The sequence below is a fragment of the Macadamia integrifolia genome, chromosome 1, assembly GCF_013358625.1.
Source record: "Macadamia integrifolia cultivar HAES 741 chromosome 1, SCU_Mint_v3, whole genome shotgun sequence".
In the NCBI taxonomy this organism is placed as follows: domain Eukaryota; kingdom Viridiplantae; phylum Streptophyta; class Magnoliopsida; order Proteales; family Proteaceae; genus Macadamia; species Macadamia integrifolia.
Window position 1 is genome coordinate 6,380,951 of NC_056557.1, and position 72,089 is coordinate 6,453,039.

General features: G+C 39.9%; 2 protein-coding genes and 1 pseudogene across 2 annotated transcripts in view; 1 reads left to right on the forward strand and 2 right to left on the reverse strand.

Moving 5' to 3' along the window:
- Nucleotides 1-17,808: 17,808 nt before the first annotated feature.
- On the reverse strand, nt 17,809-44,584 carry LOC122078447 (DEAD-box ATP-dependent RNA helicase 16-like). The gene is made up of 16 exons (XM_042644433.1): nt 44,351-44,584; nt 42,078-42,258; nt 41,726-41,881; nt 41,549-41,638; nt 41,116-41,244; nt 40,356-40,456; nt 39,784-39,898; nt 37,268-37,399; nt 36,853-36,918; nt 34,869-35,048; nt 22,209-22,304; nt 21,682-21,822; nt 19,114-19,196; nt 18,602-18,639; nt 18,294-18,508; nt 17,809-18,180 (listed from the first exon to the last, which is right to left on the reverse strand). Exons 2-16 carry the CDS (start codon nt 42,246-42,248, stop codon nt 18,094-18,096), a joined length of 1,800 nt encoding a protein of 599 aa, XP_042500367.1. The 5' UTR covers nt 42,249-42,258; nt 44,351-44,584; the 3' UTR covers nt 17,809-18,093.
- A 10,415-nt stretch (nt 44,585-54,999) lies between these two features.
- On the reverse strand, nt 55,000-57,793 carry LOC122093944 (annotated as a pseudogene).
- A 13,139-nt stretch (nt 57,794-70,932) lies between these two features.
- Nucleotides 70,933-72,089, forward strand: part of LOC122078476 (uncharacterized GPI-anchored protein At4g28100-like) — a 2,050-nt gene continuing 893 nt past the window's right edge. The window contains exon 1 of the mRNA XM_042644466.1: nt 70,933-71,757. Within this exon, the coding sequence (XP_042500400.1) occupies nt 71,089-71,757 (669 nt within the window). The 5' untranslated portion in view covers nt 70,933-71,088. The remainder of the gene's footprint in view (nt 71,758-72,089) is intronic.

The following is a 72,089-nucleotide window of genomic DNA, read 5'->3' on the forward strand; positions in this document are numbered from 1 at the left end:
ATCAGAAGGGCTGAGGTACGTTATAAGAATGATATCCTTACAATTTCTCCAGTGAGTTGTCTCTAAGGTATATATTCTCTTCCTCATTAGGATTTAATTGTACTTTGAGATAAATCCCTCATACTTGCATTTTTGGCCAAGTTCAGGACATTTCATATGTGATCCAGTTCTAGTGGTATGATATATCGATACTAGTCAATTGGATGTATGGTCATATTAATTTCTTGTTTCCATCAAATTTTACCGCCAAAGTTTAATCGCTCTCCTTTTTTTTGCATTGCACCTCCACTATTCCTGAGCAGGATATCAGCAGTACATACTCTAGGGTTGACAAAATTTTGTTGTTCTTTTCTTTGCCCTTTAGCTATTGCACAGTCTCAGCCAAAGAGGGGCATTCTGTAGACACCAAATTTTGTCCCCCCTCGACAATGATGAATTAGGGTAATGAGGAGACATACATTCTCTCCACTAGAAAGAAGTTGAATTTTTGGCACAAGTCCAACTTATCCCAGAACTTGTGATCAGTAAACCCGATATTTTTAAATGATGCAGGGAGGGTGACCAAAAGTGATCATTAATAACTTTTGCTGAAATACGATAATTGAGCCTAGCATGTGCTCGATTCCAGTATCATTGGAAAGTACTCGAAAATACGGTCCCATTGATATCTTGTATGAAAAAAAATGGATGACCATATGTGCCATAATGATTACTTAAACTTTAAACCAAGTTAGACCAACTCAAACCAAACCAAACCCTGAACCAACCCAAACCAAACCAGACCAAACCCTGAACCTGACCAACTCGTGAACACCTGAACCAAACCAAACCTTGAACCAGACCAACCCCTAAACCAGACGAAACTCTGAACCAAACCAACCCCTGAACCAAACCCTGAAGTAGACCCAACCTCAGACCAAACCAAACCTTGAACCAAACCAACCCCTAAACCAAACCCTAAACCAGACCAAACCCTGAATCAAACCAAAACCCTAATCTAAAACCCAAAACCCTTAACCAAACCCTAATCTAAAACCAAACCCTAAACCCAAGCCAAAACCCTAACCTAAACCCTAGTCAAAACCCTGACCAAAACCCCAGCCAAAACCCTAACCTAAACCCTAGCCAAAACCCTGACCAAAATCCCAGCCAAAACCCTAATCTAAAACCAAACCCTAACCCTAAACCCAAATCAAAACCCTAATCTAAACCAAACCCTAAAACCCAAACCTAAACCAAACCCTAAACCCAAACCAAAACCCTAATCTAACCTTAAGCCGAAACCAAACCAAAACCCTAACCAAACACTAATCTAAAATCCAAAACCCAAAACCAAACCCTAATCTAAAACCAAACCCTAAACCAAAACTCTAAACCCTGACCTAAACCCTAGCCAAAACCCTAATCCAAACCAAACCCCAAACCTTCATCTAAACCAAACCCTAAACCCAAACCCAAACCCAAAACTAAACCAAACCTTAAACTTGAACTAAACACTAAACTTAAACCAAACCTTAAATTTAAACCAAACCCCAAACTTAAACTTGACCAGATCAACCCCTGTCCAAAACTTACCGACATACCCACGGCTATTATGGCTGTAAGACTTCCACCAGGGGCTACTGTCGGCCAGTCTAGGGGGGTAGCCACCCAGTCTACAAGTGGCTGGAGACGTAGTAGGGTGCCACAGATTATTTCCAAGAAGGACAGAGTGATACGTATCCCTTTTAGTACAACAAGGTGACACAAGGGGGATCCATGTAAGGCCTTACACGGATTGTGTAAAGACTTACAAATCCGTGTAAGCCCTTATATAGATTTGTGGGGCCCTTACACTGATTTGGCCCCCTTACATGCCCTTAGTCATTTTTACACCCATACCCCTCCTCCTCTCCTATAAATAGTGACCCCTGGGTCACTGTAAAACCCTAGCAGAAAAAAAGAGAAGAATCCTTGAAGAAAGATTGTCCCAGAGGTCCAAAAAAGAGAGAGAGAGAGAGAAAGAAAGAGAGAAGAAAGAAAAGTTTGTAAGAACCCTGAGCCTAGCTTACTAAGTTGACTGAAGTTGACGGAGTCCTGCCTCATTTTCAGAAGCCAGGGTCATCCATAACAGGTTAGTACTAAACCTCTGTTCAAGGTCTTTTTATTTAAATTCAACACTTTTATTACGGCGCTGAAGCTCTGCCCAAATTTCTGGAGTTGATTCTAACCCTAGAAATATGGCGTGGAAGCTCTGCCCAAATTTTCAGAGCTGATTCCAACCCTAAGAATACGACGCGAAAGCCCTACCCAAATTTTTGTAGCTGATTCCAACCCTAGAAATACTACGTGGAAGCTCTGCCTAAATTCTCAGAAGCTGATTCTGACCCTAAGAATATGGTGCGGAAGCCCTGTCCAAATTTTTAGAGCTGATTCTAACCCTAGGAATATGGCGTGGAAGTCCTGCCCAAATTTCCTGAGCTGATTCCGACCCGAGGAATTCAGCATGGAAACCTTGCATAAATTTCCAAAGATGATTCCAACCCTAGGAATATAGTGTGGAAGCCCTACCCAAATTCTCAGAAACCAAAACCCATGTTCTTACCCTAGCATAGAAACCCTGTCAACTTTTCTTGCCCCAGTGCCGAAAGTTTTTAATTTCTCCAAGAAAGATAGAAGAAAATTAAATCGTTGCCCTTGAATCGAGGAGAATTATCTGAAATTTCACCTTTTTCATCTGTCATTATCATGTAGATATTAATTCGTAATTCTATTTGCATGTATAATACATACCTCATCTCCGAATGTATTATTTTATGTGTCTACTGCATAAAATGATAGTTTATTGTTAACATTTCATGTATTAATTTAGCATCTGTACATTAAACATAATCTATCTTATAATTTTATGTGTTATCGCATGTGTCCCTCACATGAAATAACAATCATAATTGTCATGTCATGGGGTGTTATACGTGTATGCAGATAAGATAATTGCATTTTCCATTATTTTATGTAAATTTTATTATTTCATGGGGAATTCTTTCAAGCAAGTTTATGTATATATAGTTGCGTTATTTCATGTACTAGGACTTCCGTGCTAGCTTAGATTGTTAAAATTCTCGGGGGAGAATATTCTAAATCCAAGCTTCTGATAGAAAGATCGAAAATTCTGGGCGTAACCTGACACGGATCCCTATCTCTGGAACAAACCAAAGTATGAAGTCAAATTCAGGGGTTCCTTCCTTTCACAAGAATCCAACCCCCTATTCAAGCTCGATCCCTCAATCGAAATTGGGCTCCACTGTGGGGTTCTAAGCCCGGAATCCTAGATGACGACTCCAAACATCATGGTTTCCCCATCCTCCCATAGTCGCTAGACAATATTTGGAGACTCAGATCAACACAGTTGGTGAGACCTGGCGAGGAGAAGGAGGAGATAAGCGGAAAGGTCAGAAAAAGGGTATTTTCACTTCAGTTACACAGGGGAACCCAGCTGGACGATCGAACAACGAAGGTCTGCCTCTGCTAATTCCTGACGTTGGCTAATTCACTAAAATTAGGGAGACGATTTCTAGCAAGCTAACGGCTAGGTTACGTCGACAGGATTCCACCTCTCCCAGTCATCGTGCTAAACCCTGATATGCCAAATACCCGTGCATAGGTAAATGACTTACAAATGCAACTATTAGAGACCAGTGATATGGATCGCCTGAGTCAAGAAGGCTAGCAAGGGTGTCACACCAATTTAATCAAGGAGAACGGGGCTGGTTCACCCCTTAACACATGACATAAAGTTGGTGATGTTTTGGATGAATCCCTCCTACATGGGGGGGGGGATCCAGAAGAAGATCTAAAGCAAGTACACTATTCGACGAAGAACTAGACCGTACATTCAGCTTGGCACACTATTGAGTTAGGAGCAAGCCCAGGAAATACTTAGCTTTCTTAGAAGCAATGCAGATGTCTTCGCTTGGTCAACATAAGACATGCACGGCATCCATAGGACCGTTGCTAAGCACGCCGTTAATGCTAAACTAGGGATGAAGCCAGTCAAGCAGAGAAGAAGAAACTTTACTCCCAAATGTTAGAGAATTATCAATGAAGAGGTAAAGAAGTTGAAGTTCTCAAACCTGATTAAGGAAGTACAGTTCCCCACTTGGCTTGCCAACATTGTAACAGTCCCAAACTCGAATGGGAAATGATGGATTTGCATCAACTACACAGATTTGAACAAAGCCTGCCCAAAGGACTGCTACCCTCTCCTGAGGATTGGCTAGTTGATTGATGCCACAACAGGCCATGAGATGCTGACCTTCATAGATGTCTTTTCTGGGTACAACCAGATAAGGATGAAGGAAGATGACAAGGAAAAGACAATATTCCTTATTGAATGAGGCAACTACTGCTAGAAGGCGGTGTTGTTCAGCCTAAAGAATGTCAAGGCTACCTATCAGAGAATGGTGAATGGCATGTTCGAATAATAGATCAGGAAAAACATTGAGGTTTATGTAGATGACATGCTTTTCAAAAGCCCTAAAACCAATTTGCATGTGACCGACCTTGAAGAGGAGTTTGGGGTGTTAAGAAAAAATTAGATGAAGTTGAATCCCTCAAAATGCTCGTTCGTAGTCGCCTCATGGAAATTCCTAGGATTCATGGTCTCAAAGAGGGGATAGAAGCAAACCCAAGAAAGATCTAGGCAATACAAGATATGACTCCACAAGGATCGTTCAAGAAGTTCAGTAGCTTACCAGATGGGTTACGGCCCTCAATTGATTCATCTCTTAGGCTGGCGATAAGTGCCTACCCTTCTTCAAAACATTGAAGAATTTGTGGCCCCCGAAGGACTTCCTCTGGATAGCAGAGCGTCAGAAATGCATTTGAGGCCTTGAAAGATTATCTTGTCCCCTGTGTAGCCTTGGTGAAAGAAAAAGAGAAGCAGTAGCAACCGATCTACTATATCAGTCAAATCCTCCTGGATGCAAAAATAAGATACCCAGGTGTAGAAAAGTTAGCTTTCACTCTAGTCTTTGTTGCACGAAAGCTAAGGACATATTTCCAAGCTCATCGGATCATTGTACTCATCGACTGGTGTCTAAAGAAAATACTACACAAGACGAGTGTGTCATGATGACTAATCAATTGGTCGATTGAACTAGGTGAACATGACATTGATTAGCGCCCATGGGTGGCTATCAAAGGCCAGGTGTTGGTGGACTTCATAGTGGAGTGTACCTTGAGGAACGGGGAAAAAGCGAGAATGGCGAGAATACGCATGTTGCGCGACTTTGGACCTTGTATGTAGATGGCTTGAGCAGCAAACTAGGAAGTGGAGCAGAATTATCCTAACCAGCCTAGAGGGATTTAAAATCCAATATGCATTATGGTTTACTTTCGCTGCCACCAGCAACAAAGAGGAGTACGAGGCTCTTATAGCTGACCTCAGAGTAACACGAGCGGTACAGGCAGAAGACCTCCTGGTCCATAGAGACTCCTAACTCATACTGAACGAGGTGAACGGTGAATATGAGGCAAAGGAGGGAAGGATGGTCAATTATCTGAAGAATGTGAAGGACTTAGTTGCCAAGTTTGAGATCAGTACATGTCCCCCGAGCAGAGAATGCTTCGGCGGATACTTGTCCTGATTGGAAATGATGAAATATGAGAGTAGAGGCCAAACAATATATGTCAAAATGCTGAAAAAAAATTGCCCCGTGAAGCAAAAAAGATGTGCTGTGCGAACTAGAAACTAAACTGGATGGACCTAATCATTAGATACGTTAGGGACCACTTCCTACCGGAAGACAGGGCTGAAGCTGAAAGGTCAAAAATCAATCGATGAAATACATCCTTGGGGAAGAAGGAGCATTATAGAAAGGGACCATCTTTGGCCCACTCCTCAAGTGTCTTGGATGCTCCAAATCCGAGTATGTGCTAGCTGAGGTACATGAGGGGATTTGTGAAAGCCATCTAGAGGGATGGGCCCAAACATACAAAGTCCTTAAATAGGGATTTTACTGGCCTCACATGCAAGAAACAAAATGACCTATTTCCAAAAGTTCTGGTCCTACCAAATATATGCCCTGGTGGAATGCCGATCGATTGTTGAGCTATCCTTGCTAATCAACCCGACCCCTTTGCAATGTGGGGGATGGACATACCGGGATAGTTTGTGCCTGGTCAAGGAAAGGTAAAGTTCCTTATAGTAGTGATCAACTACTTTACGAAGTGGATCAAAGCACATCCACTAGCTCGGATCACAGAAGAAAACATGGAAAATTTTGTTTAAGATGACGTGATCTGTAGGTTTGACATTCCCTTGACCGAAAATCAATTATAGTTTGACAACCCAGCCTTCAGGGAGTTGTGTAAGAAATACTACATTAAGTTTCACAACACGCCGGTGGGGCACCCAAGGTTGAACGGTTAGCTCGAAATATCCAACCGAACCATACTGGATGAACTAAAGAAAAGGCTTGAGCTCAAAAGAAAGAAGTGGGCCATTGAGTTACTCAATGTACTATGGGCCTACCAAACTAAGGTTGGACCCCAACAAGAGAAATTTTGTTCAAATTGGTGTATGGCATGGAAGCTTTCACCCTGGTTGAGGTCTTAGCAGGATCTCATAGGTCCCTCAGTTTTGACAAAGATACTAATAAAGAAGGGCTAGGAGCAAACTAGAGTTCCTAGATCAGGTCTGAGAAGTGAGAGCCATGAGAAATGAGGAATACAAGAGAAGAACCGAATGTCTTTACAACTCAAAATTCAAAAGAGGGTTTTCTAGTTGGGTGATTTGGTCTTTCGAAGGAAAGAAGTTTTTGATCCACGCAAGGTAGGCAAGCTGAGTGCAAACTGGGAAGTCCTATATATAGTATCCAAAGTTATACACCCATGACGTACTACTTGTAGACTCCGGAGGTTGAACCCATCCTAAGGGCTTAGAACTCAAAAGACCTCAGAAGTTACTACCAGTGAACCCTCGAACGAGTCAGCGGAGCAAATCCTAAGTTTTTTCCCTAATTTTGATTCGTTAGTTGATTCAATTATTAGCTTTGCCTTGTTTTTATTTCACTTTTCGAGTTAATTATTAGCTTTGCCTTGCTTTTATTTCACTTTCAACAATAGCGATTTCATTCTATCTAGTAGTTTTGAACCTATCTCAATTATAATAAGTTTTACAAATCAATTCCTTGTCAGTTAACAAACCAATCCCTGGATTGGCAAGCAAGCCCGATTTACACCGATCTGCAAATTTAAAAGCCCAACCCTTGGGATGGCAAAGCAGCTTGGTTTGTGTCGATTAAAAAATTTAAACATCCAATCCCCGGGTGGCAGTTAAGCCCGAACTCTACTGTTCGGAAAATCTAAAGACCAACCTGGGGCTAGCCACCCTTGGTTGGCAAGAAAAAGCCCAATGCATACCGATCGGCACACACAAAAAATCAAAATAAGTCTGCACAAGCATTCCTTACATGGGACAAGTATATTCGTTAAAAAATGCCAAGAGGCCACTTTACAAAATGGCCAAAAACCCACTTAAAAAAAAAAAAAGAGGAGCACATGTACAAAGGACCGACTTCGATCAATAGCTCTACAGGTTGATTATCTTCCCCTTAGCCACATCTTAAGCCACTTTCCAAGATGCTTCTTCCTCATCAACCTCCTTCTTAGTCTTAGAATGTATGGGTATGAAGGATGAGAAGTTAGGCACTGAATGCTCAACAAGAACGAAGTTCTGATAGTCACGGGCCCCGTAAATGTAAGCATCAACATGAAAGGAGGGGACATAGTCCTCAAAGTCCTTCGAGGCCCTGTAGTCCTCCACCACACGGGCTCAAGTAATAGACATCATCTCCCAAGAGGCCTTAAGCTCCTCTTCTAACTGGGTCACGTTCCACTTGGCTTCCTCCCTGATCGTCCTCCCATTTTGATTGAAGGTCTTCTCCTCTTCTAAAATGAAACCCAGGTCAGCCTTAGTGATGTTGAGTGAATCCTGAAGGTCCTTCTTCTCCTCTTCCTAGTTGGACCTGTCTACCTCACGGGCCTTAAGAGCCTCAAGAGCTGAAGAAACTTTATCCTCGGGGATGGACACACTCTCCCAAGTGTCCGAAGGAAGTCTTGGGCTGTCTCGGTCTCAATCTTCATCTTCTTTAACTATACGGTTATAGAGGTGATCTCTTCATCCTTAGCCGCAACGGAGGCCCACAACACATCCACCCACTCGATTAGTATGTCCGATCAGTCATATGCATTTAAAGCAGATGACACGGCCTGCACAAGAGAAGTATTTAAGCATTTAAAAAATAAATACAACACATATACCCTTGAGTAAAGGCTCACCTGAGCGAGCATTGCTCTCCCTTTCTGGTCGAGCTGCTACAAAGTCATCTCCTCCATAAGCAGGTGGTCCCAGTGTAACACTGGTATAGGTCTAGAGCCTGCTATAAAGTTTTCCCCATTGATCAAGCATTCATCAAGAGAGACGATCCTCAATTAATCTTTGTCATCAATGGCCATGCAGTAACCCCTGGCCTCAACAGGATCCACTTGCACTACTTCCTTCTCCGTAAGTGCACGCCTTAGAGGAATGTGGCCATAACCCTAGGGTCACTCGAGGATTGTCGTTTAGTGAGAAAACTCATCGAGCAGCAAAGTCCATGCTCTAGAGTCTGCATAGTGGGGTATATCCTCTCCATGCTCTGAATCGTCGTGCTGCGGGGTACCTCCAGCATGGAGAGTCTCCACTATCGCTCGGCCTTCTATAGGCCAGACAGTCCATCCCAACACATCAACTTGAGCAATCGGTAGAGTCACATCAGTAGCGGGGTGAGTTGCGAAGCCGTCGCTCACCACCTTCATGTCTTGGGGAGCAGATGGGTCGGCTACCATTGCCACCTCTGTGCCCACAGGAATGGCCTGATTGGCCACCTTCATTGCCTTCGTCTCTTGCCAAATGGCTGTGCCCGTAGCCAGCACCAATCTTCTCCTTTTTCGCCACCTCTTCTAAGGACGATTGGAAGGTTCAGTGTAGAGCCTTGCTCCCTAAACCTGGTTTATTGGCCAATTGGTTCGGTTTGGTCATGCAGGGTTTGAACCAAAAAGTGTTGATGTGGGTGCCCTATGGTGTATGACAGTGTTGAAATAGTCTATTGGGATTTTCATTAATGAGTGTACAATGGTGCTCTTATATAGAGATTACAATTATTGAGTTATAGACAAACTCTATGATCACATGTGGGATCCTATTCCAACTCTGCTATCTCATGAGGTAGTTACAATTATTGAGTTATAGACAAACTCTATGATCACATGTGGGATCCTATTCCAACTCTGCTATCTCATGAGGTAGTCTCTAGAGTTTGTGCTCACTGAAAATGCCTACAATGTAGGAGAGGTTGTTGAGTATGAGGATGACTCTAGAGGTTGAGTTCGAGTGGGACGCTAATTGCCCTGATACACCCCCTCAAGGTGGGGATTTGAATGATTGAATCCGCAGCTTGTCCCGTGGAAAGGAGAACCGTGTAGAGCTGAGAGCTTTGGTAAGGATATCGGCTATCTGGTCATGGGTTGAAATGAACTGCACTTGAAGTTCCTTGGAGGCGAATTTATCACGAACAAAGTGGAAGTCAATTTCAACATGCTTGGTACGAGCATGAAAGACCAGATTGACCGAAAGGTAAGTGGCCCCAATATTGTCACACCAAAGAATGGGTGCAATGGAAACAGGGATCCCTAATTCCTCAAAGAGAGAACGAAGCCAAGTGAGTTCGGCGCAGGCATCAGCCACTGCTTTGTACTCAGACTCGGTGGAGGAGCGTGCAACTGTCTTTTGCTTCTTAGAGGCCCAGGAGATCAAATTAGAACCCATATAGATGGCATAGCCTCCTGTGGATTTACGATCCATACTGTCCCCAGCCCAGTCAGCATCAGAGAATGCTTGTAATTGGAGGGAACTAGATTTGGAGATGAACAACCCATGATCCTTGGTTCCTTGGAGATAGCGTAGAATCCGTTTGACTAGTGTCCAATGGTCTTCGGTGGGGGCATGCATAAACTGGCAGGCACGGTTAACTGAATAAGCCACATCAGGCCTGGTGAGGATGATGTATTGGAGAGCACCGACAATGGAGCGATATCTGGTGGGGTCTGAAAGAAGGACACCCCCTGTGGAAGATGCTGCAAAGGTGGTGGCCATGGGAGTAGTGACGGGCTTACAGTCAGTCATGCTAGCCCTCTGGAGGAGATCAGTGATGTACCGGTGTTGAGAGAGGAGGACACCATCAGACCGATATAGGGCTTCAATACCAAGAAAAAAACTGAGACGACCAAGATCCTTGATAGAGAATTCTGAAGCAAGTTGATGAAGGAGAGTCTGAACATGAGTTGGTTGGTTCCCTGTAACCAAGATGTCATCGACGTAGACAAGGACATATGTGACAACAGAGCCCTGCATGTAGATAAATAGTGATGTATCGGTTTGGGATGACCGAAAACCGGAGCGAGTGAGGGACTCAGTTAACCTGTGAAACCAAGCCCTAGGAGCCTGTTTGAGCCCATAGAGGGACTTGTGGAGGCGACAGACATGATTAGGGCGCAGGGCATCTTCAAAACCCTGGGGTTGAGCCATGTAGACTTCCTCAGATAGAATACCATGCAAGAATGCATTCTGAACATCAAGCTGACGAACAGCCCATCCGTTAGATATGGCCAAGGAGAGGACCGTTCGTATGGTAGTAGGTTTGATGATAGGGCTAAAGGTCTCATGATAGTCAAGACCAGGTTGTTGATGAAATCCTTTAGCAACTAAACGGGCCTTATAGCGCTCAAGGGAGCCATCTGCCTTCCGTTTGATGCGGTACACCCACTTGCAGCCAACCAGATTCATAGTTTCCCTGTAAGGCACAAGAGACCAAGTACCATTTCGTAATAAAGCATTAAATTCATCAGACATAGCAGAACGCCAATGAGGAACCTTGTGGGCCTGGGAGAAGCATGTAGGTTCAGTCGGGTCAGGTGAGGTGGTGGTAGAGAGGGTCAAGGGGTCAGCATAGAGATCGTGTAGGGTTCTGGTGCGACGGGGTGGGGTGGTAGAGGAGTCAGGGTTAGGGCCGGTTAGGGTTAGGTGAGGTGAGAAAGGAGGGGATATGGGAGAGGGTGGTTCGGGTAGGGGCGGGTCTGGGGTGGCAGGGAGAGGGATGGGTGGATTTGGGAGTGTAGGTAGAGGGCTAGGGTGAGGTTGAGGGGTAGGTATGTTAGGTGCAATGCCCCACGGGAGAGGGGTAGTAGGAGGGGGTTGGGTTGATGAGGATGGTGGTGCAGTGTGAAATGGGAAGGTAGATTCGTCAAATCTGACATGGCGAGATATATAGATACGACGGGTGATGAGATCCATACAATGATAACCATGATGGGAAGGGCTATATCCTAAGAAAACACATGAGGCAGAACGGGGTTCAACCTTGTGATGATTGTAAGGACGGAGCCATGGATAACAAAGACATCCAAAGATTTTTAGAAAAGAGTAGTCCGGAGAGTTGCCTATAACTAACTGATGGGGGGATTTGTTACCTGTGATAGAGGAGGGCATGCGATTGATGAGAAAGACTGCGGTTTCAAAGGCATAATCCCAGTAAGCTTGGGGAACAGCGGCATGGGATAGTAGGGTAATCCCAGTTTCAACAATGTGCCTGTTACGACGTTCAACTGTTCCCTGTTGCTCATGAGTATGAGGGCAAGATAACCTGTGTTGGATGCCCAACTTGGCAAAATAAGATGGGAGAGTACGGAATTCTCCCCCCCAATCAGTTTGAATGGCCTTGATGGAGCGAGAGAACTGACGTTCCACCAAGGCCTGAAAAGTACGAAAGGCAGAGTAAACATCAAACTTCAACTTTAAAGCAGTAAACCAAATATATTTAGTATGGTCATCAACAAATATAACAAAATAACGATTCCCATTTGAAGAAACTGTGGGGTGGGGGCCCCATACATCACTAAAAATAAAATCCAAAGGAGAGGAACTACGAGTACTAGTTTCACGTAGTGACAATCTACTAGCTTTGCCCATTTGGCAAGCGGAACATAAAGAAGGAGACTTCACGAGCTGATGACCCGGTAACATAAGACGAAGCACACGTTCATGAGGGTGCCCTAAACGATGATGCCAGCGACTGAAAGAGGAGGCAGAGGCCAGATTGGCATAAGGTGACGCTGGAACGGAATAGAGACCATGCTTACTGTGTCCAGGGAAGGCGGGAGTGGAGAAGGTTCTCGTGACTCATAAGGAGACCATGCATGTCGGTGTAGGAGATGGGCTCCTTTTGTGCCATCATAATGGAGGCAAGGGCTTGATAGTCAGGGCGTAGGGCCCGGAAGATGTGGATGTTAAAGTCTTCTGATGGGAGGGGCTTCCCTGCAGCTGCTAGCTCATTGGAGAGATGCTTGGCTCGATGGAGAAACTGAGTAATGGTCTCATCTGGTTTGTGAACCAGATTTTGAAGGGAGACGTTGAGAGACAGAATCCTGGTTGTAGACGGAGAACTGAATGCAGCATGGAGTGCATCCCAGATCTCTTTGCTAGTGGTCCGTCCGACTGCTAATGAAAAGGCCTCTTCAGAGAGAGAGGCGATGAGAAGGCTCATAATAAAAGCATCTTGTTCACGCCATGCCTTGGCTTTGATAGGGTCTTGAGGGCAACGATTGTCACCTGTGACATAGTCGAAGAGGCGTTGGCCAGTGAGATAGGGTACGACCTGTGTGCGCCAATAAACATAGTTCTTAGATGTGAGCTTTAGAGATATCATATGATGAGCACCAGATAGGGATGTGGGAGGTGGGGATGGTTCTGCCATGGTAGAAGAGGGAGGAGGTAGTTCGGTCATTAGGGATTGGAGTATAGAAAAGGTATGTGAGGGGAAAAGGGGAGAAACGTGGGTTGGGGTTTTTTTTTTTTTATTTTTTGGTGTTTGCGTTTGAAAGGGACGAGGAAGAGAATGTGGGTTGTTGGGAAAGAAAAGGGAAGTGGGAATGGTGAAAGGGACATTGGTCCCTTTAGGATTTTTTTTTTTACTAGAAGAGAGAAAAGGGACGTGGGTGGTTTTTGTTTGGTTTGCTGTTTTTTTTTGCAAGAGAGAAAGATGGGGAGGCGTGTGTTATTGGAGAGGTAGTGGGGTGTAATAAGAGAAAGGGAGGAAAACGTGGGGATGAGGAAGGTGTTCGGTGGAGCTTTATGTGGCTCGTGATACCATGTTGAAATAGTCTATTGGCATTAACATTAATGAATGTACAATGGTGCTCTTATATAGAGATTACAATTATTGAGTTATAGACAAACTCTATGATCACATGTGGGATCCTATTCCAACTCTGTTGTCTCATGAGGTAGTATTGGACTGCAAGTAGTCTCTAAAGTTTGTGCTCACTGAAAATGCCTACAATGTAGGAGAGGTTGTTCAGTATGAGTATGACTCTAGAAATTGAGTTCGAGTGAGACGCTAACTGTCCTGATAGTGAATATACATACAAAGTGTGGATATCCGTACTATATTTAGATCAAATAGCCCCAAAAATATAAGGTAAGTACAAGGGAATGATAGTAGAGGGAGCATAAGCATAAATGGTGCCATGATGGTATGCTATTACATGGAAGGGTATAAATTTTAAACTTAGTCTAAAATTTCATAATTCCGGCCGATCCTAATTCTTGAATTCCTGCTTCAATCTTCATGTTATGAAATCACCAACAGTTCATCAATGGTACGGAAATGATCTACTATTACGATCTATCTTGGGGTTAAGATGATATATGAGGCTGAATTTTCTGGTCTAATGGAGGATTTATTGGGAGACCCATCCGTGGGTTGCCAGATGGTGTCATGACGGCGATTGTGTGGATAGTCGTAAGGTCCCAGGTTCAATTCCCCATTTGTGCATATGCGATTTAAGTGGAGACCGTGGTGGTGGGTTCCTGCGCTAGTCTTCTCAAGGATTAGTCAGGGTGCACAAAAGCTAGACCAGAAACTTTGGTTAACACACACACACAAAAGCGAATTATTTGGATGTTTTCGCATTATGGATTGAATCAGATTTGGCCTATGTGGTATCCTCAATCCAAGCGAATAATATTCCTTGGTTTGGCATCCAAACATGGTCATTCATGCAACCCTTCCTCAAGTCTATTTCATGAAAAATCACTCATTGCTATAAGGTTGGGATTGGTCCAAGCCAGCAAATCAATACCAGATTTTTTCTTCTTGGGGGTTTGGTTTGGATTGATCAAGAAAGTGTCATTCTCACATAAAATTTTAAAATGGGCCAAGAAAATATCATTCTCACATAAAAAATTGAGATGGACTAAGAAAGTGTCGTTCTTAACCCAAAATTAAATCTGAAATATTGCAATCGCAGATTCTTCGATCCAATTCCTTGCTTCAATCTTCCTGTTATGAAATCACCAACTGTTCATCAATGGTCCAGAAATTATCTGATCCCCCGAAGTAAAAGAAAATTGCAAACCCTATACGTAAACTCTATCAATAGGAACCTCCATCAATAGCATACCAAAAGATAAGCTAAAACCTAAAGTTGAATTAAATATAAATGGGATGAAATAGGGAAAGAGTTAGAATCTGAACAATGAAAAGTTGAAACCTTCTCAGATCGAATTTGTTAAGTTTGTCTCGAATTCTTGACCCGTTTTGAAGATTAACCCGTTCCAACATATTTAGGTGGCGACCCGAATGAGAAGTTTTCTGAGATCTATGATGGAAGCAGAGGGGTTGGGCCAATGGGTCGACCCTCAACTTGGAGTATATAATGTACTGTTGTCTTGTTGAGAAATTCATTGTAATTTTTTAGGGTTTTTTGAGCTAAGGTTTCAGGGTGAGTTTTCTCGCTGCTGCTTGGGTGTAATCTCTCTTCTACATAGTGAAACATCTTCCTTTTAGCCCGAGAACGTAGCACACCACACTAGTGTGTGAACCTCGTTAAATCTCTGTGTCGTGCGAATCTTTGTCTATTAATTTTTTTATTTCTTGGTGTTTGATCTAGCAAAAACTCAACCCAGAAATCGCATAACCCATATTCTGAGGCCATCTTGGTGTACGTAGGGGTCTGATATGAATGGAGCCGTTCCCATGCACAAATATGCTCTAACTTCTTGTTCATTGGGTACTACAAGGGAGTTTCTAGTGACTATTCAACACTACTCTCCTCATGGTGGTGAAAGAGTAGTGTTGAATAATCAATAGAAAGTCGCTTGTAGTTCTCCATCGCTTTCAGCTTCTTCTGGTCTCACCAGACAAGAAGGATAGTTGCAGTTCAAGGAAAGAAGCAATCACAGAGAGGCCCAGATTTCGTTTTCTATAAGTGCGGTTTGAGGTCCCTCTTGATGGTAATGCCGAAGGTGGGGATCCATAAATAGTTGCAGTTTAAGGAAAGAAGCCATCACATACTGTTACACTATACATACTTAACTAGATCCGAGATCCGACCACTTTCGAGATTCAATTTTCAAAGAAGTCTGCCATACGGTACAAAGTTTCAGTATTGGGACCGTATGATAGGGTTCTAAGGGTTTTAGAAAGAATGTTCATGTGGTATAACAAAGCAGAAACATCAAAATGTGCAGTAGAGAGAAAGGTGGTGTGAGAAAGTTGTTTGAACTTCACTGACTGAACTAAGCACCTTGTTTGTGCCTTGGTCCTTTGTTTGTCGTCAGGATGGTTTCAGCAAGCAAGGCAACAGTTCCACTAGAATCAACTAGCCAGTTGAGCACAAAAAGAGAAACTTCATCAGCCATTTCACGACCTAGGGAAGTAGTAGAGCCAAATGACAATTGCAACACAAACATCATCAGTACAGTGAAAGCCATAAGGTCATGCTCCAGGGGTAAAAGACCTGCAACAATTCCAAAGGAGCCAAACTTTCAGAGGGTCCATGTACCAAAGAGTTGCACAAAGAAGCTGTCCCAGGCAATCATGTCATGAATTTGTTTCTTTGTTTACTTACTGTATTTTATATTAATATTGTTCAATTATTTCATTGAAATCTTTAATTTTCTTCAGTTTTTCAAAGCAAGCAATGTGTTCAATTATATTCACAGGGCTGTGCTTATTTTCATCGAGGGGAAGTCTTTTTTTTTTTTTTTTTTTTTTTAGAACTTCCCAAGGGGACTTTACTCACATACACGCAAGAGGGATGGGGGGATGATAGGAAAAGGTGAGAGAAATGCATGTGACAGGAGTTGATCCCTAAATCACAAACCTGTCGCCTACTTGTATCAGAGGCTGCAACCAATGTCACCAGTTCAAATATAACACTGCTGTTTTGACCTGACAAGAAATTTTTGCTCAGCAAAGAGAAACATACCATATGACCCATTAGAGGTTGAAAATTTTTTCTTGTATATGAAATGATGAGAACTGTATTTTCAGAGCTAGATTGGATAAGGAGCTGTAGAGCTGCACAGTTTCATCGGCATTTTCACTGGAGGCTTCAAAACCTGCAGAATCAAACAAGATAGACCCTTTGCCCACAATGAATTGATCATGTGGTGGGTAACTTGGATCATTTCTTTTGGCGATTCAAATGATATCAACATGGACCGAAATAATCAATCCATACCATCCATATTAGCTTCTAGGGTGCCTAGAACAAAGTGTTGTCATGTGGCAGATATAGGGCAGCAGCAGTCCTGGGAATTATCTCACTGGTTAGGGGCTTGCTTTCATAGAGGAGCAGATCAACCATGGCTGCGCAATGCTTGGGTGTACATGTTCATGGACAAAATTGGATTTTATGAACACCATAAAATGGCCCAGGAAGAAAACTAATCAAAGGCCTTGGATTCTCGCTCCTCTTTTCCTGGATGTTAGAGGTCTATTTCCAAGCCTTTTTAAGTCTTGTCACCTTAACGCTATGTTGGAATGTCAAAAAAGGAAATGAAAGAAAAAGAAAAATTCCACTATTGGTGAAGTTGGATTTTCCTCTATATAGTGGAGACGAAGATACCACTAGTTCGACATACCAAGCTTTTTTAAGCCTTTTTAAGTTGTTTGCTTTTCATCAAATGCCTGATGAAAAAAACGTGGCATTAGCATTATTCTATTTGAAAGGCAATGACAAGTTCCCGGGAAGACCTCTTTCATCCAAGGGGATTTTGACTGTAATTGGACTCGTAGAATAGTTAATGTCTAGTGTTTACCATTGTTTACCGAGATTCCAAATATCCTTCCTATATCAGATCGATCATATCCTTTAGATTAAGAGGTTCTCTCTTCACCCATAACTCAATCCAAAAGAGAACCAAATTTTCCTCGAGCCACAGTGAAGAAGAATTCCTTCACTGAAGAGGCCATAATTTCTTCACTGATGAGGCCATCATTGCACTTTTGTTTTTTTGGCAATGCATTGCTCACTTGGTTGCATGTTAGGGGTCAGTAAAGAGCACTTTTATAACCTTCAACATATAAGGGAGAGAATAATAATAACCTTAGATTCGTGGATGAACCCTTCTTTGTAAGTCCTCACCCAAACCCCACCTCCCCCCCCCCCCCCCCCCCTGCCAAAAAAAAAAAAAACAATTTAACGATTCTCTCAGCCATTGTTAATAAGCTCGCAAGTCTCAAGGGAATTTGAATCAAAGAGAAGGCCATGATAAGTAACTCCACAACCATTGGACCATTAAGTCCCTTCTCTGCTCAGCCATTCCCTGATCGTTCTGGTGTATCCTCTCATTGTGATGGCCCTCAGAATATGTCCTGTCAATAACCCACTACCCCCTCCCCCAAAAATAAAATAAAAAACGTGACAACCAAATCTCAAAAATTGCTGAGAAACCACTCAAATGAAACTATTCGTGAATATTACTGCATGGACCGAGTTTTCTTTCATCCATGGTCAAGGGAAAATTGACTGAGGCTTAAGAATGGTTTTGAGATGATATCGTGCAACAGTGGGTGTAATTTAGACCATTCGTAGATAGGGGATGACCATACGGTTCCTTCATGCCTGGCAAAGGAAATTTTCTCCTAACTAATAATTTAGATCAAAATTGTTGGGGTTTTACATCCCCAGGTTTTAAATATCTACAAAAAGGTAGGGGGAAAAAATTCAGAAACAATGTTTCTTCCTCTGCTTATGGTACTCGTCACCCCCATCTTTTCCCCTCCTCTTGGCTCCTTTAGATCTCTTAGGTGCCTGTGGTAAATTTCAAGCAAATCCACATTGCACTTTAGATAGGATCATCATTGATCAAGGAAGGAGATTTATAGTATGGATTAGAGGTATGGGAAAGAAGAAAAAATGCAGACCTCGGCAGAAAAGGTCTTGAGAGGATCTCCACTTTTCCTGAATTTTCTCTTTGGTCCCTGTCGATGAGCTGATTTGTTATTTCCCATTGCAGCTCTAGCAAGCTTAACAATCTTGCTGGCTTCCTGAGTTGTTGGGTCCAAAAGGTATTCAGGCACAGCCCTTAGGTGTTGAGGAGGAGGTTTCTTGCTCAGCACTTTGTCATGCTTCAGTAGATCTGTTCACCCAGTATCAAATCGTTAGAATTATACAGCACTACAAGAACATCAATGCATCTTAAGCCAAATATCCAACCAATGAACTCCATTACCCAAGTCCCTTGGATTAGCTTCAAAATGAGTCTTCAACCTAACAACAGAAGTAGAGAGTCAGCAAGGACTAAGTAAAGGGAATGGTCCAGAATCTTTTCTTAGGTATATAAACTACCTGTGTATGCATGGCATGTTAAATATACACCTAAACTCATTTCATAGCATCTATACCCTGAAATCACCATTTGACGGAAGAAATTCTTTGAAGTGTATTTTTGCAAATGGCACTTAGGGTAAACTAAAAGAAGGTAGATGATATCAACCGTCAAAGAATGATAATTCTTCCTAAAAGTTACTTGTCTTCACTCCATTACCCTCACCTCATTCAGCATGTTTCAACCACATGAAAAAAAAGGTCCTCTGATCTGGGTTTTCCATATGGGAAGTTAAATTCCTACAGGCTACAGTTCACGAGGACATGAGAGAGAAAATTACTTCCCCGTAATTTATTTGGCCTTGTCTTAACAAAACTGCAAGTGGAATAAATTGTTGTTAGAGTAATCATACTTACTTCTCAGAGTTAAGAATTTCATTCCTAAGATCCTGAGCTCGTGATTCTCTTATTGCAACTTTAGTTACACTTTTCGAAACATCCTGTAATGAAAGCGAGAGAGAAAACAGACAAGGAAGCAAATCAAATATAAGAAAATGATTTGAATAATATTCACAGCAACAAACCTCTATAAGGTACTACCAGGTCATTAAGGTGAACTCAGGGTGATGTGCTGGAAGAAACCAACTAAAGGCCTCTATTTTTCATGCCTTGGACCATTGCATATGCCTATTAATAACTGATTTTAAAAATATATCACATGTAGAAAGCACCAATGCAGTTGAAGTACACCTCAATGAGTGAGACATGGGGTAAGGTCTGTTTCATACCTATCACCTGACACACCAGGCAATGGATGCCCATAACTAAAAGATCGCACACACATACAGAGAGAGAAAGAGAGAATTGGGCATGATCTGACCATTTCCAACACATACATGAGTTAACTAGGAAAAATTCATAATAGGACAGGCGCCCTTTCTTTTATCAGGGCAGGGGGTGGGTAAAAAGGAGGATAGATAACAATGAAAGCATATTTGTGGAGAGGGTGCAAGGAAACTAGTATACAAACAACAACAGAAGGGGCAAAGGCCCTACCCAATCAGATACATTCTCACATATGATATGTTCCTATTAATCCCTTCCCTAGTAAGAGTATCTGCAAGACTAGCTGAAGAGTCCAATAGAGAGAGGAATTCCCCTGCAGTCTGTAACAGCATAGACCTAGCCCTCCAAATGAATTGCATATACCTTGAAGGTCCTCTAATGCTAGCTTGCAACCACCCAATCAAGTTCCCTGTCACTTACAACCATAATATGCAACCATCCCTTAGAAACAGCAATCCCCAGGCCTTGCATAGCCACCTCAAGTGGAGCTGTGACAGAATCAGCAAAAAGCCAATAGGCCCAGAGAACACAAGAAGAACATAAACATTGTAACTCGTGAAAATTATAAAAGTAGGGTCTTTGGAAGACTTCATTCCCTGAAGATCTTCTTAAGATTGTATCTATCCTTTTCCCCACTGAGCCTTAATAAATTCGCCCCTTTGTGGGCTTTCAGTGCCAAAAAACAAAAAGCAAGCCCTTAATGCTGAAAGCCTGCAATTGTTGAAACAAAAGAGATTATTATGCTTTGTTTGCTTGAATCGCAGCTCGACCATAAAGGTGCACAAAGGTTTTAAAAGTGCATGAAGTAGCCCTAGACAGACAACAATAACAATGAAGCATAAATAACACTTCTCTAATTGACCAACACCTCACAATTAAGAGGTCATGAGTTCAACTCTCCTTGAAACATACCAATTAAAAAAAAAAAACGCTCTAATTGAGGGTGATGCAGATAAGTCACTTGAAATGTTTACTTTATTGGAAATAAGCCTTGGGTTAGGTCATGTAGGTGTTGGGCCTTTGATCCCATGAGTTTTTTTTTACAATAGGCCACTTTAATGGGCATAAAATATGGGTAGAAAGTAGGAAAACAAGATTTACTTCATTAGTTTAGTTAGGGTCCTAGTCTTGATATGTTTTGGTTGTTTTGTTCGAGTCCAACTCCATGTTGCAGTCTTGAGTGTCTTTTTGGAGTCCTGCTATGAATCTAATTAAGCTTTTTATATGGTGGACAAATAGCTTAAGTCTTAAGCTTAGTAGGTTTCCTTATTTGAGTCTATTTTCTTTATTATTTCAATTTCCTAGTCATTTCAGGTTTCCCAATCGGTTAATGATTGGGCTACGCCTTTCCTTTTTAGTGTTTGAGTCTGTTTTGAGTCTTCTATATAAGTGTGTAAAGGGCTACAGCATTATACACGAATTTGAATGAAATTTTCTCTTTCTATTTGCAAATATTTTCCTAAGATAGGTTGCGTTCATCAACTGTGATAGTTGAGGGTGAGAGACCCAGGCTGAAATAGCTGCTCCCCTACCATTCTTCCCTTCCTTTTTTCTCTCCTCTATTTTGCAGTTATATTTTTCTGATTTGTTTTTTAATCTGAAATTTATTGAATGTACTAAAGATCCTACCTGGGATTAGATCACTTGTGATTCGATCTTACATCATAAGGTAAATGTGGATGTACTGACAGAAATCAAAGGAGGTTATGCCTCATGCATCTACAAGTTCTAACAGCATGTGCCATTCTTCACCTTTTCAAAACCTGTTCAAACTTCAACAGGCATTTGAAAGGCAACTCTGGCCTTTTCCAACCAAAAAAAATAACCCGTGAATTGACAACAAATTATACAAAATCAGAAGAGGAAAGAGAAATTTCTTGGGAGTTACTCCCTCAAAAATTTTTTATCTTCGCACCCACCCACACAAAATGGTGATCCTGATGAGGTTATATAGTGCTTCAACAACATAAGACACCAATCGAATATCTCCAATCTACGATAACATTTTTAACCATTTGACTAGCTTCCTATTTATTCAGCCAAATGATAAAAATGCAGTCACTATTCATGCATTCCACATATTCAAAATCTCTGTCATCAACCATTGGACGATACCGACTTATTAAGAAAATGATTTACCTCAACTCTATATCGTAAAGACTCCACAGCATTCTTAGTAAGTAAAGGAAATGGTGCAATGAAGCTTGAAGTGTCTTGGTTCTCATAATCTCCCAACATGGATTTGATCTCTTCAAAAATTTCCATCTCATCCGGAGAAACCTGGTATGAACCATAAACAACAGAAGTTTATGACTACGTTCATTATCAGGTTTACTCAAACCGTTTTGCATGCCCCTCAATGAAAAAAATATAATTCAAGGCATTATAACTATTATGTAGGGCGGTAAACAACAAAGAAGTTGACAAATATTTATGCATTCAAAATATTGCACACTAAAAATAAATATCTATGCTTTTTTACCCTAATGAAATTGCATTACATGCCAAAATTAATAACAGATCTATGAATCAAGAATCATTCCAGTAATAATCTTTTCACAACTGGTAACCCTTTTCCCTAAGTTAGGAACTGCCCAAGGCAATTCTACTGGCTATTGTTACTCAAGCAAGTATGAAAGTATCATACATTAATTATTCAAACTTACCAATGAGACCGATGCACCAGTATTATAAGCTCTTCCAGTACGCCCTATTCGATGCACATATCCAGCAGCAGTTGGAGGCATTTCAAAATTTATAACCTGTCACAAAAGGTACAACAGGGCAAGTTAAATGCACAATATCTTTTCAGCCAAGAAAAAATCCATGCAGAATGCAATGAATTGAATACATCATAGGGCCAGCACTTGAGGAGGAAAATGCAGAAGGAATTGGCGTAAGATAGAAGACAGAAGCACCCAACATCTCCTTCTGTAGTTGGATCTAAATTTCAAAGGCATTTGAACATGTGTTGAGGGAAAAACCAATAACTAATTGCTGGCAGCATTTACAAATGCGCATTCAAGGATAATAAAATTCCTTCTGTAAAATCAGGCAAAAAGGTATCAAACTTAAGAATAACCCAATGGCATATCCAGATTCAATTTAGACTTCTAAAAGATTCAAAACTAACTTTGCACATTAAACTTGTTACAATCCCAGAGATTTGTAACCAAACCAAAGAAAAGAGAATAGAAGAGAAGAAGAAGAGGAGAGAGAGAGAGAGAGAGGTGTGATCAATGGTACTCTCAAAAGAGAGGAGAGACCAGCGATCAATCCAGAATATGTTGATCGCAGGTTTTAGTCCTTTACTTATATTAAATTAATGCTGAAAGTAAAAGACAATAGTACCCCCATTGCCCAATTACAAGAAAAGCCACATCACAGAAATATGGGGGCCGATGGGACCCAAAATGCCCTTATCGGTTTTAGAGTTTAGCGCCTACCCCTATCGGTTTTAGAGTTTAGCGCCTACCCCTATCGGTTTTAGAGTTTAGCGCTAGGTGATAAACTCAACACTCCCTCTCAAGCTGGAGCATACACATCACCCATGCTCAGGTTGGTACAACCATTACGAAAACTAGGAGCAAACAATGACTTAGTGAACATATCAGCCAACTGATCTGATGAAAGAACAAAAGGAGTCTCAATCAGCTTCTTTAGAATACCATCATGAACAAAGTGGCAGTCCACCTCTCTGTGCTTGGTCCTCTCATCGAAGACTGGATTACTAGAAATGTACACCGCAGCTTGGTTGTCACAATACATCTGCATAGGCTTGGTCATTGGAAATCCCAACTCCATGAGTAAAGACCGTAGCTACATTAACTCAGCAACGGTATGAGCCATAGCTCTGTATTCTACTTCTGCACTAGATCGGGCAATGGATGTCTGCTTCTTGCTACGCCTTATAACTAGATTACCTCCAAAAAATGTACAATAACCAGTAGTAGATCTCCGATCATTAGCAGAGTCGGCCCAATCAGCATCAGAATAGCCAACTAGTTCCATATGCCGATTAGGACGATAGATCAGCCCTTATCCAAAAGCACCCTTTAGATAACGAAGAACACAGACAACAGCATCCCAATGTGCTTTCTGAGGAGACTGGATGAATTAACTGAGGACTCCAACAGCATAGGAGATGTCAGAACGTGTTACAGTAAGATAAATCAGTTTGCCAATCAAACTCCTGTACTGATGCCCATCCTGAAAAGGTTCGCCCTCATTAACACCAAACTTTTGGTGAGGATCCATAGGGATATCAACAGGTTTTGATGCAAGAATGTCAGTATCAGATAAAAGGTCCAACACGTATTTCCTTTGAGACAGACTGATCCCTTTCTTACGTTGGATCACCTCAATCCCAAGAAAATAATGAAGTTGGCCCAAGTCCTTGGTCTGAAAGTGTTGCTGTAGATAAGCTTTCACTTTAGAAATTCATGCCTCATCATTACCAGTAAGAATAATATCATCAATATAAACTACCAAGACAACCAGTTTATCACCTCTGCGACAAACAAAGACAGAATGATCAAAATAACACTGAGAAAATCCACAAGCAACTATGGTAGCACTGAACCTGTCAAACCATGCCCGAGGAGACTGTTTAAGTCCATAGATAGCTTTGTGTAAGCGACACACACGACCTTCATTCTCCCCCTGAGCAACATAACCAGGAAGCAGCTCCATATACACCCGGAGGTTGCTCAAGAGAGCATCCATTTCTACATCCATGGCAGCTTTCCATCCAGGAATAGTTAGGGCATCATTATGGATGCAAGGAATAGGGTTAATAGAAAATGACAAGGCTAGACCATTGATGGGAGAGGGAAGATGAGGCGAGGAAACAAAGTTATCAATAGGATACACAACCATAGATTTTTGAATGCAAAAACGTGTACCTTTCCTTTGAGCAATTGGTAAGTCATCAGGCAAAGAAGGAGGAGGAGCTTCACCAGAGAAAGGCGGTAGTGGAGGAAGTGAATCATCTGGAGTATTGGTTTCTCCACTCAGCTGTCCAACCTTCTTCTTGTGCTAATAAACCTGTAGAGGTGAGTCACTGGCACTGTGCACATCAGAGAAGGATATGAGAGATGGAATGGGTGGGGGAGATGGAGAAGTCCACTCCATACCAGACTGGGATACCTGAGGAGAAAAAGAATGGTGTGCCTTCAAAGGTCATAGCACTTATACCCTTTCTGAGTATGTGAATAACCCAAAAAAATGCACTAAGTAGACCTAAGAGACAGTTTATCTACTTACACATGCAAATTATGGACAAAACGCACACAGCCAAAGACTCGGGGAGGAACAGGAAAACTTGGCAAAGTAAGGAACATAATAGAAAAAGGGGACCTATCTGAAAGCACTGAAGATGGCATGCGATTAATCAAGTGACATGCAGTTAAAAGTTAAAAACCCATCACACCAAAAATGTTTAGGAACATGCATATGAATCATAATAGCACGGGCTACCTCGAGTAGATGCCGGTTCTTGCGCTCTGCTACCCCATTTTGTTGTGGGGTATAGGCGCAACTAGTTTGATATATCATCCCACGGCTGGCACAAAAATCAGAAATATCATTTTGAGTATATTCTAAAGTATTATCATAACGAAAAATCTTAATCAAAATGCCAAACTGAGTTTTTATTTCATTATAGAATTGCTGAAACACAGATAAAAATTCAGATCTGTCCTTTAACATGTAAAGCCATGTAAGGCGAGAATGATCATCCACAAAAATCACAAAATAACGAAAACCAAATCTATTACTAATTCTGCAAGGACCCCATACATCAGAATGGACTAAGGAAAATAAAGACGGACTATGAGACACAGAGCGAGATGGGAAGGACACACGGTGATGTTTTCCCAACTCACAGGCCTCACATTCTAACCTAATCACAGACTTAAAACTAGGAAATAAAAGTTTCAACCTAGCTAAGAATAAATGTCCTAAACGACAATGCCATTAGAAAGGAGTCACATCCCCAACAGCAATAGCAGCAGCAGAAGTAGGAGAACCATAGTTGAGATAATATAAACTATCTTTTTCACGCCCTCCACCAATCGTCTTTCTCGTGTGAAGATCCTGAAAAACACAGTAAGAGGGAAAGAAGTCACATCCCCAACAGCAATAGCAGCAGCAGAAGTAGGAGAACCATAGTTGAGATAATATAAACTATCTTTTTCACGCCCTCCACCAATCGTCTTTCTCGTGTGAAGATCCTGAAAAACACAGTAAGAGGGAAAGAAGGTTACTGAGCAATTTAATGAGCTAGTTAACTGGCTCACAAAAAGAAAACTTAATGGGAATTGTGGAACATGTAGCATAGAAGATAAATTCAGTGAGGATGTGGGTGATATAGTACCATAGCCGAGAACCGGTGTTGAAGCACCGTTGGCAAGAATAACAGATGTAGAATTGGTATTAGAAGAAAAGGTTTTCAAAAGTGATGACTTACCAATCAATGATCCAAGCACCTGAATCGATGATCCAAGGGGTAGAGGTAGTGGTAAGAAGGGTTGAAGTCCTATATGAGCTAAGGTGGCAGCGGATGTAGACCCACCATTGGATGTATTAGAGGACGCCTCGAGTGTGCAAGCGTTGGAGCAACTGATTGATATAATCGCGCAGGCTGGTAGATGAATCTCCTTATGAATGGCTCGGTTTAGCATCAATGGAAGACCCTGTGTTAGTACCATCGTCTGACACTACATGATTGGCTAACTGGGGGGCCCACTCTGGCTTGCCATGCTTTGCCCAACAAGTCTCTACAGTATGGTTAGGCTTTCCACAGTAAGTGCACTAGCGAGATGCACGATCAGACGGCTACCCACTAGAACCTCGACCAACCAACCCACGTCCTCCCCCACGACCGCGACCACGACCACGACCACGTCCACGATTGGCAAGGAAGGCAAAATTGTCTTTAGAAGACTGATCAGGTTTTGTTGATAAAGTAATACGCTGCAGTCGCGAATAAGTGTCATTCAGAGTAGGAACAGTATTGCCTGTGAGTAGATGGCTCTTCAATGCTTTCAGATCATTATTCAAACCAGCAAGGAATTTGGAAACAAATAACTCATTACGCTGAGCTTTTAATTTGTCAATGTCAGTGGTCAAGGGTTGGAAAACATTAAGTTCTTCAACCATTCCCCTAAAAGCACTATAATAATCTGGAAGAGTTCTGTCAAACTGGCGAAACTGGAATAGTTTCTCATAATATCATAGGCACAAGTCATGTTCTTCTCCTGAGAGTAATTTTCCTTCAAATCGTTCCATACCCGCTTTGCAGTAGAGTGAAACATGACATTGGCAGTAACATCTGGTTCCATACTATTCCACAACCAGATTAAAATCAAGGCATTCTCCTTCATCCATTCATTATAACCCTTATCAGATGCTGGAGGAGGATCAGAAATAATATACTGAAGTTTGTCCATGGCTATAAGGTAAACCTTCACAAATTGAGCCCAAAGTAGGTAATTCGAGCTTCCCTTGAGCTTAATAGAAGTAATTTAGACATTGACCGTCCAAGGCAGATGCAGTAGTCACTGAGGTAATAGACTTGGTCTTAGCCATGAGAACCAAAAATAAAGTAGACAAATAGAGTCGCAGATATCTGGTTTTCACCCAAAAATACCAAGAAAAACAGCAAACCAACCTGAACCACAGCGACTGGATATCTAGCTTTCACCCAAGAGACCCGGGTTCGATTAAAAAAAAAAAAAAAGATGGTTACGGTTCAAGTTCTTCAAATCTTCAACATAGTACTAATAGAGCACGATCCATACACCAAATAAATCACTCCATATGATTTAATCCATAGTAGATGTAGCAGTAGGCGGCTGCGCACCAAAAAGGTTTAGCACTAAACTGAGATCAGCAGAGAGGGATTTGAAAAACGACTTTGATTTGATTACAGAGACTCTGATAACATGTTACAATCCCAAAGATCTGTAACCAAACCAAAGAAAAGAGAAAAGAAGAGAAGAAAGAAGAGAGAGAGAGAGGTGCGATCGATGGTACTCCCAAAAGAGAGGAGAGACCTACGATCAGTCCAAAATAGGTTGATCGCAAGTTTTAGTCCTTTACTTCTATTAAAATAATGCTGAAAGTAAAAGACAATATAACCCCCATTGCCCAAGTACAAGAAAAGCCACATCACAGAAACATGGGGGCCGATGGGACCCAAAATACCCCTATCGGCCCCTATCAGTTTTAGTAGCGCTAAACTCAACAAAACTGAAAACCAAAGAATAAAACAAAGCAACACCATACTTGAGTGGACTCAAATTGGATCTGAACAAAAATATTGATCCCCATAATACTTACAAACTTGTGCCCACCCAGTATAAAACAAACTAAACACAAACGATAGTGGTAATGACCCACAGAAATCTTAAAGCCAAGCTCTTGCAAATGTCAAGTTGGTTGTTGCTAAAGTTGGCTGATGATAATTATACTTGTACCACTCTGACCTGAGGGGGTAGCATCACAGCTGTAAACGGACTTGCTTTAGCCATACAGATCTTTATACCCCACTCTTAGATGGTAAAAAATCACATTAAGCTCTTTGGTTGTTAGTTTTGATTGGCCCCTGCATCAGCCGAATATCAATAATGCATTTTTATATGGTGAATTGCTTGAGAAAGTGTGCATGGAGCAACCTCCTAGGTATGTTGCTTAGGGGGGAATGCTAGTAAAGTTTGCAAACTTCATAAGTCAATTTATGGTTTGAAATAGTCACCTAAAGCTTCGTTTGATAACTTAAGTTCAATTGTTTCACAATGTGGATTCATATAGTGTCATTCTCACCCTTCAGTTTTTGCTCGTTGCTGAGACTCCAAGGTGATTTTATTGATTGTGCATGAAGAAGACATTATTATACAGAACAAGAGAACGCTAACCTGCTAGCGCAGGTACACACAAATGCTCAGGCCAATGGGAAGGTGCGAGGGCAGCACAGTCATTCTGCATCTGCTGCATCTAGGCATAGACACGCAAGCGAGTAGCATTCTTTATTCCTATTATATATGCCAATGTTGCAATGTGGGAATAAGGGTATAACTGTCCATAGGGGTATACTTTTAATTGTAATGTCTTAAGACCCTAATCCTACTATTATAAATGAATGTGAGCTTGGCATCAATTGACACAAGTCATAATTCCCCAAATCAATATTGTATCATAGCAGGAACTTTACTGTCACCCAAAACCTTAACCGAGCTCCATCTTCTCCTTCCTCTTCTCTCGGTCTTCTTCCACCTCGCAGCCTCACCCTCTTTTTTCTCCTCCACCACAGGACTCTTCTAGTCTCTCTCACCTCCCTATTTTGGTATAGTTAGGGTTTTACCCTTGGTGGTGAGTTTCTTCTAACCGGGGGTCTATTTTGTGGATCAAACCCTAATTGTTGCTCTCATATCTCTAGAAGTATTAGATCTGGACATTTATCTGTTCGTGATTTCTTGTGAGGCCAGCACCTATGGCGTCAGAAGATTCGACTACATCAGCTCTGTCATATAGGGGGAGTCGCGGTTCTAATGGTGACTACCCTTCATTCCCTGCTAACTTCATCAAGTTAGATGTGAGCAATTCTCTAATGTGGTCCAAATCTTGTTTTCTATCTATCAGTTCCTGAGGTTATTCCGATTACCTCATAGGTGCTACTGCTTTCCCTTCTACTGCTAGTGCTCCTCAAGACAAATGGCATGCTGTCAACTTGGTGATGGCCTATATCATCAATTCGATGACACCCTCTATTGCTCGGGGTTGTCTATTGTTAGATAATACTGCCTTTATTTGGAAAGCGGCTAAAGAAACATATTCGCAGCTGGGAAATACTACTCAATGCTTGTGAGTTGAGGAAGAAACTCCATAGGGACTCTAAAGGAGATGATTGTGTCCCAATAATTGTCTGAACCCCGTGGTATGTGGCACAAACTTGATTACTATAAGATTTATTAGCCTGCTTGTGCTACAGATGTTATTGGTCCAAGAAGCATGAGGAGATGCTGTGAGTATATGATTTTTTGGCTGGCTTGAATGTCGAATTTGATTAGATTCAAGCTCATTCTTAACCGTGGTCCCTTTCCCATACTAGAGCAAGTTTGTTTCTATTCAATTAATATTTCCAGCAATTTCACTATTCGGTTAAGAATCAATATGATGCTAGAATTAAGGTCCTGAAAACTGATAATGGTACAGAATACAAGGAAAGTTCCTTTCAAACCTTCCCTGCAGATCATGGTATTGTTCATCAGACCAATTGTGTTGATACACTTGCCAAGAATGGGGTTGCAGAGAGGAAAAATAGACACTTGTTGGAGGTTGCCCAATCTCTCATGTTTGCGATGCATGTGCCTGCTCCATATTGGAGTGAGGTGGTTCTTACTACGGCATATTAATCGGGTTTCATCTCGTGTTATGGGATTCGTAGTCCCATTAAGTTACTCACTGGTTCCAAATCTTTCGTGGTGCCACCCAAGGTTTTTGGTTCTATCTGCTTTACTCAGAGCCATCATCTCCATGGCAAGCTTGATCCTAAGGGTTTTTGTTGTATCTTTGTGGGATACTCTGCCACTTAGAAGGGATAAAAGTGCTACCACCCACCTTCTCGATGTATGTTAGGGTTACTTTTGATTCCTCCATTTGATGGTCCACCACTTTACCAAGTGGAAGAGGAGGTTGTGAATGAAAAAGGGACACAAGAGGATTCTGTACAAGGGTAGCCCCAATATGCTCAAAAGGAGTTACAGGCGTATTCTTTTCCAGAAGAGGAGAATAGATACCACGACCACTACCACTATCACTGCTCCTGTCCAACCACAACTGACCTCTAATCCAGAGCCCACTTTCCCATCAAGTAACCTTTTCCCTTCTGATCCATCTTTGATACTTTTATTGTAGTTCGTAAAGGGGGTAGGACTTATACTCAACATCCTATTTCTAATGTGTCTTATAATTTCCTATATCCTTCCTATCATACTTTTGTATCTTCTTTGTCCTTTGTTTCCATTCCCCAAACCTGGCAGGAGGCTTTTGTAGAACCTTAGTAGAAAGAAGCAATGGATGAGGAAATGAGGGTACTTTAAAAGAATGGCGCGTGGGACTTAGTTGCCCTCCCATTACATAAGAAGATTATGTGATGCAAATGGGTGTTTACATTCAAGAAGAATGCAGATGGAAGTCATGGAACTGTAGACAGATACAAAGCAAGATCAATAGCCAAATATTTTACTCAGACCTATGGGATTGACTACGAGGAGACGTTCTCCCCTGTTGCTAAGATGAACAGTACGAGTGATTTTCTCTAGTGCAGTGAATATTTTACTCAGACCTATGGGATTGTCTACGAGGAGACGTTCTCCCCTGTTGCTAAGATGAACAGTACGAGTAATTATCTCTAGTGCAGTGAACTTTGGATGGGATCTACAACAGCTAGATGTCAAGAATGTTTTCCTCCATGGTGAACTAACTAAGGAAGTGTATACGGATGTCCCTCCAAGCTACTCTGCCAAGGGAACTCTAAGGAAAGTATGCAAGCTAAAGCGGGCACTACATGGCTGAAGCAATCTCTCAGGGAATGGTTTGGGCACTTCCACAAGGCCATGATTGTGGTAGGATTCAAATAGAGTAATGTTGGTCACACCTGTTCATAAAGAGGGTAAGTGACCAGGTAACTATCCTTATTGTGTAGGTGGATGATATAGCTGTTATTAGGAACGATTCAGCTAAAATCTCTAAACTTAAGGCTTATCTGGGTAAGGAGTTTGAAAATAAAGGACCTAGGCAAGCTAACGTACTTCCTTGGTATTTAGGTAGCACGGTCTACTAAAGGTGTAGTTCTCTCCCAGCGAAAATACATCCTAGATCTTCTTTTTAAGACTAATATGTTTAGATGTAAGCCATCTGACACACCCATTGAGACTAATACTCATCTTAAAAGCAAGGAAGGTGAACACGTTGATTAGGTTCGATATCAGAGGTTGGTTGGATGACTTATTTACCTGTCTAATACATAGTTTTTAAGGCGCTGCTAAGGCGACAGCTGCTAAGGCGTCGCCTTACCAGCGCCTTGGCGCTAATGCTATCTAGAGATGGTAAGGCAGTGCTCCGCCTTACGTGAAGTGGCACCTTATGGGTTTTTCTTTTTTTTTAAACACATTTTAAAATTACTTGATGAAGATTCCAAATATATATTTTTTATTGGTAGGTGTACGGTTTTGTTAACACTTGAGAAGTATGGGATCAGCTTTACTCCACCAAAAATAACCAAAACAAACAAAACAAAAACACGATTCACAAACAGCGTTTGGATTTTGTCAAGGGTTTTAAGAAAGGGCTTTGAAAAGGAATCAATGAACAAGGAAGAGCCACTGATCCAAGCGACCATTCGGTTCCGGCAGCGGTGAGCTTCATTCTTCTTTGACAGGAGTAGAAATATAGTGGATGACCTTAGGGCTTAGGCACTCATTTTGGCATCATAGAGGTAAGTATAATAAATACTTATATTTTTTGTCTTCTTTTCTTTATATTTATAATTTTGTTTCATAATTATGTATTTATATTATATGTTAATATATTATGATGATTGATGATTGATGATTGATGATTGATGATTGATGATTGATGATTGATGAAGATGAACTTAGTTTATTCACTTTATTAATCTGTTTTCTTGATGAATATCTTACATTGGTATGAACATGAACCTTTGATATTTATTTAACATATGAGTAATAGGATTCAACTAGGATTTGAGCCAAATAGATTGGTTTTATAAAAAAAATTGCACAGGAACGCTTTAGTCGATAAGGCAACGCTTTATGCCCGCCTTATCGCTAAGGCGCTCCGAAAGACCCTCAAACGCCTCCGTCGCCTTACCGCCTTAAAAACTATGGTCCAATACTCGACCAGACATTGCCTATGCAATTATTTTGGTGAGTCCATACATGCATGATCATTATTCTTTTCACATGGAAGCTGCATTTCGCATTCTTCGTTACCTGAAGTCAACTCTGGGGAAAGGCATCCTGTTCTCCGCTTCTAATCATATGCGCGTAGAGGCTTATACTAATGCTGATTGGGCTGGCTCTCCAAATGACCGTCGATCCACATCAAGCTATTGTACCTTTATTGGCAGAAACCTTGTAACATGACATAGCAAGAAGCAAGCAATTGCAGCCAGATCTAGTACATAGAGTTTCGAGCCATGACACATGGCATTTGAGATTTTCTTTAGCTTCAGAAACTCCTTCAAGACTTGGGTGTGCATGTTTAGTTGCCCACGTTGTTGTATAGTAATAGTACGTCAACCATTAGCAATTGCACACAATCCAATTCAACATAATCGTACTAAGCATGTGGAGATTGACAGACATTTTATCAAAGAGAAACTAGAGCAAGGTCGTATATGTATCCCTTTTGTGAGAAGTAGAGATCAGTTGGCAGATGTTCTTACAAAGGGACTTAGTAGTAAAGTTTTTCAGTTGTTGTATAGTGATAGTACGTTAGCCATTAGCAATTGCACACAATCCAATTCAACATAATTGTACTATGCATGTGAAGATTAACAAACATTTCATCAAAGAGAAACTAGAGCAAGGTCTTATATGTACCCCTTTTCTGAGAAGTGGAGATCAGTAGATGTTCTTACAAAGGGACTTAATAGTGAAGCTTTTCATTCTATTATGTGCAAGTTGGGCATGTGTGATATCCATGAATCAACTTGAGGGAGAGTGTTGTAATGTAGGAATAAGGGTAAAATTGTCCATAGGGGCATACTTGTCATTGTAATGTCTTTAAACCCTAAACCTACTATTATAAATAAAGGTGGGCTTGGTGTCAACTGACACAAGCCACAATTCCCCAAATCAACAGTAAATGATTCATCTGGTATTATAAATGTAAAATCCTATCAATAACAACACTCTCGGATGAAAGATTTGGGTGCCTTCAAGTATTTTCTTGGGATCAAAGTAATTCAGAGTAAAAAAAGGAATTAGTCTCTCTCAAAGAAAATATTTGTTGGATACTTGGATCTTCTGTCTGATTGGTATGTTAGCATCCAAGCCTGTTGATACACTTACTGATCCACATAAAATATTTGGGGCAAATGATGGTGAGGAGTTTGCAGACAAGCATCAATACAGGAGATTAGTTGGTAAATTCACTTACTTCACATTTATTAGAACAAACATATCATTTGTTGTTGAAGTCATTAGTTTATGGAAACACCTAAGAGGGGCTCACTAGGAGGCAGCTCGTTGGATATTGAAGTATCTCAAAAGTGCTCCAAGGAAGGGTCTCATTTATCAACCTAATACGCATATTGGGTTGTTTGGCAATTCTGATGCAGATTGGACTAGTTGAAGGGGACAGGAGGTCTACAATTGGTTATTGTACATTTGTTGGTCTGTGGCTCATACTGAAGTTGAGTTGATGTGGTTGTGATCACTTCTTCATGAGCTTGGATTTTTTGTTACCAAACCTATTGACATATTTTCTGATAATCAAGCTGCCCGTAACCCAGTTTTTCCAGAAAGGACCAAACATAAGGAAGTTGATTGTCAGTTTGTGTGGGATGCAGTTATGAGAGAACTGGTTTCTACTCCATTTGTTAACTCTGGGAGATAACTAGGTTATATGTTCACTAAAGCTTTGTTTTGTCCAGCCTTTCTTGACGGATGTTCCAAGCTGGGTACGGGTGATATCTATGCTCCAGCTTGAGGGGGTGTTAAAGTTCTCTATATGTGTACTGCAGGGGGTGTTTTTGTCCTATATTTTTGTTATTTGGAATTATCTACACATGTGTTTATGTCCTTTGTCATAATTGTCATTATGTTCTACATTATAAATAAAGTGGTTGCTCATGGATTAAAGATGTGGTCCAACCGTGAGACTGATTTTCTCACTTTGTGGTTACTCTTCTTCTCTACTTCTCTTCACTATTATGCATGATAGGGTTTTTTTTTTTTTTTTGCAGTTCAGATTACAGAATATGTGAGACGAATCGGAGGGGGGGGGAACTTGCTAGGCAAATACATCCTACAGTTGAGTGGCACGAACATAATATCATAGAAAACAGTCATCATGCTAAATGCGTGAAGAGCTTGATTTCTTAACAGAAACCCACTCTTTTACCATAAATTGCTATGCTCAGAATCACTGTCAAGTTTGAATTTGAAGACGAGAAAGCTCAAAAGAAATCTCACGTAAGTCCAACTCACTGATGATAAAATATTTGCTTCTAAATTAAGTGAAAATATTATGATGGATTTCAATGAAAAATTGATGAGTCCAACTCCGTTGCATACCGTATAAACATTCTTAAAGTCAATTCCTCTCACTACTCCAAATTCTGAGTCTAATTTTTGCCTGAGGTGCTTTTTAGATTTTCTTAACGAGACTTGATTGTCCAACTTGAATTCTTCCTTCTCTTTTATTTGGCTGCCATCAGTTGCTATAAGATAATCAAAGAGTCCCGCATTGAATTCCTGATGAAAACAATTAATATAAGTAATATATGAATGTCGAATATGTAAGAAAAAGGCAACCACAAAATAATGTTTAATGACTTAAATGAAGAAAAACAAGTTTAAAAACTAAAGAACAAGAAAATTTGTGCTAGCATGAGCCCCAGGTGGATGAATGCTTCATCCTGTGCCTACAAGTGAAGGAAAACCTAATTTTTACAGTTTTATTACAAAATTTGGTCTCGTTGTCAAACATGCTGCCCAGTTCCAAAGTAATTCTCATTCTTCCATTGTACACTCGGAGTCATTTCATTCTCATGGTGTATTTTAACAAAGGAAAATTAAATTACTTCCAGTTCCATTATGATAAGCAAAGTTATTGCATGTTGGCTGCAAATAGTACATTGATGATAAGCATAGTGTATATTAAAATTCTACCTAATTTCATTTTATTTTCTCCTGGATCATAACAGTATTTTAACATAGGCATGGCACACAACAAAAATTTTACAAATGTTAAGATTAATGAAAAACCTTAGCCAAATAACAAGACGCCTCACCCAAATCACTTATTTTCGACATCCAGCCCATCAGCCCTTAAGCCCAAGATTTCTCTTCAATGCTAACTTAAACCTATGTACCAGTTTCTTTTCCATTCTTTGCCAAACAGTAGTAAAAAACTCATAAACCACTTAAACCTTTGAAAGAAACCAGTCCACCCTACTCAAACCCTCCTTTTCCTGTTAGGGTCCACTTTAGCCTTTTATTGATTTTAAATATTTTTTCAGTTAATCCAAATTGTTTCTTTCCTTGTCCTTAGTTTAATTTCATAACACGTTTAATTTCATAACACAAGCAGTATGTATTCGGAATAATATCCAATAGACTAGTACCTATGAGTCTTTTCTTTGATAAGTTCAGAATTTTATCGAACATAAGAAAGGGGTAAATGAACATCAAGTACAAGAAAAGAAATGAACCCACAACAACTGAATAATCATACAGCCCCAAAAATTAGTGTGGAAGAGGAAACAAATTCCCGGATCTCCAACATGGTCTCTCTACACCCTCCCTACTTGGAAGTTCAGCCAAGAAATTAGCACTCCTTTGCTTCCAACTGAACGAGCAGTCCACCTGAGATGCTGATGTGCCTTAGGACATGTGCAAATCTACAACATCCTTCTGGATCCCTGGCCCAAGCTACAGTAGTAGCCAAGTCACCCTTCACAATTATTTTGTCCATCATTTCTGCGAACTCTAATGCCATCCAAAGAGAAGCAGTTCTGCTCTGTCGGGATTTCATTTCCCAGTAGCTAGGATTCCCCTCTTTTCTAATTCAAACAAAAACCATTTGGCCACGGACTATTTTTTCCCCAACAAATTCTTCTCCTTGCATACCTCTTCCCATCACTTCTCATGGCATAATTCATAACCAGTGGGACATACTGATAAGCTCAACCACATGTATATCTTAAAACAGAAAACTAACTTTTCTCCTACCTTCCTGCATCAGGATGTTTGGTTAACAGATACTCCTACAAACTACAACACTTCACTGCATATGAGTTCATTCCATAAATTACTTCCCCATTTTCCTGGATTCTTTTCCTCACCCCCAGGCCCCAGCCGTCTCTAAGTCATCGTTCACATTTGAAGAGTTGCATCCCTCAATACATGAAACCACTCAACAAGCTATTTATGACTTCATCCTTTGTGAACATCTACTTAACATGCACTTGTGGCAGGCGTAAACAACTCCAAAATGTTACCACAACCATTATTTCAGATCATCAGTAAAGAACAGGATAACAAGCACAAGACATACCTCAAGGATATGGAGACGTGAATTCTGTGGTAACTCGCCATTTAAGACAGCAGATCTGATTCCAAACTGCCACCAAGCCAAATTTCAGTCTCAGCACTAAGAGGTAGAAATAAATAAAAAAAAAACCAACTTTGAGTGGCTGTACAAATAAATAATTGACAAGGAAAGCATCCTAATGGTCCAACTTGAAGATGAAAAACAATGGAGTGCAAGTGAAAGAGATCTGCAACAAGCGTATGATGGATTCATGAACAATGAACATAAAACTAATTACTAGTTACTGGCAGAGTCTTAAAATGAGGGCACCATCACATTAGGTCTCATCAAGTCCTGGTATACCCGCAAGGACCCCGAAAAAAAAATAAAAAATCCAACTCGATCCTGGATACCCAAGATACAGTAGATGTTAGTGTACCTGTTCTAGGAAAAGTCTCAATCTGAAAGCCATGTCAATTGTGTTGACAAATATCAAAACTTTTTTCTGAACAAGTTCCAGCTTCAGGAGAGCAAGGATGTGAAGTAGTTTGTCACGAGCACTGCATGAAATCTGAACAAAACATTTAATCAGAAAGGAAGAATACAAAAATGAAAATCAAATCTTGAAGTTCGATAAAATAAAGCCAAAAGAAACAGATTTATTATGTCAGGTGGCAGCAACCAAGACCTCTTAGAGGATAACAATGTCTCTAGCCATATATCTCAAATCAATATATCTATTGATATAAAATAATAAACTACAGGCACGTACACACATTTTATGCGCATGTCAAATATAAACTTTTTCTCGAAGAAAATTATAAAGGGCCTCCCAAGCTTACGCATGGGCACCTCCATATGGGATTAATGTCTAATCCACTGCATCAATATACACTTAGATTCTTCTGATATGATGGAAGACTTAGAGATCCTGGTGACCTCACATCAAAAGGTGTACACATGGATTTACGATACGATACAATACAAGTACCTCAAATATACCTTCAATGCTAACTATATTAAAAAGCCAACAATCTCTTCCATTAACAGCTGAGAACAAACCTGCAGGTCCATTATCTCCCAATGGCATAGTCCGAGGGACACCTTCCAACTCCAGTACTCCACACTCTCAAGACAATATTTTCATGAACAGAAGACCAAAGACTCAATCAGGAACTGATTCCACATCACCCAAGTACATATTACAAGGATTCCCCGCCGGGGGGGAGGGGAGGCATTTTTTTACCAAGTAGTTGATAGTAAAAATATGATCCAATCCAACAGTGAAAACGAACTATTGAATCATAGATGGTACACCATGTCGTCATAGTCATTGACAAAGAACAAAAATATGCTTCAGTGGACTTGTCATATTGGAACTTGATATTAAGCTGTGGAGCTTTCAGGTTCTATAATCTGTTCTATCTGTTAAATCAAGTCCCTGCTGACAGCTTTTGAAGTTGCAGCATCTCATTTATATCCCAGTAACTTAGATTCTGTGCAAAATGCATCCATTCTACTACCTGATATTTGCTGCCAAGAAATTCACAGGTTGAGCAGTTTTGTAATTTGCAGCACTAAAGAAATTTGGATAGGATTTCATTAGCAGCTGGTGTCCACATCAAGACTACTTCCAAAACATCCCCTCCCAACCAGAAATCTGTACCATGGTTAAAAGAGCACTGGTGAAGGACTTCAATACCCTCCCCACCAGAAATCTGTACCATGGTTAAAAGAGCACTGGTGGTGGACTTCAATCCCCTCCCCACCAGAAATCTGTACCATTATTAAAAGAGCTCTGACGGTGCTTTATACCATTCCATAGCCCATCCAATGGCTACTCTTACCTTCATGCGTGCCTGTACACACTAAGCCATACCTACATTTAATCCTTTCCATAAACACTACTGTTCAATACCAAATCTAGAAATTCATTCAGAATTATGGATTTATTGATCAAATAAATTCTTCTCAGGCCAAGATCACCAAATTGCTCGGGTTTGCAATGTTAGTACCAGTCAACTAAATGAAACTTCGAAGTCTCCACCCAACCCTTAAACAGGAAATACTAAATTCCTGTGACCAAAAAGAACTTCTAGTTTGGAATTTTAATATAAAAATAATTAATCCCACAAGCACATCGTCAGAGATCTAACCTACTAGAATTTCAATATAGAAATAATTAGTCCCACAAGCACATCGTCAGAGATCTAACCTACTGGAATTTCAAAATAAAAACAATTAGTCCCACAAGCACATTGTTGGAGATCTAACCTACTCAGAAATCATTTACATGGTGGTACATATAGAGCACTTCATATAATGGGTCCTGGGTTTGCTTTCTTACACTAACTGAGTAGGGCTCCCCCAGCCATTAATAAGACCCATGCATTTTTAAAAGTGGCTGAAGGAGCTCCTACATTAGGATTTAAATGAGAGCTTCAGACAGAGAAGACTTACTGTGGCAATATCTTGTAGTCATAATAGGTGTGGGAATTCCTTCTCTACTTGATAATGGATTCCAGGTCAAGGTCGTATCATAATTATATTTTGGAAAGGCTTATAAAAGGGCCTTGACCATGGGGCCACCCTCTCTTTGCCTATATTCTTAGGGAGTGAGAGTAAGAGACTACCAGTGGGCGGTAATAGTGAAGCTGGAGTACACCATGGACATAGGCGCAGAGCTGAACAACTTCAATGGTTGTGTTCCTTGCTCAAGGTTGATTTATTTTATTTTTTACTGCTTAATGCTTTCACTGGTGGCCAAATTAAGCAAAAACAAGATAAAAACTTTGATCAGTTAGATCACTTTTTCTTTTTCCCTTTTTTTGATAGGTACACCCCAAGAAAAACTCATGAACTCTTACTTGTCAGATGTTGGTCCTTACCAAGTAAGCTACCCCCTTAGGTTTTTTCAGATCACTTTTCCCTAGTGAAGTAGGCAGAAAATCTTACCCAAAATTGCTGAACATTTTTAGGGATAATATCATCCTTAGTATCTCCAACTTCTGGCAGAGTCAAAATGAACGGATTGTGTAGAACAAGCTTCTTTAACTTCTCGACATCAGCGCTGCCATTCAAGGAAGAGAAAAAAAATGCCATAGATGAACCTTCATAAGCACTGAGAAGAAGGAAATACAAATAAAAATCTTGCAAGATGCTCTGATGAATAAAAGTGGAGCCTATGAATGTTACAGTCTCTCATTTTTCTCTAATGAATTGGCCAATTCAGGTTTTCAAATTTTTTATGGGGTGGTGGGGGAGTTGAAGGTTTATGTATTATTAATTATGAGAGAGAGAGAGAGAGAATAATGCCTGAAGTGCTATAAATCTGAAAATATTAGCAAAGCTTCATCACATATTGGGGATCAGCTGTACAGGAGCTACTAGATGTAGTCACTTTCATTAATACAATATACAGTTATACAAAGGACCCCAGAATGACGCAAACTGCTGGGAGTTGCCAAGTAACAGCAGAATTAGTAAGCTAAATTATAGACACTCCAAAAGAAATGTACACAACAAACCTTGAGGTCGCAGACATGAGAAGGGACTGACAACGTCGAGGGATATGAGGAGTAAGTGCTTTTAGATCATCTTCATAGCCATATGACAAAAGAAGGTCCGCCTGAAAACAGATATGAATCAATGTTTTCCTTAGTCCAATGAAGAAAAATAAGTGACCAGAATTTCATGGTAAAGGAAAATGCCCAAAGGAATTGTGAAAGCAACAAGGTTAAAATATTCAGACAGGGCAAAGCAAAAAAATCTCACAGAATGATGATTAATTTATTCATAATGAACAACTAAAAGCTTATGCAAGTCAGATTCTTGGATGCATGCTGAATTAGTCATATAATGAGACAAAATATTTTTCAATCAGAAAGCACATGATAAAAATGTATTACTAAGATCCAATATTTTCGGATCCTCGACCTTATGCTAGGGTATACCCTGGAAACAAAGAGCTACACTTATGACCCAGGAAAGCGAGTAGCCAACCCCATTTAGTTGGGATAAGACTTTATTTTAGTTAGTTGAGTCGTACATACAATTTTTGTTTACATGTACAATTATGCATCATCTATTGTTTCGTGATCTAACTACTATACACTCTTACAATTTTATAACAATAAAACATATGAAAAGAAACTCCGGTATCATAATGGTTCTATTTGACATAAATACTACTCCAATGGAATCAACCATTCTGATGCAGGTTCAGCTTAAATGCAAGTCACGAAATATATGTGAGAGAGAGAGAGAGAGGTTATCACGAATTCGCACCTCATCCATAACAAGGATCGAAAGTGAATCCTGAAGGGACTTTGGCTGAAGAACATCTCCTGACATACATGTCGAAATGCAAGCTGGTGTGGAGACCAGAATGTCAGGTGGTCCAGACAATGCCGCACGCTAGGAGCAAGAACACAATAAAAATAGACAAAGTTATGCCCCAAGGGAGGACAGCCAGAAAATAATTTTGCAGCATCCTTCCCAACACCACTAAGAACTTTGGAAGTTGAATAGGCACAGACAGGGTTTGAGGAATCAGGTCGGATCAGTGGAACCAGCTGATTCAGATCGGAATTTCAAGGGCTTTTTCGCCAATTCCTACCATTGCTTGCCCTATACTAGCCAATTCAAATCAGAATCAGTGGCAACCAATTCCAGTGCCAATTCTGATCTCTCAAACCTTGGGCACAGAAAATCCACCTACCAAGTCAGAAACAGGCATGCCACTTGTTAACTGCACAACTTTCAGTTGAACTCTACAGGCCTCAATGAGAGATAGTACCTCAGAATAAACCTGCAAAAATATTTAAAAATAAGAAGTCCATAGCTGAATAATAGTTAGTTATTCAGAAGCCAATGATTAAGACTACGTGTAACATGCCTGATGGCATAGTTCACGGGTAGGGACAAGAACCAAGGCGCTTGGAGCAGTTTTTGGTGAACCAACATTCAAAAAGAGCTTTTGGAGTAATGGCAGGAGGTAAGCAAATGTCTTTCCAGAACCAGTTTTTGCCCTTGCAACAACATCCTTGCCTTCCTGTACACCATCATGCAATTGAAAATAACAACAATATTAATAAGAAGAAGAAGACCATTCAAACCCTAAATTTGACCTAAAATTCCAATAGATAAAGTGAAGTCACCTCAGCATGAACAAAAGATGGTAATGGGACTCATCACATTTGACACAAAAGGATTTATAACTAAAGAGCAATTTAACAAATAAAACTGACCAAAATCAACGGGATGGCTACTTGCTGGATTGGAGTTGGTTTTGTGATACCCTTTTTTGTCAATGCCCTAATCAAGCGGGGCTCCAAACCAAGCTCCTCGAAAGTCTTAATTTCTTCTTCTTCCTGTCCACCCTCTACCACGCCTTCTTCATTCTTCGCAACATTAGCCATGGAGTCTCAACTGAAACATATCATTCAACTAAACTCAGATACAACAGGACCACAAAGAAAACAGATGGATACACATAGGAAGTTCAAAACTCATGAATCAAAACCACAACCAATGAACATCAAACAATTGTTTCATCGTTCTTCTTGCGAGAAGGAAAAAATATCTACACGGGATTCAAGAACAAAGAGAAAACCAAAGAATAACGCCAAAAACAGAGTCCAAGGAAAACCCTTGAAGATGAATCACCTGTTTGCAGTGTAGAAAGAAATAGTTGAAGAACCGACAATTTCAAATCTTCAACCGTTGTACTTCAGGCTTTAGGCTTTGGCATTTGAGTTTTGGGGAGACGATAGAGACCAAAGAGACGAAGAGACAGCCCTTGAAGAGAAAAAAGAGATATATCTAGGGGTTTGCTTCAATTCATGGGTTCCAAAAATCGTGAATCGGTTCTGTTAATCGACTGATTCAGGTTAGAATCGGGATCGGACCCTATGTTAACCGCTTCAAGTCGCCCCTAACAGAATTGGTATCGGATAGGCCAATTCGATGTCGTTTTCTTTAATTAGTTGCTGAAACATCTCCAGCGTCTCCACTGTGCACTAAACAATCAACTAGAAGATAGAGCAAAGTAGCGGATCATGTATTCATGTTGAAGAGCAAGAGTAAGTCAGGTTTGGGCGAGTAAGGAGCATAGTTAGTAAGTTCGGGGACGGCAATAATACAGAACGGATACGTACGGCAACTACATGGACCATACGGCAATAATACTTTTCAATAATCCAACGCAATAAAATGCGTACAACAATAATACGATACGTTTTTAATACAGTTGCCCTGTAAAAATCCGGGAGCAAAAATATGGGTTTATTCTGGTATTTAGAAGGTTCTAAAACTGGTTGTTTGCAACTAAATTCTAAACTCACATACTTCCATGAATATTTAAATCCATCTAGCTTTACAATTTGGAATCATTTCTACATCTCTTCAAGCACTAAGGGCCTGTTTGATAACGTTTCTGTCGAGAAACAGCAGAAACATAAATTTCCGTTTCTAGAAACAGAAACGGAAATGAAGGTGTTTGATAAGTCATGTTTCTAGAAGTTGATAGTAACTAGCGAAAGAATGGCCACAAGTCGTTTCCAGAAATGGCGTCTGGGTCGTTTCTTGAACTATAAATAGGTAAAAATTTCAATTTCTATTTCTAAAAACAAGTGAAACGAAACAGTTTTATCAAACGTTTTTGTTCCGTTTCTGCCGTTTCTTTGAAACGTTATCAAACGGGCCTAAGAGATGCCTCTGCCTCTCAGGTGTTGAGGTCATTCAACATTCCTTGACTTCATCGTTGTTTTTCTCCACTAGGGAATTATTTAATAATTAATGAGGTACTTATATTTCCTACAGGATGCTTTCAGACTTGGCAAAAAAAGCAAAACAAGAAGCTCCAGCTGATTGTTTTTATCAATTTCTGGAGTTTCATCACCAAATGGTGCAAGCAGTGACTGACATGGAGTTAATTCAAGCAGCGACATGTAGTGAAATGGTTGAAGCCACTCTCGGTCTGATTAGAAACAGAGGAATAAAGACCCTCGTTGCCTCCATAGATTGCGAAGGCATTGCTCTTGCTGATGAAACTCTCTCCAGAGTACTCATGAACAGAAGCTTCAATGCAGAGAAAACGAAGGAGAAGAAAAAGAATAAAACCGAAACCTCTGAATAAATCGATTGATGCCATTGTCGCTGAGGTGAAGCTCAAGCGACAATTATAGCACCAGAAAGTGAGAGACCCTACAATCGACAGAAACAATGTATCTTGTTCCTCTTTGATAGGATCTTATCTATCCTGGGAAGCCTTTTTTGAACAGACAGAGAGAGACAGAGAGGCTGTGGGACAAAGAACAGCTGGTTGCATTGAGGTCTTTCAGAGCAGGAAAGGGAGAAAGGCTACCGATTTAATCCCTAATTCCATACGTGCCTAAATCGAACAAACATTCAAGCATAAAAACCATCAAAATCCATGCCTAAAATACCCTAAAATCGAACAAGATCGCATCACACCGAAGCCTAAAATCGAGAGAGAGAGAGAGAGAGAGAGTCAGCTTACCTTCGTGCACAGAGGAACCTCGACCTCGACCTCGACCTCGCTCTCGCTGGAACAATAGTAAACCTCGCCGACAGAAAATCGAAGATGATGAAGGAAGTGGGAGATCGTCGCCGTCTCCGATACACTCGTCGTAGCTGTTGTACTCGCCGTTGTCGCCGTCTCCGTGGCCGCTGCAAGCTTTGGGTTTCAGTTTCAGTTTCAGTTTCAGTTTCAGACACTGGGAAAGAATTGCACCGGGAGGTTTAGTTTATTAAATATTTAACTAAACGTATCAATGGGGTTGAAAGACTTTTACGCGTATTATCCGTCTATAAAACGGAGGAATATGGAAGCCGCGTATTATACGGGATTTTGGATTTTTGAATTAAACATTCGGGATCCTTTATCAGGAATTCTTGTTGCTGTATTAGTTGCTGGTTTTCCGGTGGCTGGTCTTGGGATATTTGGGTCAGGCCCAAGATTTTGTGAGGGTTTGGTTTTTCCTTCCTAAAGGTGATACTAGTCCTATGGGTCCAAATATAATGACATAGTATGATAAATATTGAAAAAAAAAAATTCGAGTTCATGTGGCGTTCAATTGGAATGAAAGAAATACATAATAATCAGTTGGAAAGATGGTGTAGGGAGGACAGTGGCGTTCAGTCCTAAGGGGCTAGTAGCCCAAAGAAGAGTAAATATCAAAAACCAAATCAAGACAAAACTTTCAATTTTTGAAAGTATGATAAATCATGGTCTGCATCATCATGGGTAGATGATATATAAATTTCATGTTGTCGGGTTGAAAAACAATTCGTCCACAAAGTCCCCATTTGATAGTGTGTATATTCCATAGGTCAATGGAGGGATAAAAAAGAACTTTAAGATAATTATCTTGGAAAAACAAATCTTTCAAATATTCTTGTAATATCTGTTTAAAATGAAAAATATTACTTTCAATAATTTTTCGTTTAATGAATTTGAAGCATCCCTTGGATAGTACGTGCCTTGCCTTTTCATAAAGACAAATTCTTCTAATTTTATGAAAAATTGGTTTATCATGAAAATCAGTTAAGAATTCGAAAAGCTTGAGAAAATTGTTTATTTTCTCATATTCAATGTCATCGTCAAAGTTCGTTTGGATAATGATTTTGAAAATCAAATTTTAAAAACATTTTTGTTCTTCAAAATATTGGGTAAGAGTTGTGGAAAGAGTATGTAAATCTTGTCGAAAAACATTTTTCTTATTACCACAGTGATTTAGTAGTTCTAAAGATTAAAACCCAAAATTTAAAAATGAGATCTGACAGTCATAATCTTACGGTCTCATGAAAATGTCTTCATGAACTTATCAACATGACTTAAATAAAGCTACAACCAGCTGATAAAAGAATAGTTGAAATCTTTGAACCTTGTGCCTTTGAAATAGAATCAGAACCTAGGCTCTAAAATTAGCATGATTTAAAGATCTCATAAACTGACTTTTAATAGACATCCTGCCAAAACCTCAAGCACCACCAAGAATTTCCCAGAGAAGGAGGGAGTTGCAGTTGCTACCGATTTCAATAAAACTTCCTTCCCAACTGGGGAGAACATCTTACCTTTCCACTCTGCAATCTTGTTCATTGTTCTATCTTTTCAAATGGATTCGAGTAAAAAAATAGACTTGAGGATTGGATTTTAAAGAAAACGACATCGAATCGGAACTGTCCCATCAGATTTGATCGGCCTCTCTGATACCAATTATGTTAGGGCACCTCGAAGCGGTCAGAATAAGGTTCGATCCTGATTCTAACCTAAATGGATCTGATTCACGATCCATGGATTGAAGCAAACCCCTACTTCGATAAATCTCTTTTCATGCTTTAAGGGACTATTTCTCTTTCTTCGATCTCCATCGTCTCCCAAAAGCTTAAATGTCAAATTCTAAAGCCTAAAGCCTGAAGTATAACGGTTCAAGACTTGAAATTGTCAGTTCTTCAATCATTTTTTTTCTCGTTACAAATAGGTGATTTATCTTCAAGGATTTTCTTCTTGCTCTATTTTGGCGTTATTCTTTTGTTTTCTCTTTGTTCATGAATTCGGTATAGATATTTTTTATGAAACAATTGTGTGAAGTTCATTGGTTGAAATTTTGATTCATAAGTTTTGAACTTCCTATGTGTATCCATCTGTTTTCTTTGTGGTTTCGTTGTATATGAGTTTGAATAATATGTTTTAGTTGAGATTCCATGGCTAATGTCATGAAGAATGAAGGAGGTGTGGTAGAGGCAGGACAGGAAGAAGAAATTAAGACTTTCCAGGAGCTTGGTTTGGAACCCCACATAATTTGGGCACTGACAAATAAGGGTATCACAAAACCAACTCCAATCCAACAAGTGGCCATCCCATTGATTTTGGTCAGTTTTATTTGTTAAATGACTCATACTCTGGAAGGCTTGGGATCCAAGGATCACTCAAAATGTTGATGTTTCTATCATTTTCCACAATCCACAGAAGCCCATTTTGAAGAAGAGCGCAACCCACCAAAATGCTCTTCTAAGCCTAAGAAGGCTGGTGACCCACTTGAGCATGGAGAAAACTACCTTGGGGAAAATAGATGTTGCCCAATAATCTTGCCCACAAAGAGGATTTGTAGGAGAGAAGTTGCTAGCCCAATTTTGCTAAGAGAGTTAGATTCTAAGTATTAAGATCCTTAATCCTCATACCCCTATCCAGATTAGGCATGCACAAGCAGTCCCAAGTGATTCAGTGAATCTTTCTCTCATTGCTCCTCTAACCCTAAAGGAATCTACATCATTTTTTGTTCAGATCATCTAACAATCATTTAGAAAGTTTAAAGTGAGATACAGAGAATGAGGGAGTTGCAGTTGCTACCGATTTCAATAGAATTTCCTTCTCCGCTAGGAAGAGCATCTTACCTTTCCACTTTGCAATCTTATTCATCATTCTATCTTTCCAAATGGATTCGTGTAAGAAAATAGACTTGATGATTGATTTTTAAAGAAAACGACATCGAATCAAAATTGTTCGATCATATTGGATTGGCCTCTCTAATACCAATTATGTTAGGGCAACTCGAAGCAGTCAGAATAGGGTCTGATCCCGATTCTAACTTAAATGGATCCAATTCACGATCCATGGATTGAAGCAAACCCCTACTTCGACAAATCTCTTTTTGTGCTTTAGGGGACTGTCTCTCTTTTTTTTATCTCTATCATCTCCCAAAAAGCTCAAATGCCAAAGTCTAAAGCCTAAAGCTTGAAGTATGGTGGTTCAAGACTTGAAATTCTCAGTTCTTCAACCATTTCTTTTCTTGCTGCAAACATGTGATTTATCTTCAAGTATTTTCCTCATACTTTATTTTGGCGTTATTCTTTGGTTTTCTCTTTGTTCATGAATCCAGTATAGTTTTATTTGTTAAATTGTTTTTGTTTCTAAATCCTTTAGGGTCAAATATGATGACTCACATTACCATATTTAGCTAATGTTGAGGTGACTTGACTTTATCTATTAGAATTTTAGGTCAAATATAGGGTTTTAATGGTTTTTCTGTTGTTGTCGTTGTTATTTGCCATTGCATGATGGTGTACAGGAAGGCAAGGATGTTGTTGCAAGGGCCAAAACTAGTTTTGGAAAGATATTTGCTTACCTCCTACCATTACTCCAAAAGCTCTTTTTGAATGTTGGTTCAACAAAAACTGCTCCAAGCGCCTTGGTTCTTGTCCCTACTCATGAACTGTGCCATCAGGCATGTTATACCTAGTGCTAATTGTTGGTTATTGAATAACTAACTATTTTTCAGCTATGACCTTATTTTTAAATATTTTTGCAATTTTATTTCTGAGGTACTATGACTCATTGAGGCCTATAGAGTTCAACTGAAAGTTGTGTAGTTAACAGGCGGCATGAACCATCAACATTGAGCCAAAAGAGAGTGTGGGGGGATCCATCGAACGAAGAGATCGAGCCTGCATGTCTTTGATATCTAAAGTTGAAATGTTGTTCTACTCTTCTGCAATATGTGTAGCTCTTCTCAGCAAGGGGGCAAAGCGCCTCAAGTGTTGAAGGTGGAGGAAAGCAGTGTATCAACAAATCTATCCAAGGATTGATGCTATGTCCATGACCCACCTTAATGAAAAGCCCTTTTATAGGAAGATCATGAACTTTGAAAATTGACTTCCAGTTCCATGAATATAAGGAAGAACATTTAGCATGAAGGAATGATGAACTAGGAAAAATATTTAGCCTTCATTAATCAACCTCATAGAAGAGGAAGGGTTAAGGAGCTCTCAGGCTTTCTTAGCCAGTAGGGATTTGTTCTTTGGAGAAGAAAGCTTGAGATTCAGGCCATCTGATCTTTTGGAGGTACATATAGTGGACCAGCTGACTTTAGGGACCAATCCTTTCTCACTATTGCTTCAAAAGAATTTCTTGCTTATAGTATGTGATACACTATTTTCTAAACCCTGTCTAATTTCCCAGTTGGTTCGATTTGGTTTTGTAGGACCTGAACCCGAGCTAGCTGAGGTAGGTACCTTGTGGAACATGATGGCAATGGTGACTCTGAACTCATGTTGGCCAGATGAGTTGGAGTCAGTACCTAGTAAAGTCCACGTATCCAAGCCTTGCACTTACACGTATCATGAGGCCATGTATACACAATTAAGGTATGTAGCCTTATTTTATACCAAGTACGCGTGTTAATTAATTACCGAGAGTGAAATATCTGTTGGGGCCGAGCCCCATCAAAAATCCCAATGATTCGGCTAATTTTTGGCTGACTGGTGGGTGGTCATAGGTGGGTCAGACCCACCAATGTGACCTACCACTCTAATTTTAGATATTTTGACCCCACTATAAATAACATTTATTACCTTTCTTTCCCCACATTTATTGTTTTACATGGTGGGTGAGAAAAGTAAAGAAGAGAAAGAAAAGAAGGAGAGAGAAAGGAAGAAGAAGGAAGAAATGGGGGAGAAAATGCTCATTGTGCGTCACCAAGGTTGAATCTTTCGATTTCGACGCTGGATTAACGATCATCATCTCGAGATCTACGATTTGAGGTGAGTAAAATTCATATTCCTTAAACTCTTATAAAACCCTAAGTAAAACCATTCAATTTGGGTAGCAATCTCTTGGATCTTGTTATTATCTCTTGAGAATGTGAATCTAAGGTTTAATAAAGGTCTTATATGTTGTGTATGAAGGATTTAGAGGAAGACTTGCAAGATTTGTGAAGCATTTGTTGATCTCTTGATCTAAAGAGAAGATTTAGGTTTTTGAGGTGTTCTTGAGCAAAGAGGTAAGATTCATGCTTGAGACTTTGGATCGAACTTAGATCTAGGTTGAAATAATGATTTGGAGCCTTAGATTTGTGAAAAATTTGGTCGAATCAACTTGTGGTGGTTCCTTCAAGGTGGGATGAAGAATGGAAGAGAACAATAAAATCCTGATTCTGATTGGTGGGTGCCTAGGAATGGTCGGACCCACCAATCCAGCGCCCACCTGTCCTAGGTGGGCTGCTGGCTCGACCGGTGAGCAAGACTGGTGGGTGACCTGGCCCATCGATCCAGGCAGGGTTCCTGGGTCGAGTAACGAGCAAGGACTGGTGGTTGCCTTGCCCCGTCAGTTGACCCACCAATCCGACTTCTCAGGTTTCGATTGGGCCCAAATTTGTTGGGCAACCTTCTCTGATGATTATAAACACATTATGATCATCATACCTCATTGGTTATGAGCATAAAGTAAAGATATACTAAACGCAACTCTTTTTATAATAGGTTGTGCTAGGAACTCGCATTATCACACGCCAGATCTTCATTGTACCAAGGGTAATCTTTGTACATAACTAGGTAAGTAGGAAGATGACATTGCATTATATCATTCTAGTTGTAGACTAGCCATGTCATCATATCATTATTGTGTAGATTAGTCATCCACGAGTGCCATTGCATACATTGAAGTGTGCATTATAAAATTCATTTATGATTTAACATTTTAATATCTTTAATTGTTAAATGCCTAATCTTGCTTTGTGATATGAGATGGATATATTTAAACTCTTGAATAGATGCCATAGTCGGCTTGAACACGAATGCATTGGTGGCCCATAGAATGGGACGCAAGGGCACTATACAGATGTACTATCTCACATAGGTGCATACGGTTAGGAATGACATATCCCTGTACTACGACCCTTCCCAGCAAGGGTTTAGGTATTGGGTATATCATTGGGGGGGAAGCCAGAGGTTGTGTACCAACGGTGGCAGTTAGAAGTAATTCCGACTGATCATTAGGATTGTTGACAACTTTGAGAATATAACAAGAGGGCTAATCGTACTGCTTTTAATTTAATGTCAAGCAATGCCCAATTTACTTTAATGTCGTTAAGAAAAAAACAATTTACTTTAATATCACTGAGAAATAGCAATTTACTTTAATGTCGCTGAGGAATAATAATTTACTTTTTCGATACCAACGGCGAACCTTCTCCGGCAACCCTATGGGTGTATCGCGGGATGAGGTTCGCGGCTCATACGTGGAGCATACGCGAACTATGGTTGCGAGTAGCACATAACCTATGACTTAGAAATGTTGTCTAGATGAACTAAGATAATAAAATGAACTGCACACATATAGGTTCATTTGTATTGCGTATGCTTGTTTAGTCTTTCTTTTCACTTACTAGGCTAGTGAGTTCATCCCACGTGCACACCATTTTTAGATGGTCTTGCAAGTTATCTGACCGAAAAGCTAGAGCCAGGACCCACTATGGAGTTTCTAGTCGAGGACTGGTGGGTCCCAAAAGATCTTGGGCACGGGGCCGAGTGCCCGTGCAAGAGTTGTGTTAGGGGATAGCAACCCTGATACCTATACCAGATTCTTTTAATTATATTTTGAAATGTTACCCCTTTTGTGTTTTGAATGTTTAAATTGCATTTCTTGTGTATATATCACGCCTACAAGCCCAAATGTAAATGTGTTATGTAATACAATTTGGATACAATTTGGGTATCAAGAGTATTGAGGTATCTACAGGTATGTACATGTAAGGCTTCCGCTGAAACATAGGAATTGCTTGACTTAGTATGTGTGTGTATGTTGTGCTCTGGTTACTGTATCAGATGATCCTGACAGGTTTTGGGTTAATAGGTGTTAACTCAGTCATCGGTCCGATTCTGTATGGAATGGGGTGTGACATAGTATCTATTGGATTTAGAGTTGGGGCTAAAAGGATGCATAGCTGCCAAGATTGATTGAATGAACATGTTTGCCAGCAATACTAAGGTATTTGAATTTTCACCCACTCAGCTTAGAGTTCACCCTAGAAAGAAAGTTCTGACAGTGTGATTTGTTTTTGTTGGCTCAGTGAGATTTGTTGAGGCATCCCTATAAAAGGAATTCTCATATAGGAATCAATAATATGGGTAGCTCTTAATCCAAATCTATAGATCTCGAGATTTCACAGTGAGAATTTCGTGAGAGTTTTCGTCGCTTGAAACAATAAGTTTCACAATCTCGCAAAAATTTTGTGTGATTTTTTTTTAAAAACTCTGTAGGTTCCACCAGAAAGAGTTTTGGATTAAGAACATGATTGAAGAAGACCAGAATGTTGGAGTACACGTAGATTTGCAGATTCAATGTTTGAAGTCATTCATTTGCGTAACTGGCAGTTGAAAGAAGCATAGACATTGCTACAGGGCAAACCCTATAATTTGGAAAAGATGTTATAAAAGAGTTAAATAACCCTATCCGGAGTGCTTCTCACTACTGGACGGGTCAAGTTTCTAAAATACTTTAAGACCACCGTCACCATTTGACTTCGATGTTCCTTTGAAAAATCCAAACATGTACCCTCGATATTATCATCTTGATAGGTTTCTCCTACTGTAGGATCCCCTTTCACTTTCTAACAACTGAGCACAACCTAAACTAAAATTAGTTGCAGACCATCAAGGAAGCTTAGTTGATTAAATTAAAAATCAAGCTTAACCATCTAGATGTGTTTGCTATTGCGAATGCTTTTGATGCAGTAATAACTTATCCATTGAGCGGAATCAATGGAGAGACATAGCACTCTTGCCAACCAAGACACCTCGAGCCCTAACCACCGTCTTTACCCCTTCCCTCCTCTCCCTTGTCTCTCCACTCTCTCTCTCTTGTTACTTCTCTTCTATAACTCCTCTTCTACTCGGCTTCCAAGGTAGCTTGCTACGCTTCCCAAGGGCCACTCGATCCTCTCAGTGACCTTTGATCTTCACAAACGCTTTTGCACATGGTAGAGTATCTTTCCTCTCTCTCTTCTCTAACTCTTTTTATCCTATGATTGGAATCTTCTCAGCCACCTCTGGTCTCCTGTGTTGTATGTAACCCCCTTTATTCTCATTTCTTTAATCGTCCCTTGTCGCTTTCAACATCTGCTTTTTCACAATGACGTCTTCCTCTTCCCAAACTTCAACCCCTCATCCCATCACCCCCTACTTCGAATCTACCATACTACCTCTCCGAAAACCGTTTGCTCAGCCCTCCAAACCTAGAACGTGTGCTTCCATAGCTCGATTGGTGTGGGGTATTCAGATCCCGGGAGTCTATGCTAAAGATCCACTCACTAGACCCTGTCTGACCTCCCCCTTTGCCCTGTTCAGTTGTTTCGTTGGATGACCTAGACCCAAATGTGATCGCCTGTGTAACTTCCTATCTTCCCTTTGGTCCCCTCTGGGCGCCTGCTTCATAGCCTGCTTCCAGAAAGGCTCTTTCTTTGCAGAGTTTTCTTTGGAAGCTGAGAGAAATATGCTGATGTCTCTGGCTCCGTGGTGGTTCGCCGGAAACCTGCTACAACTGGGATTCTTTGAGCTGGATTCGGAGAACTCAAACAACGAATGGAGTATGTCTCTCTCTGGATGCACATCTTTGAAATCCCTGATGACTACCTCAACTATGAGCTCATAATCAAGTCGGTTGTTTCTGGTCTCAATCGTGTTAATTAGTTCAACGTTAACTTCCAAGCACTTGGACTGCCCCAAGGCACTGCACGAGTGAAGATCTCTTTTCGCAAAAGCCGTCCTGTGATGCTCTCTTCCAGAGTCCAACAGAAAAATGGGACCCAGGTTCCTACAACCTTCAAACATGAGCTCCTGACACTCTGCTTCCACTGTGGGAAAATCACTCACGCCATCCAAAGATGTCCTTCCTTGAAGAAAGTGCCCAAAGCTGAATATCCTTCGTTGGGACCATATAGCCAGGCCATCACCCCTCCACTGTTGGTAAATGCCTCACATCTCACCTCTCTGTACAACACCCTGCCACCTCTTATAGCGCAGCCCCAGATCTTCTTTCCCCCACCCCACCTACATCTCTCCCTCTCTTTCATTCTTCCCTCTCTTCTTCACTCCCAACCCCCCCTCAACGACCCCCTTGTGATTTCTGCTTGCTCTGGGGCTAATCCGCTACCTGTTGGTTCGGTGTCACAGGATGTTGGTCCAGAGGGGGGGATCCACAGGTGTTCCTGGAGACCATAACAACCATGTCTCCCCAAAATCTCGACACTTTCTGGTCCTTGAACATCCCGCTTCTGGATCACCCGGTGCATGTTTCTTGTGCATCCCCTGTACCGCCTACTCTATTAGAACAGTTCTTTGACATCCCTGGTCTAGGCTCCTCCCCAAGAAACATTAACAATAGAAAGGAGAAAAAAAAAAAGGCAGGTTAAGGGGAGAATCGCACTCAGATAATATCTAGGGTAAAGCAATAAACCAATTTCTCACGGTATCAATACAAAGGGAGAGGAGAATGAGAGCCTTTTGGTTAACATAAAAAACAATAGCTGACCAAAATTGAGTACATTTTGAAGGAGGTAGTCCACCATCTCTTGTTACACTCCAAAGGATTTTTGTCAACTTAATTTTCCCTAATAAGGATGCCTCATGTGGATTCAAATGTTACCAATATATTGTCTATGAAAGAATATTCTCCGAGTACTACTCTCAAGGTGGGTGGACGGTGCATCCAAGACAAAAGTAGGAATGTTCTTCATTTCTTGGCGATTGTGGCTTATGGGGGTGTAAAATGCAAATAATGGTTTTAGATTGGAATGCTTTAGAATTTTAAATAGGGCTTTCACAAGCCCTCTCATAAAAAAGTGAGGTCCCCTCATACATAGCGTGCAAATTCCTTCCCATGCTGGTACCATGGAAACCCTCTCTCTCTTTTATTAACATGCAAAACCCTCGCTCTTTTAAATAATGCTAACTATAGTAAACAAAGAAAAAAAAAATATATATATAACATAATAGATTTTTTTTTAATTGTAAAGGTGGGATATGAACCTCCTTGTTCATCCTAGAGATGCGCTTCTAGCACAGTAGCGCAACTAGCCAGTGAAAGCATAGCGTAAATCCAAGTAAAGTTTATGTGTTCGGCCCTCCTGCCCCGGCCCTCTCTAAAATAATAGTAGTAGGTAGTAATAGTGTAGCAATAAGTAGCCTATGGACCCCTGCTGGCCCCTTGTGGATCTTAAGACCATGCATATGAAGATATGGGAATTGCTTATTGTGGTCCCCATTTTGTTGATGAAAATAACACAGAACAAATAGGATCCAAAATATTAAAAAAAAATAAAAAATAAAAAAATCAATAATCCATAATTAGATGTTGGAGCTTATTGTACAGAGGTACATTTAAAGACCTCAAAACAATCATACAAAAAAAGCAGATTTTCACTTATTTTTAATTTTCTCTTAACATAAGGGAGAGGGATAGGTATGCCGCCGATATCAAGTATGCTAGCGGATAGCACCAATAAGATCATATGATTGAGTATCATTCAGAAAGAATATGAGGGTCATTTCAGAAAAAAAGGGAAGAGAGAGATAGACACAATGGGTGCTAGCATACTTGATATCGACAGCATACCCAACCTTTTCCCTTAACATAAACATACGAGAAATGTTAGCTCCAACAAGAAGAGACTCGCACAAAAATGGCTCTCTGGTGAGTTATTCACAGTCGGTGTGTGAGATTTTTAGCAAGTGGGAAGATCTTTTGGTGGTGGTAATATGGATTGCTTTTGGCCTTCTCCATCTTCTACCACAAAAGCCGTCTTCAATCCCCAACTCGTGTGGAGCTCCAAATGACAATGCATGAACCATACACCTAGAAATATATTACATCCATAATTAGAAATATAGATGTGAGTGATCTGATGTATAGACTTATAGGTACTTGGGCACTCTCATTTTAGCCGCTAAATTTTAAAGATGAGTTCTATCCAGTCCTTGATACAATTTTCCGAGTGTAGATTGGGTTCTCATATGAGAACCATTCTTGTACAGTCTGATCCACACAAATGGAATCCGTCACATGGTTTTTCCTTAGGTAGATTCCATCTATGTGGATCAGTCCTGTACTAGAGCCATTCTCGTATGAGAACCTGATCTGCTCTCCATTTTTCCTGCATTACTATAACTATTACTAATAAAAATATACCTGGATTGTCAGCTCTGAACCTTATTGCAGCCCAACCTCCAGTGGGAACTCCAACAGTGTTTCTCTCAGGAGGATCCACCAAGTTATATTTTGCGGGGTCTTTCGCCAGATCGTAGTTTTCGATTCCCATTCCAACCACAAAGAAATTGTAACCATGGAGGTGGAACGGATGGGACTCAACAGTGAGAAGATTAGTGTCTTGAAGAACCAACTCCACGGTAGAATTATAGGCAATCTTACAGAGTCTAGTACCTAAGGAAATTCCAAAGTTTGCTGTAAGTGGGGCACCTGTGAAATTAAAGGAGTGGGAGGACGGTCAGGGAAATCTGTCCTAAATACTCCCTTGATGTTGAAATAATGAGCTTGAAGAAGCCCTATTTTGGACATCACAAAAGTGATATTGTTCAAGGAAGCTGTGAGTTGTGTTCCATTTTGGCAAGTAGGACATGGGTTCATTCCCAAACCAATAGTATAGAAAAGATGCCTATCCACATTGAGGGGAACCTTTGCAGGGAATTTAGCAGAGTTTAGACTCCTAAGCTTGCTGGTGTAGTTCATTGCAAAGGATGTATCATTTGGTGCAGGCAAATGAGGTAGGCTTGGAATCACAGCATTTGGAATGCCTTTGTATTGAAGGATTGCAGTGGCAGTTTTGTCGTCTACGGTAAGTGAAGCATCCATGAAAGGTCTAGCAGCCATGAAGTATCTGTTTGGAATTTGGTTAGCCTGAACAAGGACATTTGTGGTCTGGCCAGGTCCTACAAGTAGAGTTTGAGTAGTGAAGGGCTTGGTGTAAACTGCATCAATCTCCACAATCGTCATGTTGCGTCCAGCAATCGCGAAAAAAAGCTTGTCGTTCATGGCAGCATTGATGATTCTCAAGAGGTAGGACTTCCTTGCTCTACCTCCATTGCATAAGTATCTAAAGCAAAGCAAAAGGAATGAGTAATTAGCGTTAGAGTTTTTCCCAGCCTGGCTATTGACTAGCCTTCAACACCTTATACTGTTAAGGAGTCCCTTTCACTTTCACCTACAAGTTCGAACTTTTGGGATGGAAACTTTAAATGATACCAGGAATTTTCTTACACTTATCAGAACATGGAAAGAATGGTCCTGGCTTCCCATTGATGGTATGAGCATCTGATGCTGTAGGTGGCAAGCCCAACTTGTTACCCTTCTTCACCTCTTCTTCAACATCAGTATTCCACCATTCTCCTGCAATATGACAAGCAAGAATTAGAGTCCAGTCCTTGCCTGATCTTCACAATAGCTAGCTTTAGTACTACTTATCCAAGAGTATATTAAACTCCATGTGAGGCTGTGGGAATAGAAATGGGGTTCCTTGTTTAGGCATGATCACAATGGCACCATGGACTGTTGCCCTCAGCCAAAAAATATGTGCATGCCACCATAGGGTTCCCCTTTGGCCTGTGACATTGAAATCATAAGTGTAGCTATTCCCAGTCTGGATTGGACACTGTGTTATATAAGCAGGTCCATCTGCCCAGCCATTGCGGAACTGCTTCAATCCATGCCTGCGAAAGCCAACGAGTGTTTAGTTTGTGTGAGATTACCATAAGTTGAGGTTTGATAACATATGAAATTGATCTAGATCATCACATTACCAATGGATAGACATGTTATATTGAGCAGAGTTTGTAACATTGACTTGAACTGTATCTCCTCTAACATAAATAGTAGGTCCTGGGAATATCCCATTTACAGTTACAATGGGCTTGGTATGACACAATCTGCTCACATTTTTCCCTTGAATCTGGAAACAATGAAGAAGAGAAGTAGATCAATGATGGGAAGGCCAAGTTAAGTGCAAATCATAAAAATTGATAGAAATGTAAATTCAAAACCACTCACATCAAACTGATACTTCTTCAATGCTGCTTCAGCAGACAAGGAAGGGATGCCAAAGAAGAACAAGAAGAGAATGAGAGATGATGAGTAGAAAGTGCCTTTTCTTGCCATTTTTGGTCAAAATTTTTGAGACCCAAGTAAATTGTATGTGAATATGAGATATTTATATGTTTATTTTAGAGGGAGGTTAGGGTTGGCTATCAGTTTGTTAGAAGAAGGGAGATGGTGTAGTTGATTAGGTATGGGATGTGAAGGGCTTATCGAATGCCTAAGCTTGCAAGCAAATATTGATGGGGACTTGTCTGGGTTATTGACTTAGAGGCTAGGGAATGAGAAGAAGTTCAAAGACAAGACAGGCCAAGAAGAAGAAGGGTGGAGAATCACCTGCAACTTTAAAACATTAGAGGGCTTCTGCAAAGAGAGGTACATGAGGCCAACCTACTTACACTGAGCTTTGCCGTTAAGGGAAAGGAATAGCTTTTAGACTTTCCACCATTGTTTACCATTGACTCTTTCTTTATTTACTTCCTCTTCCATTGCAAACACTGCGCCCATTGGTAAAGTTGGACGAACCATATTTCTTACTGCCTCCTTTCTTTCTCATGGCAATAGTTACTAAAACCAATGGCCACTGGCCACCTCAAAATATGGCCCACTTTGTGATTCCTAAATTTTTTTTTTCTTATATCGGAAAAATTCCATAATATTCAAACAACTATCATTCGAAGGGTTTTACTTTGTGTATCCACGGTTGATTACATTGAGCCTACCATTATTATCTGCATTTCCTTCATCCTACATTAAGGTGGCCATCTTTATTTGGTAGGGAATAAAGAGTACTACAAAAAATAATGACGTCGACTTTCATTATTACTCTATCTTATATGATTCACATTTGGATAAAGTAGCATCATTGATCTAGAAGACCATGGTCCATCCAGAATTTGTAAATCTCTACCTCTTACACCCGGAACCTGTTACAGTAAAAAATTACTTCCATCCCTTGGATCAAGGTGATTTGGTTTAAAGGATCAATCCACATGCATAGATTTCTTTCTTAGAGAACTATCACTTGCACCCTTCCAGTCCTGGGTTGCATTCATCTGCAATCCCCGTTAGTATCCCTAGTTATTATCTCTGTTAGAATGCCATTGAAGATATTTATCATTTATTCTTCTCTTGTCCGTTTTCTAGAAAGATCTAGTTGAATGTTCTTTCCAAGGGTTGGTTTGTCCCTAGGTTGATGGAGTCATTCATTTACGAATAGGGCTGGGTTTTGTAGCACTTCAATGGAAACTCTATCTATGATACTATTGGCCGTCTTGCCTTCTGTGCAACAATCTACCATATTTAATACGAGCGTAACATGAATAGGTAGACTTCCTTATCCAAGAATTACCACTAGACTTGATTTGCTATTGCCTTTTATCTCTCATTATCTTATCTTCCTGTCATGATAATGTGAGAAACCAGTTTATTGCTAAGTCCTAAGATATCCCAGTGCTTGGGTGGCCTTTGTTGGAGGGTTTTTTCCACTCCATGTTGTTTTCATTTCCTTTGCTTTACATATGAAAAATATCCCTTATTCTAATGTTGGTATAAAGGAAGTATAATACATAGCAAATGATGGGCATAGACATGAACAAGGGAACTGTAGATATAAGGTCCCCAACCATTAAAGAGGAAGACGTGGGTGTCAAAGACACATACAAATATAAACAAGTCTCCTTCTCAAGAAAAATATTAATGAATACAATAATGTGTTTAATACATAAACAAATAAATTAATTAATCAAGAAAATAATAATAACAAAAGAAGCTTAGAATTGATTCTTTTGCATCCACTACTTATTCCCATCAACCTTGATGGAAAGGATCCAAGAGGGTCTCCGGAAATGAGTAGGCGCAGGCCTAAGCCAACCCCGGCCACCGATCATGTCCTTTGTCAAGAAGGGCTTGGCCTCTGCATCCGTGAGGTTTCACGACCATTTAACCCTTCCTGAAGAAGCCGCTTCTGGTCCGTAATTCTTGTACACTCCATAATATGCATTGCTATAGTCACAATCACAACAACAACATTAAATGTTGAAGTTTCATGCGAGTGACAAAAGTAATAATCCCAGATCGGATGTGTGAGAGGTCTAATATGGAGACTTATAGGTATTATATAGTGGGTTGAGACTTAGAGTGAAAAATCATATATTATAAGATTGAGAAAATTGCATTGCCACCCCCTGAACTTTGGTCATTATTCAATGCCACCCCCTGGAGTTTTCGAAACACCAAAGACACCCCCTGAAAATTCAAACAATTCCAAATCAGTCCCTACCATTAGCAGACCCGGTTAAATCTGTTAGTTTTTTTTTCAAAATGCCTAAAACACCCCCATATGGTGTGAGTGGGCAATATTACCCTCCCTTGCTCTTCTTCTAAACTCATATGAACTAAATCCCCGAACCGAGAAGAGAAACCTGCAACTACCGTGAGCACTGCTCCCTTCCGACATACCGTCATGAGCACCTCTCCCCTCCGGCGTGCGATCATGAGGAATGAATACCAAATGAGAATTTTTAATTTTTTTTTACACCTACATTAGCTAGGCAAACCAAACATTGAAAGGCATTTCTAGGTTTGACAAAAAGAATCAAGACAAAGATGACTATTACATGTAGAGATACAAAAAGCGAAAGGGAAAATCTCTCTCGGCTTTTCATACTCCATTATAGTGTTTAGAAGTGTTTTAGTACTTAGTAGTTTATACTATCGAAGATCCTAAACTTTACAGACAAATGAAGGAATAGTCATGAGATACAAGTAAGGTATACTTCGGAATGTGACCCTTTTTTTTTTCCAGCTTCTCTCCTCCCTACTTCTCACTTTCACACGATCCGATTAATCCAAAATCAACGCCTACTCCCTCCTCTTCGAAACTGAAAAATTACTCCTCCCTTCAAGCTTTGAATAACGGAAATCACATATTTCTGGCCAGCTTTTGAGAGACGTATATCTCATCTGGTATTCATTCCTCTCTCTCTCTCTCTCTCTCTAGACTAGGTTTAGGGTTTCAGCAAGGTCTTGGCGATGGCGATGATTGTAGAGTCCTTGTTTCTTCTCGATTTTGTGAAACAGAGACATTCATATGAGGATTGAAGACATTCATATGAGGATTGAATGATCGTACGCCGGAGGGGAGAGGTGCTAAGAAGGGCAAGGGAGGGTAATATCGTCCACTCACACCACATGGGGGTGTTTTAGGTATTTTGAAAAAAAAAATAACATACATTCTATCACTTAATAGGGTCTGCTAACGGCAGGGATCGATTTGGAATTGTTTGAATTTTCAGGGGGTGTCTTTGGTGTTTCGAAAAATCCAAGGGGTGACATTGAATAACGACCAAAGTTCAGTGGGTAACAATGCAATTTTCTTTATAAGATTTGATGTGAAGGTGATTTGAAGGATGTGAAAGAAGTACCTATGTGTGGATGGACGACCCAGTCATGCCATCCTTGAGGCAGAACAACACTAGACATGAAAGTCTTGGCGAACACCCTAGAGTAAGCTTCCCATGGCCTTCCTAAGACACAAGTGCCCACTCCTGTGATCTTGCAACCTAGAAATGTGTAGCCGGTGTTCTTAGAGGGTGATTCTCTTTGCTGTGTCGTGATTGCACCGATTCCTTCCGGTTGCGAATGCAGATGGCATTTCTGTATAGGAGCAACCCAACCCAGAACCCATAAGAAGTTTTGAATTGATTCTGTTAGAGAGAGAGAGAGATAGAGAGAGAGAGAGAGGAGAGAGAGAGAGAGGATACCTATAAGTCCCTGGCTTAATCCATATGAAGACATTGTCCACGTTATTAGATGGCACAACATCAATAGCATCTTGTATCTTCTTAAAATCGCCATTTCCTGATTGATCAACCTTGACAAGAAGGGCAGTAGACCAATCAGTGGAAGTTGGATGAGAAGAAACCATGAGAGAAGAGTAAGCCATGGCAACAAGGAGAAGAAGAACACAAACACAAATTTGAATCCCCATTGACCCACCACCCATGTGTATTTGTACCATCTCTTTGTCTCGATGGTGGTGCAGAGAATTAGAAAGTCTTTCATTAAATGAAGGGAAGCTATACCCTAACACATGGACACGAAATGAAAGAAAGAATGACACAGAGAACGAGACAGCTAAGGCATCGTTTGACAACATTTTGTTTCTGTTGTTTTTGCATTTTCTTATTCCCCGAAACGGAGAAACAATTTAAAAAACGTTTGATAAAGTTGTTCTGTTTCACCCATTTTTAGAAACATAAATCAAAATTTATGCCTATTTACAATTCTAGAAACGACTTTCACGAAGTTTCTAAAAACAAATTTGAGAGAAAAAAAAAAGGTCGTTGTGCTTGTAAATCTCTCAACTATTTAAACTTAAAAAGAGGCAACCAAACCCTGTCTCCCTTTTGGGCATCTAATGATACTGTTAGGTTTCTTGGTGGCATTATGTCTGGCAAAAACGTTTCGAGAAATAGGTTTATCAAACATCAAAAAATTCATTTTTGTTTCCGAAAACGTGAAAAGCCATTTCTACTGTTTCTAAACTTAGAAACAGCAGAAACATTATCAATAGCATCAACTATTAAATGTTTGGTAAACCCTAACCAATATTCTCCAACGATTTTAAGAAGATACAAGATGCTTTCGATGCTATGCCATCTAATAACGTGGACAATGTCTTCATATGGATTAAGCCAGGGACTTATAGGTATCCTCTCTCTCTCTCTCTCTCTCTCTCTCTCTGGTGATTAACCTTCACAGCTCATATCAGCCATTGTTAGGATACGATGTCTTGTATTTCGCCAACTTGTATGAGTGGATTGATTCTAAAGGGCCATTGCAAGGCCGAGGGTCCAAAGGTTTGGAGAAATTGGCCTTAATGAACTGGTAAGTCCATCCCAGGGGGAATTATATGAGTATTTTGGTAAATTATCTTTATAAAGTTTAGCTATATAATTGGAGTGAGGGTTCTTCACTATAATCAATTTGATAGAGGTGGGAGGATGAGCCACTGTAACACTACTCTTCATTGATATTGAAGTAAGCAAATCTCATCACACAATGAACGTAGTCAATCTAGGTAAATTGTGTGATTGAATGTTTGCAATTCTCATTCATTTTACTGCCTCGTTTTAGGTTTTCTACACCCATTTCTTATACTTAAGCATTATGTATATAAAGAATAAGTTATAGCTTAAAGATATAAATGAAAAACAGAATCAGGGCTAACTAGTTCTTTATTGGGTTGATTTCTTGTCGGTATCTAAACTTTTGTTTTCTTTGCAGAGAAAAAGTAGTGGTTCCAGCGAACAAGCCTTTCATAACATTGGGTGGATCGAAGGCTAGTACAACCATTATAACAGGTACTTTGTGGGCCGATATCTCACAATACAGGTACTTAACAAGGTCAACCCCAATCCAAGAGATGGCCGGCTTCTTACCTACACTGTAAGCAATACTTGAATAGGATTATTGATTACAATGTTCACAGAAAGAGAATTTCAAATTAGGAAGGAAGACCTTTAGACCTCCTTACTTATCGAATGAGTTACATCGCGTAAGCGCATAAGGTGCCCTGAAGTTTGGTTTTTTGGAAGCTGTAATGACACATTCTATTGCCATCAACATATTGTACGTAAGCTATGGAGTTGATGGATTGATAATTGTGGAAACCTAAAAATGGCTTCATTAAAATTGTATGAACCTATATTGGTGATAAGGATTCTAGTCTTTCCTATATTCCCCATACGACTCAAATTAAGGCTCCATATATATGGTTGCTTGGGAACTTAAAGGTAGTGGGGTCAATCGATTGGTTGGGGTCGGTTTTAGTTTGATTTTGTTGGTTTTGATATGAGAATGAGTGAAATCGAAACATGAACCAATAATGATGCATAGATTTTTTTTATCGGCTAAGTTTTGATTTGATTTGGGTTTACTATGTATTTCTTTTGCTAAAGGTCAGAAAAATATTATTAAAAAAGAATGAATGCAATATAAAATGGAACCAATGAAGAAAAGGAATTCAGGTTGTAGTCCACATTCGGCATGGCCATCAGCAAACTAACAACCTAAATCAACTTAACTAATAAAGGGGAATTTTTTTTGTAAATTCAGTGAAGTCTATATCTCGGACAATCTTGAGCATCCCAACCAATATTCTCCAAAGCAAATCGAGGAGGTATATACCAAGTCATTGAAGTTCTCGTTGCAGTCGTATGTTTAGCTAAACCATCAGCAACCAATGTAAATGTATTCAAAATTAAAAATTGTTTTTTTTTCTTGATTTTGGGTTAGTATCGGTTTCTTATCGGATTGTATTGGTTTTTGTCTAGTTCTTTAAGTTTGGTTTGATGTCCTATCAGTTTCAATGTGGTTCGGTTTGATTTTGGTCTCAAAATACCTTAGCCCGAAACCTCATCCAACAAGCTCATATCTTAATTCGATTTTGATTTGGCTTCTATTGGTTTGGGGTTGCAGTGTCAACACCCCTACTTAAAGAGTAAAGAAATGAAAATTTTCAAACTTTGGTAATATTCAATATAATTGTATAAAATATTTAACTTTCATGCTAAAGTTTTTTGTTCAAGAGTGGACCCTACACCATAGATACAGAGGTGTGCAATGACCATTGTGCCCTTCCTGGGGGAGTGCACCCATATGTCTAGGCGCAGGGTACTCTAAGACAGAAAACACTTGCCCTTAAATTTCTTTTCATATATAGTAATCAACAACGTATATAGACAGACTTTTAGATGTAATTTTTTGGGGAAGGGTTATCTGAACCCACCAACGTATCCTACAACCCCTCAAAACTAGTAGAAGAACTTGAGTCTATTGACTGAAAGAATCACCTCCATTATCTGTAAAAAAAAATATTGAAGAACTACTACTAGATCTTGAACAGGGGAAGGGTACTCCTGGCTTCTAATAAACACCAACTCAGATAGGCTCCAACATAAACTCCTCCAAGACTGTGAGAGAGAGAGAGAGAGAGAGAGAGAGAGAGAGAGAGAGAGAGAGAGAGAGAGAGAGAGAGAAGTTTGTTGATGTTTGTTTAATGGCTTGTGGCCCAAGGATCAAAGGTTGAATTTGAATGCTTTGCTTCAATTGCATATGTGGCCCTTCTTTTTTTTGGCACCTAAAGTGTTTAAAATAATGTGGGAATCGAAACTTGGAGAATACTGTTTACGTATACCTAACCAAAGTGTTAGGATGTGTTTGGTTACATAATTCATTGGAGTTTTATTTCAGATTTGGCAATGAGTCCATAGAGAGTGTTTCTCTTGAATCATATTTATTTTTAAGATTTCCCGGAAAACTATTTGGTTACCCATCCTAATTTTTGTGATTCTTTTGAATCACCACTTAATATAGACTATTTATATGAGGGCTAGGATTATGTGTGTTAAATATGAGTTTTGCTATTTACCTTATTTCTTAGATGAACCACATTTAGCTTTACAAGGTGTTTCAAATGAATTAATTTATACCTAACCAAAGTGTTAGGATGTGTATGGTTACATAATTCATTAGAGTTTTATTTCAGATTTGGCGATGAGTCCATAAAGAGTGTTTCTGTTGAATCGTATTTATTTTTAAGAGTTTCCGGAAAACTATTTGGTTACCCATCCTGATTTTTATAATTCTTTTGAATCACCACTTAATATGGACTATTCATATGAGGGCTAGGATTATGTGTGTCAAATATGAGTTTTGCTATTTACCTTATTTTTTAGATGAACCACATTTAGCTTTACAAGGTGTTTCAAATGAATTAGTATTTCTAAGTAGAACCAACTCAAAAAACAACCAAACAATTTAAAAAAAAGAAAATCGTGTTTCATTAGAAAGACTTTCTAACGGATTATGTAATCAAACACATCCATGTCAGCTCTCCTTCAAGAGTTGAAGTGTGAACCTGACTCAACCTCTCAAGTCCCAAGAGTAAATGCATGTATGCATGGTATTTGATACTCTGTATCTTTTGTTTCAAATCAAAGATAGAGAGTTGAGGCTCTGTAATGCACCTGCAAGGAGAGAAAGGTATGGGTCCAAGAAATATCATTCTCTCCTTCTCTTTTCAACCACAGGATGTCAGTATCTAACTTTCTAATTCAACTACGGGAAGGGTATTTTGGATATTTGCTAATAGAGATCTTAGAAGTTCAATCATATTGTCAAATCATTGTAGATGAAGATATTCTCTCTTCACTAAAACTTTCGTCAATATGTATTAGGAATATACATTTATTCGTTGGTAGTAACACACCTTCAAGCAAAGAAGAAGAAAAAATGCCATTGTAATCAATAAAGTTTGCTGTCCATTTGGTGGTCGAAATTGAACATAACTTGAAGTTATCAATTGGACAATCTGATTTTGGATGAGTAATAATATGTTTCAGTATGTCCCTTAGGGTGTGAAAAAACAGAAGTGACTTGTCATTATTTATGGGTTGTGTCCATGGATCTAAGTATTGGTATTGGATTGTTTGTATCGGGTGATCTGCATTGGTTTCGCAAGTGTTCGATCCTGGTACCTAGTTGATATCGTATCGACTGAACAGTACAGACCAAGGGTGAAAAAAAAAAAAGCATGGGTATTTCTGTTCAATATAGGCAATCCGATATCAATCCATTCTGATACCAGAACGGTTTTGAGGATGACTGATACCTATTCTAATACCGAGCTCTAAAACCATGTTTGTGTCCTAAATTTAATTCATATATATATATATATATATATGATTAATTTAATGTCATATCAATCATATAAACTTTCTGCATTATGTTATCTTCGCTCAATTCTATTGTTGAAATTTATTAGATAATTTGCACCAAAATAAATAGGGAAATTATTAACATAACAATGGTCTGTTATTTATCCAAACATAACAAGACCCTCTTTAGAAATACAATAGGGATGCGATTGGAAATACATTATAAAGATAATTAGGGAAACTCATATTCACTGCTGATAATAAGGAAAAAGTCGATAAAATGGAAGACCTTAATTAGCTTTTGTAACGAGGGGTTAAATTGTAATTCAACGCAATCCATCTTCCCCAAACGTCTCTCCGTTTCCAACTATGAACCAGTCCAACCACTATCTCTTGTTTCTGGAAGAGGTAATAGCCTTACCACCTCTCCCTTGTTCCCTCAGTTGATATCCATACAATATCAATCCAAATTTTCCTGTATCTGATAAACAATTAAGAGATAGAAGCCACCACTCAAAATCCATATGCAACTAGTCTTCTCCATCGTATGCTGCGTCTTCTGATTTCCCACTCTCTTCTCACTTGCACTGTCCTTAGCCATGACCACAAGGTTTATGGCTTGTCACCTGCCCCCAAACTGATTGTTAAGAACAAAGATGGAGCGTCTTTGGCTCCCTACTTGATTATTCATTATAGTTGATAATGGGTATCATAAAGATGTCTCTCTCTTATCAATCCTAGTCCACACTTCATAGGTACACTAAAAGGAATCAATTCTAGAGGGAGGTGGGCTTCCATTCTATAAGGCACATGGAGAGAATGCTATGGAATACATTGGGAAGAACCCTAAAATTTTTGAGGTTTTCAGAAGTTGTGTGTTTGAATACAAAGTCGTGTTCATGAAGAGGGTCCTTAACGCATATGAAGGGTTTGAAGGCCTGCAAGTTCTAGTTGATGTAGGCGGAGGGAATGGACAAAACCTCAGCATGATCATCTCCAAAACCCTAACCTCAAGCCGATCAGCTTGAAGCCTTGAACCTCTCCTTTTTCCTTCTTCTTCGTTCCCAACCTCTCATTCTCTTCTTCATTCTTCGTCCCAGCCTCAGTGAAGAAAAAACCCCAACGTAGGTTTAAGAAATAAGATGAAATGACTAAATTGCCTTTACAATTCCAATTGTGAATATATGTTGTGATTTTAATTTATAAAAGTGAAATGTCTAGTTTACCCCCATTTAATCCATTATTCAATAAAAAATTTCATGATAATTTGGTATTTTTACCCTTTTGTCCTTAATTTAGAATCTACTCCTTGGAAGAAAATAAGTCTCTTGAAATTTTGAACCACAAATTGTATCCCTATGAAAGAAAGGCATGTTGAGAAAAGGACCTATGCGTTAGTGCAGTAATCATGTCAGCAACCATTTATGCATACGATTGTCTCACTACCATATCTGCACAACTTGGGCACCAAACATAACCAACCCTCGTTACGCTAATAACTTCCCAAATAAATATTAGATAATTATAGAAGATCTTTAACTTGCAATTATATCAATTAAAGAAAACCATGTATTTAAGATCAAAGGGTAGACACAAATGAACTTCAAAGAAACCTAAACTAGAATTCACATCATATTTTGATGGGATCCTTAGAGGTGGAATAAGAAAAGTAGGAAGAAATTAAATCAATGGCTATTCTTTCAGTTTCAGTGTTTCATTTCATGGGTCCCAAGTTTCCAAACACCAACATCAAAGAAGATTTGTTAAGATGAAGAATGAACTCAATTGGACAATAGATAGCGTATGTCTATTTATTTATTTTTTTTTTTTCATTTTCCATCTTGTCATAGGGATTAATATGAAAGCTATTATCTCACATCGGATGTGAATTTTGAAAGCTTGTAAGGGTTTTGACACCCTATACTTAATGGCTAGATTCTAGGGTGAATTCTAGCCGAGTCTCAACATCATGTTCAACAATATATGACTTTAGTCCATTCTTTTCTTGGAGAAAAAAATGTTGCCATCACTCTGGTCAAATCCATTTGATATGGTTGATTTTTTACCCCGAAAAGTCCTGATATTGAATTAGATAAGTTGAATACATCAACCTTGTATATAGAGTCACGAAACTCCTTTTCTTTCGATACGTCTTTATCTATTTATCAAAATTCCTTTGCCTTTCACATGTTTAAGTGTATCCATAGTTAGACTCTTTGTTCTTTCTCCTCATCATTTTCTTGCAGTCCACACTAGTGCAAGCATATCCAATCTTTTGAAAAAAATATAAGTGATCCTAATTAAGTCATTTAGAAGAACCCATGAACAAACTAAAATTCTACCCAAAAACTAAAAGACAAGAGCTACTTGCACAAGAGCTTGCACATAATATAAGAGAAAGGGAAACACGAGCAACAAGGACAACAACCACCAACAAGGAAGCCTATAAAAAAGATAGTATTTTTTTTTTTCCAATGCTAGCTTAATCATGGATTTCACATCTATAGGGAAAAAAATGTATCGTTAGATATTTGTTACCTTTTGAATTTATCGGCTCACTACTTTATATCTTCATGGTATAAGGATGGTACGGAAGATTTGATTTGCAACAAATTATAAATTATAAACAAAGAAACCCTAACTTTAACTTGCAATTGTCAATTTTTTCTATTCTATATATGTTTAAATTTGATATGCACTCCTTAAGTCCTAACATTTGATTTCAGGATGAGTTTTTCCTAACTACTAACATGAGTGAATTTTCAAATCATAAGTTGAGTATGTTTAAATTGATACTTTTGTTGCGATTGATTGCCCACTAGATATTATCAGAAAATGAAGTTGATTAAAAATAATTTCTTCTATGTTTTTATTTATGGCTTATTTAAAAAAAAAATCATTAATGAATTTTTTTTTTTTAGATAAACATACGTTTGGTATCCCTTTTAAAGCCTAATCTCTTGTTTTCAACCCTTTATATATGCAGGTTGGATCATCTACTTCTCGTCTCCATGGGGAATAGGTATTGAACAGAGAATACGTATAAGTAAGTGCCTAATTGGTGTGATGAAATGAGAAGGAGGGTAGAGTTCTAGTAGGGGTAGGAGCGGATGGGTGCATGACTTGTGTTGCAATAGGGGGTACGGATGGGTGGGGTTGCAAGAATTCGGACTTGTCTTTCTTGTTAAATGTGGAAATAACGCTTTGATTTTGGGGATTTATAAGGCATGAGCATGTGCTGATTAAAGTTGTCCGCATAAATGTCGAAAAACAATTTTTTTTACCATAATACATAAATGGTTAATTGTTTTAGTGTTATTTTAATTTTATTTTAAATAAAAATGGAGTCATAAATGATACCAAACACCTACAAAACAAAAAATATGTTACATAAACAAAAATATAAATGACACCAAATGGATTTGGCTCTTCTATGGCGCAGGTGTGCTAGAGATCGTTTAGCACGGCTCCTCCTTTTGACATGTGGACTAAAGTTGATCTAAGGGCTTTAAGGGCTGAAGACGTAGGGAGGACTAAATCTATGGGATACATATGAACACTCAACCAAGAAACCCTTCTCTCTTCCACCACACCTTCATCGAAGAATTATTCGCAGTGTAAACTGAAACGAAGCTCTAGTATTCGATGTGCTCTCTCTCTCTCTCTCTCTCTCTCTCTCTCTCTCTCTCTCTCTGGCAAAACTCTACGATCTATGTTCAGAACCCGTGTGCAACCCCTATCCTTTTAGTTGGAATGTTAAATGAAATTTATTTTTGTTGCTTATGTACATTGATATTGCTCACCCACGGATTTCATCTTACCTCTTTGTAGGAATGTCAATGGGCCAGGTTGGGTTGGTTTCTTAAAGCCCCAGCCCAACCCTAAGGTCTCCTAATTCAACCCAAACTTAGCCTAGCCCTAGGTTGGACAAGGATATCTTAGTTCAGGCCCAACCCAACCTAGCCTTGATGGACCTTGATTGGGCCGAGCTTAGCCCAACCTAGCCTAGCCCAGTACTATTGGTTACTCGATTGCTTGATCTCGATGCATTACAAAAAACAACGACCAATGTTTTCGTATATGTAGATTATGTAAACGAAAGACTTTTTGCAAATCTTTTTCTATAAGTAACCAATTATAATTATTAACATATTTATATTATTATGTACTTATTATACAGGGTTGGATTGGGTTGGGTTGGGACCTCAACTCAAGCCCAGCCCAACCCAATTCAGGCCTAATTCAACCCTAGGCCACCTTATAGGCTGAAATCTCAGCCCAAGCTTTTTTCGGGCTTAGGGCTGATTCGAGCTGACAGGCTCCTTTGACACCCTCCCTCTTTGTACAAAAGTTTCTTTTTAACTTTAAAATTTTCACCTTCCTTCCTTCTAATTTCCAAGGAGGGGGCCAAGTCCCAGCATCCCAGGGCCCTCGTCCAGGCTGCCTTTTCGTCCCCGCCTTCCCTTGAAGGCCCAACCCAACCCAGCTTTCCAAAAGAACCCAAACCTCTTTTTCTCATCCTTGTCTTGGGTTGCGGCGTCACGTGCAACTTCCACCGTAAAAAGGCACACACCGCCCCACTGTCTCCAGTCTCCTCAGTCTCTCTCTCTCTGCGGCCTCACAGGTCTGAACGAAATGTCCCCAAATTATCCTCTCCAAGGCCTCCTCTTCTTCTTCTTCCTCCTCATTCCAGCAGGTCTGCCCGCTGCGCCAATAATGGCTGGACCAGACACAACCCTGATCCAGCCATTCTTCCCAACCCCATCTAACCCAGCCACGATCCCAGCCTTCCCCGAACAATCCGACCTGACTGGCTGCCCTCTCGACCTTCCCAATGAACTTTTCCACGCCATCAGCGACGCTTGCGGTGCTTCCAAGGCCAATAACGCAAATGCAAGAGCAGGGCTGAAGCAGAGTCGCTGCTGTCCCGTCCTGGCCGCCTGGCTCTACTCGGCTTACTCCGCCACGGCCCTTGGAAGGGCAGGCAAGAACAGGATGACCACCCATCCGTACGATCTTCCAGTGCTGCCTGACGACTCGGAGACTTGCGTAGGCAATCTGGAGAATGCGTTGCAGGAGAAGGGAATCCAGCTTCTGCAACCCAACGAGACCTGCGACCTCGTCTGTTGCTATTGTGGTATAAGGCTTCAACCCTTTAGCTGTCCTGAGGCATTCTCGGTTTCCAAAGATGGGAAGCTGGTTGGAGGTGAGAATGTGAAGCGCCTTGAGAAGGATTGTTTGAGCAACAATAAAGGCTTTTCGAGTCTTGCAGATTGTTCCAAGTGCTTGAACTCACTTTACCAGGTAAACTTCAAATCAAAGCTCTTAACTCCGGAGAGTGGAGATACGAACCCACGAAGGTTTCCACTTTCCAGTTTTTCGTTTCTTTTCAAAGTCCATTTGGTAAAGTTTCACAGTTTCTTCCTTCCCCGCAAAGGGTGTCTCAATCGGTCGGTTCGGTTTCAGTCTGGTTGAATCAATTTCGACGGTCTATTAAACCAACCATTAAGAAAGTTTTGGTTTTGGTTTTGGTTTTGATCTAGTTTGGTCTGCTTCTTATTGGTTTTTTGTTAGCGGTTTGTAATCGAATTGGCATCTGTTTTTGATCTGATCCAATTTTGGTTTTCCATGTATAC

Bases quoted from the DNA above. Each gene is read 5' to 3' on its own strand.
- LOC122078447 (XM_042644433.1), bottom strand. From the start codon at position 42,248: ATGGCTAATGTTGCGAAGAATGAAGAAGGCGTGGTAGAGGGTGGACAG. The intron at 37,400-39,783 runs GTAAGATTTTCT...TGTTTTGTTCAG, and splicing joins AAAATGTTCAGCAATTTTGG to ATTTCATGCAGTGCTCGTGA. The intron at 18,509-18,601 runs GTAATGGAGTTC...CTGGGTGAACAG, and splicing joins AGCTAATCCAAGGGACTTGG to ATCTACTGAAGCATGACAAA.